Consider the following 67,245-nt stretch of genomic DNA (forward strand, 5'->3'; position numbering starts at 1 on the left):
GGGTCAACCAAGCCGATGTGCAATGGAAGGTCTCGCCCCAGGCCCTGGCCTTGCGGATCACTGTAAAGCCTGTGCCAGGTAAGTATGCTTTCCCTGGCCGCGGTTTACTCATTTACATCATCCTGGCTTCACCCCACTCGAGGTGTCACCATTTAAACAACGCTTCACATATATTCCGGCGGCGGTTTCTTGTTCATACTGAGCATGTACAGGACACTACATTTGGCACATTCACTTTATGAAAAAATACTGATAGAAAACCACAGAACGGGGTTTATTTACATTTAAGCTGTATAAACGCTCTCCTCGTGTGTCAGGACGCAGGGAGACAACTTGACAGTCAAAGAAACACAACTGGCTCTCAATGGGATCCCATCTGCGAAATATATTCGAATCAGAGTTGAATGAAATAGATTCTTTGCTTAAGTATATGGCAACACATACATACATTCAAGGTATAGAGAGCATAGCCTCCCTGGAAAAACAATCATCTGAAAGTGACTTTGGAGAGAAAAGTTTGGAAGTCATTCTATTTTTGGTTTGTTTTTAAAGGAGGCACGGGCATGATCCCCACATATATAAATTGCGCACCCGGAGTCATTACACATTGCAGGACGATCGCAGGGAGTCAATGAAACCGATGTGCAATGGAAGGTCTCGCCCAGATTTTGTACTTACGGATCGCACAAACCTGTACTTGGGTAAGTGTCTTTTTCCCTGGCCGCGGTTTTTTCATTTACATCATCCTGGCTTCACCCACTCGGGTGTCTGTTAAACAACGCTTCACATATATTCCATGACAGGTTTCGCTGTTCATACTATTGTTTAATGTACAGGACACTACATTAGCACATCTTACCTTTATGAAAAAAAATACTGATAGAGAAACCACACAGAACCGGGGGACATTTACACATTTAAGCTGTATAAACGCTCTCCTCATGTGTCCAGGGGCTGCGGGAGACAACTTGACGAATCAAAACACAACTGGCTCTCAATGGGATCCCATCTGAAATATATTCAAGTCAAGAGTTGAATAGAAATAAGATTCTTTTGCTTAAGTATATGGCTGACACATACATTCAAGGTATAGAGGCATGAAAACCTCCCTGGAAAAACAATCATCTGAAAGTGACTTTGGGGAAAAGTTTGGAAGTAAAATTTCTATTTTGGTTTGTTTTAAAGGGGAGGCAGAGCCGCAGTCCCCACTTATAAATTACGCACCCGGAGTCGTCCACATTTTGGGACGATCCCCGCGAAGTCAACCAAACCGATGTGCAAATGGAAGGTCACCGCCCGGGGCCAGCCTTACGGATCATAGCCAAAGCCTGTGCCAGGTAAGTATGCTTTTCCCTGGCCGCGGTTTTCATTACATCATCCACAGCATGGCTTCACCCGCTCCACAGATTGTCCTGTTAAACAACCTTCACATATATTCCATGACGGGTTTCTTGTTCACCATACTGTTTAATGTACAGGACACTACATTAGCACATTCACTTTTATGAAAAAATACTGATGAAAACCACACAGAACAGGGTTTGTTGTACATTTAAGCTTCTTATAAACTGCTCTCTCCTCATGTCCGGGACGCAGGGGAGACAACTTGACAGTCAAAACACAACTGGCTCTCAATGGGATCCATCACACGAAATATATTCAAAATTCAGGATTGGATGAAATAAGATTCTTTTTGTAGTATGGCGAGCAGCACATTCAAGAGGTATAGGCATTGAAAACCTCCCTGGAAAAACAATCATCTGAAAGTGACTTTTGGAGGGAAAAGTTTGGAAATTTCTATTTTGGTTTGTTTTCAAAGGGAGCGCGAACGCAGTCCCCACACTTATAAATTGCGCACCCAGGTCGTCCACATTTGGGACGATCGCGAAGATCCAACCAAATGATATTACGAAATGAAGGTCTCGCTTTGACCCACAGCCTTGCGGATCTGTAAAATAGCCTGTGCCAGGTGGTACTTTCCTGGCCGCAGTTTTCTCATTTACATCATCCTGGCTTCACCCCTTAAGGTGTCTGTTAAAGCAGCACATATGTTCGCGACAGGTTTCTTGTTCATACTTTGTTTAATGTAGGACACTACATTAGCACATTGACTACTTTATGAAAAAAATACTGATAGAGAAAACCACACACACAGACGGGGTTTATTTACATTTAAGCTGTATAAACGCTCTCACTCATGTCGGGACGCAGGGGAACAACTTGACGATCAAAACACAACTGGCTCTCAATGGGGATCCCCATCTATGAAATATATATTCAAGTCAGAGTTGAATAGAAACAGGATTCTTTTGCTTAAGCATATAGCTTGGACAGCCAGCCACATTCAAGGTATAGAGAGCATTTAAGCAACCCTCCCTTGGAAAACAATCATCTGGAGAAGTGACTTTGAGAGGGGAAATTTTGGAAGTAAAATTTCTATTTTTGGTTTGTTTTTAAAGGAGAGCGCTAAGGCAGTCCCCCACACTTATAATTGTGCACCTGAGTCGTGACAGTCCTATCATGATCACTGTAAAAGCCCAAAGCAGGTGGGGCATGCTTTCCCCGGTCAAAGTTTCTATTTACATCATCCTGGCTTCACCTCAATTTCGGTGTCTGTTAAATAACGCTTCAGCATATATTCCATGACAGGTTTCTTTGTTCATACTGTTTAATGTATGGTATACTACATTAGCATATTCACTTTATGAAAAAATACTGATAGGAGAGAAACCACACAGAACGGGGTTTATTTACATTTAAGCTGTATAAACGCTCTCCCTCATGTCCGGGACGCAGGGGAGACAACTTGACAGTCAAAACACAACTGGCTCTCAATGGATCCCATCTGGAAATATATTCAAGTCAGAGTTGAATGAAATAGATTCTTTGCTTAAGTATATAGCTTGACACATACACATTCAAGGTATAGAGCATGAAAACCTCCCTGGATCTGAAAGTGACTTTGAGAGGGAAAAGTTTGGAAGTAAAATTTCTATTTTTGGTTTGTTTTAAAGGGAGAGCGCGAACGCAGTCCCCACACTTATAAATTGCGCACCCGAGTCGTCCACATTTGGGACGATCGCAGGGGTCAACCAAGCCGATGTGCAATGGAAGGTCTCTCGCCCCGGGCCCACAGCCTTGCGGATCACTGTAAAGCCTGTGCCAGGTAAGTATGCTTTTCCCTGGCCGCAGTTTTCATTTACATCATCCTGGCTTCACCCCACTCGGGTGTCTGTTAAACAACGCTTCACATATATTCCATGACAGGTTTCTTGTTCATACTGTTTAATGTACAGGACACTACATTAGCACATTCACTTTATGAAAAAAATACTGATAGAGAAAACCACACAGAACGGGGTTTATTTACATTTAAGCTGTATAAACGCTCTCCTCATGTCCGGGACGCAGGGGAGACAACTTGACAGTCAAAACACAACTGGCTCTCAATAGAGCATGAAAACCTCCCTGGAAAACAATCATCTGAAAGTGACTTTGAGAGGGGAAAAGTTTGGAAGTAAAATTTCTATTTTTGGTTTGTTTTTAAAGGGGAGAGCGCGAACGCAGTCCCCCACACTTATAAATTGCGCACCCGAGTCGTCCACATTTGGGACGATCGCAGGGGTCAACCAAGCCGATGTGCAATGGAAAGGTCTCGCCCCGGGCCCACAGCCTTGCGGATCACTGTAAAGCCTGTGCCAGGTAAGTATGCTTTTCCCTGGCCGCAGTTTTCATTTACATCATCCTGGCTTCACCCCACTCGGGTGTCTGTTAAACAACGCTTCACATATATTCCATGACAGGTTTCTTGTTCATACTGTTTAATGTACAGGACACTACATTAGCACATTCACTTATGAAAAAAAATACTGATAGAGAAAACCACACAGAACGGGGTTTATTTACATTTAAGCTGTATAAACGCTCTCCTCATGTCCGGGACGCAGGGGAGACAACTTGACAGTCAAAACACAACTGGCTCTCAATGGGATCCCATCTGAAATATATTCAAGTCAGAGTTGAATGAAATAGATTCTTTTGCTTAAGTATATAGCTTGACACATACACATTCAAGGTATAGAGCATGAAAACCTCCCTGGAAAACAATCATCTGAAAGTGACTTTGAGAGGGGAAAAGTTTGGAAGTAAAATTTCTATTTTTGGTTTGTTTTTAAAGGGGAGAGCGCGAACGCAGTCCCCCACACTTATAAATTGCGCACCCGAGTCGTCCACATTTGGGACGATCGCAGGGGTCAACCAAGCCGATGTGCAATGGAAAGGTCTCGCCCCGGGCCCACAGCCTTGCGGATCACTGTAAAGCCTGTGCCAGGTAAGTATGCTTTTCCCTGGCCGCAGTTTTCATTTACATCATCCTGGCTTCACCCCACTCGGGTGTCTGTTAAACAACGCTTCACATATATTCCATGACAGGTTTCTTGTTCATACTGTTTAATGTACAGGACACTACATTAGCACATTCACTTTATGAAAAAAATACTGATAGAGAAAACCACACAGAACGGGGTTTATTTACATTTAAGCTGTATAAACGCTCTCCTCATGTCCGGGACGCAGGGGAGACAACTTGACAGTCAAAACACAACTGGCTCTCAATGGGATCCCATCTGAAATATATTCAAGTCAGAGTTGAATGAAATAGATTCTTTGCTTAAGTATATAGCTTGACACATACACATTCAAGGTATAGAGCATGAAAACCTCCCTGGAAAAACAATCATCTGAAAGTGACTTTGAGAGGGAAAAGTTTGGAAGTAAAATTTCTATTTTTGGTTTGTTTTTAAAGGGGAGAGCGCGAACGCAGTCCCCCACACTTATAAATTGCGCACCCGAGTCGTCCACATTTGGGACGATCGCAGGGGTCAACCAAGCCGATGTGCAATGGAAAGGTCTCGCCCCGGGCCCACAGCCTTGCGGATCACTGTAAAGCCTGTGCCAGGTAAGTATGCTTTTCCCTGGCCGCAGTTTTCATTTACATCATCCTGGCTTCACCCCACTCGGGTGTCTGTTAAACAACGCTTCACATATATTCCATGACAGGTTTCTTGTTCATACTGTTTAATGTACAGGACACTACATTAGCACATTCACTTTATGAAAAAAATACTGATAGAGAAAACCACACAGAACGGGGTTTATTTACATTTAAGCTGTATAAACGCTCTCCTCATGTCCGGGACGCAGGGGAGACAACTTGACAGTCAAAACACAACTGGCTCTCAATGGGATCCCATCTGAAATATATTCAAGTCAGAGTTGAATGAAATAGATTCTTTTGCTTAAGTATATAGCTTGACACATACACATTCAAGGTATAGAGCATGAAAACCTCCCTGGAAAAACAATCATCTGAAAGTGACTTTGAGAGGGGAAAAGTTTGGAAGTAAAATTTCTATTTTGGTTTGTTTTAAAGGGAGAGCGCGAACGCAGTCCCCCACACTTATAAATTGCGCACCCGAGTCGTCCACATTTGGGACGATCGCAGGGTCAACCAAGCCGATGTGCAATGGAAAGGTCTCGCCCTGGGCCCACAGCCTTGCGGATCACTGTAAAGCCTGTGCCAGGTAAGTATGCTTTTCCCTGGCCGCAGTTTTCATTTACATCATCCTGGCTTCACCCCACTCGGGTGTCTGTTAAACAACGCTTCACATATATTCCATGACAGGTTTCTTGTTCATACTGTTTAATGTACAGGACACTACATTAGCACATTCACTTTATGAAAAAATACTGATAGAGAAAACCACACAGAACGGGGTTTATTTACATTTAAGCTGTATAAACGCTCTCCTCATGTCCGGGACGCAGGGGAGACAACTTGACAGTCAAAACACAACTGGCTCTCAATGGGATCCCATCTGAAATATATTCAAGTCAGAGTTGAATGAAATAGATTCTTTTGCTTAAGTATATAGCTTGACACATACACATTCAAGGTATAGAGCATGAAAACCTCCCTGGAAAAACAATCATCTGAAAGTGACTTTGAGAGGGGAAAAGTTTGGAAGTAAAATTTCTATTTTGGTTTGTTTTAAAGGGGAGAGCGCGAACGCAGTCCCCCACACTTATAAATTGCGCACCCGAGTCGTCCACATTTGGGACGATCGCAGGGGTCAACCAAGCCGATGTGCAATGGAAAGGTCTCGCCCCGGGCCCACAGCCTTGCGGATCACTGTAAAGCCTGTGCCAGGTAAGTATGCTTTTCCCTGGCCGCAGTTTTCATTTACATCATCCTGGCTTCACCCCACTCGGGTGTCTGTTAAACAACGCTTCACATATATTCCATGACAGGTTTCTTGTTCATACTGTTTAATGTACAGGACACTACATTAGCACATTCACTTTATGAAAAAAAATACTGATAGAGAAAACCACACAGAACGGGGTTTATTTACATTTAAGCTGTATAAACGCTCTCCTCATGTCCGGGACGCAGGGGAGACAACTTGACAGTCAAAACACAACTGGCTCTCAATGGGATCCCATCTGAAATATATTCAAGTCAGAGTTGAATGAAATAGATTCTTTTGCTTAAGTATATAGCTTGACACATACACATTCAAGGTATAGAGCTTGAAAACCTCCCTGGAAAAACAATCATCTGAAAGTGACTTTGAGAGGGGAAAAGTTTGGAAGTAAAATTTCTATTTTTGGTTTGTTTTTAAAGGGGAGAGCGCGAACGCAGTCCCCCACACTTATAAATTGCGCACCCGAGTCGTCCACATTTGGGACGATCGCAGGGGTCAACCAAGCCGATGTGCAATGGAAAGGTCTCGCCCCGGGCCCACAGCCTTGCGGATCACTGTAAAGCCTGTGCCAGGTAAGTATGCTTTTCCCTGGCCGCAGTTTTCATTTACATCATCCTGGCTTCACCCCACTCGGGTGTCTGTTAAACAACGCTTCACATATATTCCATGACAGGTTTCTTGTTCATACTGTTTAATGTACAGGACACTACATTAGCACATTCACTTTATGAAAAAATACTGATAGAGAAAACCACACAGAACGGGGTTTATTTACATTTAAGCTGTATAAACGCTCTCCTCATGTCCGGGACGCAGGGGAGACAACTTGACAGTCAAAACACAACTGGCTCTCAATGGGATCCCATCTGAAATATATTCAAGTCAGAGTTGAATGAAATAGATTCTTTTGCTTAAGTATATAGCTTGACACATACACATTCAAGGTATAGAGCATGAAAACCTCCCTGGAAAAACAATCATCTGAAAGTGACTTTGAGAGGGGAAAAGTTTGGAAGTAAAATTTCTATTTTGGTTTGTTTTTAAAGGGGAGAGCGCGAACGCAGTCCCCACACTTATAAATTGCGCACCCGAGTCGTCCACATTTGGGACGATCGCAGGGGTCAACCAAGCCGATGTGCAATGGAAAGGTCTCGCCCCGGGCCCACAGCCTTGCGGATCACTGTAAAGCCTGTGCCAGGTAAGTATGCTTTTCCCTGGCCGCAGTTTTCATTTACATCATCCTGGCTTCACCCCACTCGGGTGTCTGTTAAACAACGCTTCACATATATTCCATGACAGGTTTCTTGTTCATACTGTTTAATGTACAGGACACTACATTAGCACATTCACTTTATGAAAAAATACTGATAGAGAAAACCACACAGAACGGGGTTTATTTACATTTAAGCTGTATAAACGCTCTCCTCATGTCCGGGACGCAGGGGAGACAACTTGACAGTCAAAACACAACTGGCTCTCAATGGGATCCCATCTGAAATATATTCAAGTCAGAGTTGAATGAAATAGATTCTTTTGCTTAAGTATATAGCTTGACACATACACATTCAAGGTATAGAGCATGAAAACCTCCCTGGAAAAACAATCATCTGAAAGTGACTTTGAGAGGGGAAAAGTTTGGAAGTAAAATTTCTATTTTGGTTTGTTTTAAAGGGAGAGCGCGAACGCAGTCCCCCACACTTATAAATTCAGGCACCCGAGTCGTCCACATTTGGGACGATCGCAGGGGTCAACCAAGCCGATGTGCAATGGAAAGGTCTCGCCCCGGGCCCACAGCCTTGCGGATCACTGTAAAGCCTGTGCCAGGTAAGTATGCTTTTCCCTGGCCGCAGTTTTCATTTACATCATCCTGGCTTCACCCCACTCGGGTGTCTGTTAAACAACGCTTCACATATATTCCATGACAGGTTTCTTGTTCATACTGTTTAATGTACAGGACACTACATTAGCACATTCACTTTATGAAAAAATACTGATAGAGAAAACCACACAGAACGGGGTTTATTTACATTTAAGCTGTATAAACGCTCTCCTCATGTCCGGGACGCAGGGGAGACAACTTGACAGTCAAAACACAACTGGCTCTCAATGGGATCCCATCTGAAATATATTCAAGTCAGAGTTGAATGAAATAGATTCTTTTGCTTAAGCATATAGCTTGACACATACACATTCAAGGTATAGAGCATGAAAACCTCCCTGAAAAACAATCATCTGAAAGTGACTTTGAGAGGGGAAAAGTTTGGAAGTAAAATTTCTATTTTGGTTTGTTTTAAAGGGGAGAGCGCGAACGCAGTCCCCCACACTTATAAATTGCGCACCCGAGTCGTCCACATTTGGGACGATCGCAGGGGTCAACCAAGCCGATGTGCAATGGAAAGGTCTCGCCCCGGGCCCACAGCCTTGCGGATCACTGTAAAGCCTGTGCCAGGTAAGTATGCTTTTCCCTGGCCGCAGTTTTCATTTACATCATCCTGGCTTCACCCCACTCGGGTGTCTGTTAAACAACGCTTCACATATATTCCATGACAGGTTTCTTGTTCATACTGTTTAATGTACAGGACACTACATTAGCACATTCACTTTATGAAAAAATACTGATAGAGAAAACCACACAGAACGGGGTTTATTTACATTTAAGCTGTATAAACGCTCTCCCTCATGTCCGGGACGCAGGGGAGACAACTTGACAGTCAAAACACAACTGGCTCTCAATGGGATCCCATCTGAAATATATTCAAGTCAGAGTTGAATGAAATAGATTCTTTTGCTTAAGTATATAGCTTGACACATACACATTCAAGGTATAGAGCATGAAAACCTCCCTGGAAAACAATCATCTGAAAGTGACTTTGAGAGGGGAAAAGTTTGGAAGTAAAATTTCTATTTTTGGTTTGTTTTAAAGGGAGAGAGCGAACGCAGTCCCCCACACTTATAAATTGCGCACCCGAGTCGTCCACATTTGGGACGATCGCAGGGGTCAACCAAGCCGATGTGCAATGGAAAGGTCTCGCCCCGGGCCCACAGCCTTGCGGATCACTGTAAAGCCTGTGCCAGGTAAGTATGCTTTTCCCTGGCCGCAGTTTTCATTTACATCATCCTGGCTTCACCCCACTCGGGTGTCTGTTAAACAACGCTTCACATATATTCCATGACAGGTTTCTTGTTCATACTGTTTAATGTACAGGACACTACATTAGCACATTCACTTTATGAAAAAATACTGATAGAGAAAACCACACAGAACGGGGTTTATTTACATTTAAGCTGTATAAACGCTCTCCTCATGTCCGGGACGCAGGGGAGACAACTTGACAGTCAAAACACAACTGGCTCTCAATGGGATCCCATCTGAAATATATTCAAGTCAGAGTTGAATGAAATAGATTCTTTTGCTTAAGTATATAGCTTGACACATACACATTCAAGGTATAGAGCATGAAAACCTCCCTGGAAAAACAATCATCTGAAAGTGACTTTGAGAGGGGAAAAGTTTGGAAGTAAAATTTCTATTTTGGTTTGTTTTAAAGGGGAGAGCGCGAACGCAGTCCCCACACTTATAAATTGCGCACCCGAGTCGTCCACATTTGGGACGATCGCAGGGGTCAACCAAGCCGATGTGCAATGGAAAGGTCTCGCCCCGGGCCCACAGCCTTGCGGATCACTGTAAAGCCTGTGCCAGGTAAGTATGCTTTTCCCTGGCCGCAGTTTTCATTTACATCATCCTGGCTTCACCCCACTCGGGTGTCTGTTAAACAACGCTTCACATATATTCCATGACAGGTTTCTTGTTCATACTGTTTAATGTACAGGACACTACATTAGCACATTCACTTTATGAAAAAAATACTGATAGAGAAAACCACACAGAACGGGGTTTATTTACATTTAAGCTGTATAAACGCTCTCCTCATGTCCGGGACGCAGGGGAGACAACTTGACAGTCAAAACACAACTGGCTCTCAATGGGATCCCATCTGAAATATATTCAAGTCAGAGTTGAATGAAATAGATTCTTTTGCTTAAGTATATAGCTTGACACATACACATTCAAGGTATAGAGCTTGAAAACCTCCCTGGAAAAACAATCATCTGAAAGTGACTTTGAAGGGGGAAAAGTTTTGAAGTAAAATTTCTATTTTTGGTTTGTTTTTAAAGGGGAGAGCGCGAACGCAGTCCCCCACACTTATAAATTGCGCACCCGAGTCGTCCACATTTGGGACGATCGCAGGGGTCAACCAAGCCGATGTGCAATGGAAAGGTCTCGCCCCGGGCCCACAGCCTTGCGGATCACTGTAAAGCCTGTGCCAGGTAAGTATGCTTTTCCCTGGCCGCAGTTTTCATTTACATCATCCTGGCTTCACCCCACTCGGGTGTCTGTTAAACAACGCTTCACATATATTCCATGACAGGTTTCTTGTTCATACTGTTTAATGTACAGGACACTACATTAGCACATTCACTTTATGAAAAAAATACTGATGGAGAAAACCACACAGAACGGGGTTTATTTACATTTAAGCTGTATAAACGCTCTCCTCATGTCCGGGACGCAGGGGAGACAACTTGACAGTCAAAACACAACTGGCTCTCAATGGGATCCCATCTGAAATATATTCAAGTCAGAGTTGAATGAAATAGATTCTTTTGCTTAAGTATATAGCTTGACACATACACATTCAAGGTATAGAGCATGAAAACCTCCCTGGAAAAACAATCATCTGAAAGTGACTTTGAGAGGGGAAAAGTTTGGAAGTAAAATTTCTATTTTGGTTTGTTTTAAAGGGGAGAGCGCGAACGCAGTCCCCCACACTTATAAATTGCGCACCCGAGTCGTCCACATTTGGGACGATCGCAGGGGTCAACCAAGCCGATGTGCAATGGAAAGGTCTCGCCCGGGCCCACAGCCTTGCGGATCACTGTAAAGCCTGTGCCAGGTAAGTATGCTTTTCCCTGGCCGCAGTTTTCATTTACATCATCCTGGCTTCACCCCACTCGGGTGTCTGTTAAACAACGCTTCACATATATTCCATGACAGGTTTCTTGTTCATACTGTTTAATGTACAGGACACTACATTAGCACATTCACTTTATGAAAAAAAATACTGATAGAGAAAACCACACAGAACGGGGTTTATTTACATTTAAGCTGTATAAACGCTCTCCTCATGTCCGGGACGCAGGGGAGACAACTTGACAGTCAAAACACAACTGGCTCTCAATGGGATCCCATCTGAAATATATTCAAGTCAGAGTTGAATGAAATAGATTCTTTTGCTTAAGTATATAGCTTGACACATACACATTCAAGGTATAGAGCATGAAAACCTCCCTGGAAAAACAATCATCTGAAAGTGACTTTGAGAGGGGAAAAGTTTGGAAGTAAAATTTCTATTTTGGTTTGTTTTAAAGGGGAGAGCGCGAACGCAGTCCCCCACACTTATAAATTGCGCACCCGAGTCGTCCACATTTGGGACGATCGCAGGGGTCAACCAAGCCGATGTGCAATGGAAAGGTCTCGCCCCGGGCCCACAGCCTTGCGGATCACTGTAAAGCCTGTGCCAGGTAAGTATGCTTTTCCCTGGCCGCAGTTTTCATTTACATCATCCTGGCTTCACCCCACTCGGGTGTCTGTTAAACAACGCTTCACATATATTCCATGACAGGTTTCTTGTTCATACTGTTTAATGTACAGGACACTACATTAGCACATTCACTTTATGAAAAAATACTGATAGAGAAAACCACACAGAACGGGGTTTATTTACATTTAAGCTGTATAAACGCTCTCCTCATGTCCGGGACGCAGGGGAGACAACTTGACAGTCAAAACACAACTGGCTCTCAATGGGATCCCATCTGAAATATATTCAAGTCAGAGTTGAATGAAATAGATTCTTTGCTTAAGTATATAGCTTGACACATACACATTCAAGGTATAGAGCTTGAAAACCTCCCTGGAAAAACAATCATCTGAAAGTGACTTTGAGAGGGGAAAAGTTTGGAAGTAAAATTTCTATTTTTGGTTTGTTTTTAAAGGGGAGAGCGCGAACGCAGTCCCCCACACTTATAAATTGCGCACCCGAGTCGTCCACATTTGGGACGATCGCAGGGGTCAACCAAGCCGATGTGCAATGGAAAGGTCTCGCCCCGGGCCCACAGCCTTGCGGATCACTGTAAAGCCTGTGCCAGGTAAGTATGCTTTTCCCTGGCCGCAGTTTTCATTTACATCATCCTGGCTTCACCCCACTCGGGTGTCTGTTAAACAACGCTTCACATATATTCCATGACAGGTTTCTTGTTCATACTGTTTAATGTACAGGACACTACATTAGCACATTCACTTTATGAAAAAAATACTGATAGAGAAAACCACACAGAACGGGGTTTATTTACATTTAAGCTGTATAAACGCTCTCCTCATGTCCGGGACGCAGGGGAGACAACTTGACAGTCAAAACACAACTGGCTCTCAATGGGATCCCATCTGAAATATATTCAAGTCAGAGTTGAATGAAATAGATTCTTTTGCTTAAGTATATAGCTTGACACATACACATTCAAGGTATAGAGCATGAAAACCTCCCTGGAAAAACAATCATCTGAAAGTGACTTTGAGAGGGGAAAAGTTTGGAAGTAAAATTTCTATTTTGGTTTGTTTTAAAGGGGAGAGCGCGAACGCAGTCCCCACACTTATAAATTGCGCACCCGAGTCGTCCACATTTGGGACGATCGCAGGGGTCAACCAAGCCGATGTGCAATGGAAAGGTCTCGCCCTGGGCCCACAGCCTTGCGGATCACTGTAAAGCCTGTGCCAGGTAAGTATGCTTTTCCCTGGCCGCAGTTTTCATTTACATCATCCTGGCTTCACCCCACTCGGGTGTCTGTTAAACAACGCTTCACATATATTCCATGACAGGTTTCTTGTTCATACTGTTTAATGTACAGGACACTACATTAGCACATTCACTTTATGAAAAAATACTGATAGAGAAAACCACACAGAACGGGGTTTATTTACATTTAAGCTGTATAAACGCTCTCCTCATGTCCGGGACGCAGGGGAGACAACTTGACAGTCAAAACACAACTGGCTCTCAATGGGATCCCATCTGAAATATATTCAAGTCAGAGTTGAATGAAATAGATTCTTTTGCTTAAGTATATAGCTTGACACATACACATTCAAGGTATAGAGCATGAAAACCTCCCTGGAAAAACAATCATCTGAAAGTGACTTTGAGAGGGGAAAAGTTTGGAAGTAAAATTTCTATTTTGGTTTGTTTTAAAGGGGAGAGCGCGAACGCAGTCCCCACACTTATAAATTGCGCACCCGAGTCGTCCACATTTGGGACGATCGCAGGGGTCAACCAAGCCGATGTGCAATGGAAAGGTCTCGCCCGGGCCCACAGCCTTGCGGATCACTGTAAAGCCTGTGCCAGGTAAGTATGCTTTTCCCTGGCCGCAGTTTTCATTTACATCATCCTGGCTTCACCCCACTCGGGTGTCTGTTAAACAACGCTTCACATATATTCCATGACAGGTTTCTTGTTCATACTGTTTAATGTACAGGACACTACATTAGCACATTCACTTTATGAAAAAATACTGATAGAGAAAACCACACAGAACGGGGTTTATTTACATTTAAGCTGTATAAACGCTCTCCTCATGTCCGGGACGCAGGGGAGACAACTTGACAGTCAAAACACAACTGGCTCTCAATGGGATCCCATCTGAAATATATTCAAGTCAGAGTTGAATGAAATAGATTCTTTTGCTTAAGTATATAGCTTGACACATACACATTCAAGGTATAGAGCTTGAAAACCTCCCTGGAAAAACAATCATCTGAAAGTGACTTTGAGAGGGGAAAAGTTTGGAAGTAAAATTTCTATTTTTGGTTTGTTTTTAAAGGGGAGAGCGCGAACGCAGTCCCCCACACTTATAAATTGCGCACCCGAGTCGTCCACATTTGGGACGATCGCAGGGGTCAACCAAGCCGATGTGCAATGGAAAGGTCTCGCCCCGGGCCCACAGCCTTGCGGATCACTGTAAAGCCTGTGCCAGGTAAGTATGCTTTTCCCTGGCCGCAGTTTTCATTTACATCATCCTGGCTTCACCCCACTCGGGTGTCTGTTAAACAACGCTTCACATATATTCCATGACAGGTTTCTTGTTCATACTGTTTAATGTACAGGACACTACATTAGCACATTCACTTTATGAAAAAAATACTGATAGAGAAAACCACACAGAACGGGGTTTATTTACATTTAAGCTGTATAAACGCTCTCCTCATGTCCGGGACGCAGGGGAGACAACTTGACAGTCAAAACACAACTGGCTCTCAATGGGATCCCATCTGAAATATATTCAAGTCAGAGTTGAATGAAATAGATTCTTTTGCTTAAGTATATAGCTTGACACATACACATTCAAGGTATAGAGCTTGAAAACCTCCCTGGAAAAACAATCATCTGAAAGTGACTTTGAGAGGGGAAAAGTTTGGAAGTAAAATTTCTATTTTTGGTTTGTTTTAAAGGGAGAGCGCGAACGCAGTCCCCCACACTTATAAATTGCGCACCCGAGTCGTCCACATTTGGGACGATCGCAGGGGTCAACCAAGCCGATGTGCAATGGAAAGGTCTCGCCCCGGGCCCACAGCCTTGCGGATCACTGTAAAGCCTGTGCCAGGTAAGTATGCTTTTCCCTGGCCGCAGTTTTCATTTACATCATCCTGGCTTCACCCCACTCGGGTGTCTGTTAAACAACGCTTCACATATATTCCATGACAGGTTTCTTGTTCATACTGTTTAATGTACAGGACACTACATTAGCACATTCACTTTATGAAAAAAAATACTGATAGAGAAAACCACACAGAACGGGGTTTATTTACATTTAAGCTGTATAAACGCTCTCCTCATGTCCGGGACGCAGGGGAGACAACTTGACAGTCAAAACACAACTGGCTCTCAATGGGATCCCATCTGAAATATATTCAAGTCAGAGTTGAATGAAATAGATTCTTTTGCTTAAGTATATAGCTTGACACATACACATTCAAGGTATAGAGCATGAAAACCTCCCTGGAAAACAATCATCTGAAAGTGACTTTGAAGGGGGAAAAGTTTTGAAGTAAAATTTCTATTTTTGGTTTGTTTTTAAAGGGGAGAGCGCGAACGCAGTCCCCCACACTTATAAATTGCGCACCCGAGTCGTCCACATTTGGGACGATCGCAGGGGTCAACCAAGCCGATGTGCAATGGAAAGGTCTCGCCCCGGGCCCACAGCCTTGCGGATCACTGTAAAGCCTGTGCCAGGTAAGTATGCTTTTCCCTGGCCGCAGTTTTCATTTACATCATCCTGGCTTCACCCCACTCGGGTGTCTGTTAAACAACGCTTCACATATATTCCATGACAGGTTTCTTGTTCATACTGTTTAATGTACAGGACACTACATTAGCACATTCACTTTATGAAAAAATACTGATAGAGAAAACCACACAGAACGGGGTTTATTTACATTTAAGCTGTATAAACGCTCTCCTCATGTCCGGGACGCAGGGGAGACAACTTGACAGTCAAAACACAACTGGCTCTCAATGGGATCCCATCTGAAATATATTCAAGTCAGAGTTGAATGAAATAGATTCTTTTGCTTAAGTATATAGCTTGACACATACACATTCAAGGTATAGAGCTTGAAAACCTCCCTGGAAAAACAATCATCTGAAAGTGACTTTGAAGGGGGAAAAGTTTTGAAGTAAAATTTCTATTTTTGGTTTGTTTTTAAAGGGGAGAGCGCGAACGCAGTCCCCCACACTTATAAATTGCGCACCCGAGTCGTCCACATTTGGGACGATCGCAGGGGTCAACCAAGCCGATGTGCAATGGAAAGGTCTCGCCCCGGGCCCACAGCCTTGTTTTTTTTTTTTTTTTTTTTTTTTTTTTTTTTTTTTTTTTTTTTGTTTTTAATAAAGTTTATTCCAGTATTCACTTTACAATCGCAGACAGTGCCTTGACCATCACCCCTAGAGATATATCACAGATGTGAGGTGATGGCCACTAACATTAGAAATCTAAGAAGAAGAAGGAAACGTTATCACATTTAATGTCATTTTAAAGCAATCTTTAATATCTGATACCCTCTTATTCAACTTCAACCATTACTGTACGCATAATAGAAGTCTTTTCGGTAGGAAAGTTCACATGGCTCAACTTGTATTTCACAGTCTGATGTAGTCTTGCCTTATCCTCGGCCACCTGTTGTGCTGTTTGTCCTTTTAACAATCTCACATACTCCTGTATGTCAGTGTCATCAATTTGAAATAGTGGACACTGAGAACCTTTCTGCCTGTATAGTCTAACCCTCACAGGTATTTTCCTCTTCCGAGGAAACGTCCCACGGCCTTGCAACTGTACTGACTGAGAGTCTGAATCCAACTGTGAAGACTGTTCTGCCCAACTGGGCGACACAGGCACATTCTTCTTCTTTTTGACGTCCTCTGAATACTGAACAGTCTGTTTCCTTTTAGAATCCTCTACAGAAGTAGCTGTATCCACGGAAGGAATGTCTTGATGCTGAATCACAGTTATGTCTCTCATTTCTGTCGATGCTGGTGTATCCACTGATGGAACTGTAATCACAATGTCCTTGACCTCACTTGGTTCTTTCACACTGGGCACACTTTCCATGTCGTCATCTGCATCCTCTGAGTCACTGTCTGTGTGTATCACAACTGGCTTCTGTCTGGTATCCTCTCTCTGTGTAACATCTGTACTGTTGGCAGGGCACTGAGCTCGCACATGACCAGAAGAATGGCATCGTAAACATATTGGTAAACGGCCTGGAGCAGTGATCAACATTGACTGTTTATCTCCAAAACGCACTATATGGGGAAGCTTGTCCTTTTCTTCCTCTGTCAGTTCCATCTTGATAATCCTCACTCCCGAAAACACTTTTATACCGTCTACATCCACAAATTCACGCAATACATCTGTCACTTTACCAAACTGGGTAAAGTATTCCTCAAGAAATGACGACTTGACTGTAGCATGGAGCCAGTGTACTCGCAGTGTAGTCAGAAAGCGTCCATACTCGTAGAAGTAAACTCTATCCTTTCCAAACGTGACACTCTGGAGATCTATTAGTCTTGTAGCTGCTTCTACAGTATCCATAGTCAGGAAAACGTGGCCAAAACGTTCTGTTTTCCATATCCCCGAACAGCTTTCAGTGGGAAAATCCGGAACAGAAGACTTCAACAAGGCAATGTACTCCGTCACTGTTATAACTCTGGCTGTGGTGTACATTCTGACAGTCCTGGTCTCGACTTCTCTATCAATGAACTCATCTGGAATAGGTCCAGCGCAGATCGTAGTTGCCATGATGAATGAGGGGAGACAATTAAGCCACACAGTACTAGACTGATGCCACCTCGTAGACCTGAGAAGAAATGAAGTCAGTAAACACAAAACAATCTGAACTCTAAAGCCTGTTTAACTCCATACGGAGATGATACTTCCTAGCGGTCGCCGTAAAGCCTGTGCCAGGTAAGTATGCTTTTCCCTGGCCGCAGTTTTCATTTACATCATCCTGGCTTCACCCCACTCGGGTGTCTGTTAAACAACGCTTCACATATATTCCATGACAGGTTTCTTGTTCATACTGTTTAATGTACAGGACACTACATTAGCACATTCACTTTATGAAAAAAATACTGATGGAGAAAACCACACAGAACGGGGTTTATTTACATTTAAGCTGTATAAACGCTCTCCTCATGTCCGGAACGCAGGGGAGACAACTTGACAGTCAAAACACAACTGGCTCTCAATGGGATCCCATCTGAAATATATTCAAGTCAGAGTTGAATGAAATAGATTCTTTTGCTTAAGTATATAGCTTGACACATACACATTCAAGGTATAGAGCTTGAAAACCTCCCTGGAAAAACAATCATCTGAAAGTGACTTTGAAGGGGGAAAAGTTTTGAAGTAAAATTTCTAGTTTTGGTTTGTTTTTAAAGGGGAGAGCGCGAACGCAGTCCCCCACACTTATAAATTGCGCACCCGAGTCGTCCACATTTGGGACGATCGCAGGGGTCAACCAAGCCGATGTGCAATGGAAAGGTCTCGCCCCGGGCCCACAGCCTTGCGGATCACTGTAAAGCCTGTGCCAGGTAAGTATGCTTTTCCCTGGCCGCAGTTTTCATTTACATCATCCTGGCTTCACCCCACTCGGGTGTCTGTTAAACAACGCTTCACATATATTCCATGACAGGTTTCTTGTTCATACTGTTTAATGTACAGGACACTACATTAGCACATTCACTTTATGAAAAAAAATACTGATGGAGAAACCACACAGAACGGGGTTTATTTACATTTAAGCTGTATAAACGCTCTCCTCATGTCCGGGACGCAGGGGAGACAACTTGACAGTCAAAACACAACTGGCTCTCAATGGGATCCCATCTGAAATATATTCAAGTCAGAGTTGAATGAAATAGATTCTTTTGCTTAAGCATATAGCTTGACACATACACATTCAAGGTATAGAGCTTGAAAACCTCCCCTGGAAAACAATCATCTGAAAGTGACTTTGAGAGGGGAAAAGTTTTGAAGTAAAATTTCTATTTTGGTTTGTTTTTAAAGGGGAGCGCGAACGCAGTCCCCACACTTATAAATTGCGCACCCGAGTCGTCCACATTTGGGACGATCGCAGGGGTCAACCAAGCCGATGTGCAATGGAAAGGTCTCGCCCCGGGGTGTGTTTGGACTCTCTTCCTTGGCCGACTAAAATAAATACGTTCACAGTTACATATTGTATATTGATGTGTTTTATGCACCGTGAAATCATTTCAGAAACCGGATGAACACAAATTATCAAAACGTAAGAAAAGAAATTCATTCGAACTGTTACAGAGCAGCGTCACATTCCGACAACAATCAATGATCAAATGTTGTATGCTTTCATGTTGATACCAAGTGTGAGGTGAAATTGGGTTTAACGTCATGCTTGAGAATACTTCGCTCATATGACAACGTGCATGCGTGTGTATGTGTATGTGCGGCTGCTTGTAATAGCCCAGACTTAAGCTGGTTTTATGGTGCTAGCCCACTGAGATACCATGCCGCAGTGAAGCATGAATACCCCACTCAGACACATTATACTGTTCCGAGCCGACCAGTCCTTATTGTACCCATTAATGCCGAGCGCCAGGCAGGGACCAACAAGTACCATATTTTAACGTCCTTCCGCTCTCTGGGCGTACGCTCTAACCACTACACCACGGAGCCGGTCGATACCAAGTGTAAAGGACAACTATCAAATCAGATTGTTGTGTGGTGTCAGGTGTCTTTGTGATAATTTCTATATATGAATATCTTCTATATATGAATTATGAATGTCAGTAAGTGCCATATGTGTAAGTGGAATATGAACTGAATTGTGAAGCAGAACCATCTGAATATATTTTGGAGCGACTGCCTTTAAACCACAAAACAATTTGCGTCTACAGACTGTGAAGCTGAGTTTTTCCATCCCGACATGATTCCGCAACTTGGATGACAATAATAGCTTGTGCCACTCAGGTGTCTGTTAAAACAACAGTAATAACATGTTTATTCCAACATTAAGTAAAGTTGATACCAGACAATGTCAGCCTTGACACCAGTGAGCCCATGGTGCACTCAGCCTGACCTTATTCTGTATCCAGGTCTGTTATTGGTAATGGAAGGCAGCACCATGGTGTTCAACTTGCACATGCACTCCGGGGATGTTCATTAAATGGAATCAGTGACATGGTACTGAAATAGGAAGGTTTATCCATGTAACCAGCTCGATAGTTAAATCAGTTACAATGTTACCGGTTACCCCGCTATCACTCAATCAAATTATGCTGAAGCAAGTATAATTGTACAAGTGACGAGTTTTTTTGTTAACTTATTTGTATCTTTGTGTCGCAGGAAGGTGCACGTATCCTCCCCGACCTGTGTCTCACGTCACAAACACATGCACAGGCAAATCAAGTAATCATCTGGACATTTATCTTAACACTTGACACTTAACACTACCAGATTGATGGTGATTCATTCAACTTCAAGTCCAGATGGAAGTGTTACAAGGAGCAGGGAATCCTTATTGCCTTGGGAAACACCTTGTAAGTCAATTTCATCCACAGCGCCAAGCGTTAGAGACGGGATGGTTCGACCGCTACTAACCAGCTCGAACGTTTGAGTGGGGGTTGGTCAGGGGACGTCTGATTCCCTGACCTCTGTTTCCCTTGCCTTCGGGCCTCTTATCTATCCTCCAGTGTCCCTTGACGACCTGATAAATTGTTCAATTGATATTCGATGCAGGGCAAAACGTCTTGAAATCTGTTTGACACGCCGGTGTTGGTCGTGGCGTCTGCTCGCGGAAATACACTGAGCTGAAACTGACCTGAGCGACACTCGTAGTTACGTGATAGAATAAGGTCATGTGACTACGCATTGGTGGTCCACTTTCTTCTCAAGTCAGAAACGTAGAACACACAGAGGGACAACACATCTTGACGGTGTGACAACTTCGACCAGAGGATGGCTACGTTTCCTTGCTGCTTTCTTCTCAGTCAGAACTAGTAATATAATAATTTCACATGATAATAGCAGTAATAGGGGAGAATGAGGAAGGATAGCTATTAGCATCTGTTTAAGAGTGGGTTGAGACAGTTCTTACTGACACAACGAACAAGAAACGGAGGACACAGAATACAACCCATAGCTCCACTACACGAAAGCGTTGCAGTCGTTCCCTCTTGCCAGACATTACATAACAAAAGCATTACACCGCTACATTAATTGCCTGTTCAAATAACTTGCTGTAATTTAGTAATGAAATAATGTGACATATAAAGTCGGTGTGTCAGCTGAGGAAGACACATGAATACTAACATCATTCTGAATCCCAAACTCCATAAACGTCCTGACAAATAGATGCTGGTTGGTTCAGCAAAGGAACCACACAACTTCTGTCTCATGATAATGCTTCTTATTCACAAAATGTACCAACAGATACCACCTGATGTAATGTAACACCACGGGTATTCTTAAAAACACAAAAGATCTTCTTAAATGTAACATAACCTGAGAGATACAACCAATCCATGTATGTGTGACGTGTTGATTTCAATGTTGAAACTACAAGGTTAGGGAACTAGGTGTGGAGGGAGGCGCTGTTCCTTTCAACAACACCTGTATCATAATCAACGTGTAGTGATATATAAACTTATGGAGATGTTTTTTAGTAAACTTTACCTCTATGCCTGTACTATTAACGTTCAATACAGCATGTGTTGATCTCTGCAACTTTGCATATATATTTTTATGGTCTAATATCAGAGTATTTCTTTACCGCGATTGAGGGCCTAAAACTGAAAGCAGACATGACAAGTGAAGTGCAAACATACTGTGAAATATCTGTGGTTTCTTTTAGGGCTTCTCAATAATCGAAGATTCTTTCTTCAGATTACCAGATCGATCATCACTTGCATGTTGCAGCAGTTTTTACATTCTAATTGCTCATGCACAGGAAACAGCGTCAGTCAAAACCAGACTCCATCACCTGAGGATTGTAGAAAGGGTTTCAGACAGAGGACCAAAATAACTGATCCGGTGGTTGAGACCATCAATTACGTTTCAATCTTTGTATATTTCCAATTATAGATTTAAAGACAGCATCAGATGAAAGCATATGTCCATGGGGTGATGGAGAAGAATATTTGTTGCTGCATCTGTCAACTGTACAGCGGCTCCAGAAATATTCGTCGTTATAAAGTCCATTCCTATTGCAATAATACATGTATATAGAGCATATCAACTGTAGGTCCGACATCGGAGAATAGTTTTACGTGAATGTTCACTTCCAGATATAGCCATGTCGTATACGTTGAGTACACTATCATTATGAACCCAAATATAATCTTAAAATAAATATTGTATGATTTTCAACATTGACATACATGAATAGCGCACTAGTTTTGACGGTCCATTCAAAACAACTCGTGAAAACGTTTGAACTAACTGGGATGAACAATGATATTAGTGATAATTTCCAGCAGTATGTGCTTGAAACTGATTTAATGACTGGTTGGGGTCCGGACGTATATATACCCTACATTTGTGAACGAATTCAGATAGTTAAGATTACTTGAATCCAAACCTGAAAGTCCAAATGATTGAGTTCATTATGGACGGTGTGGTAGTCTAGTGGTTAAAGCGTTCGATCGTCACGCCAAAGATCCGGGTTCGATTCCCCACATGTGTACAATGTATGAAGCCCATTTCTGGTGTTCCCAGCCATGATATTGCTGGAATATTGCTAAAAGCGGCATAAAACTAAACTCACTCACTCCTTATGTCATTATGTTCCCACTCAATATGGAGTTCATGTTCCCCTCATCACACTGGTCACAGAATGTAACCAAATCCTGCAGTGATGGAATCGATGCAAGTGCACCAAGGACGCGCTTGATTGAGTGTTGCACAGTTTAGCAGTACATGTTTTGTCACATAAGCCGCAATGTCTCGCTACGATTTTCATGCTAGCTATTTTCACACCAGATGCTATTGGTAATGAACATAGGCTATTTTCCATAGTATATGAGTAGTTAATTCTGGATGGAAACGGGAGCAGTCAAACAATTCAGGTATTGTAGTCAAAGTAGATCGATACATATAGTTTTCGTAGGATATTTACCAATGTGAATATTTTCTTTGATAAGAATTGCGTTTTCCGTCTACACAATCGTCCAGCAAACAACAGTTTCCATTTATCGATGTAAGTCCTCATTGACCATAGTCCAAGAGTGCTTATAGTAGTATAACACTCGGTGACCTCTTGGGCAAACCTTGTACTCGTCTAGCAAAAGCTCTTTGAACTCGTTCCAACTTCATGTAGTCGCGAAAGAAAGTTTCCAATGGTTGAGAAATAGTTCACATCCACAAAGGGCACTTGGGAGCATTACACGTTTCCATTTCTTAGTGCTTACAGTGGGATTAAGATCATTTAAGTGAAGGCCAGAAGTAGAGTTCATGGCTGTGGAGGTTCTTTCACGGGTCGATTTAACTCGACATGTGCAACTCCTGCATATTTTGTTTCTTGTACTTCTTTACAATGCTTTTTCCAAGTTTGAAAGTTAGATTTTAGTGTTTGTTTTGTTTCTTACTGAATATTATGGAGCAGCCTTTGTTATAAGCGAGACGCGTTTTGGGGGCATAGTCGTAGAGTTTTTCAATTAGAGATTGGATACCATGTGTGGTAGAATTCAGTAGAATAGTATCATCAGCTAGAAGAGGTCCAGGTATGTTCACATTAGCCATGTTTATACCATATGTAGTGGTTCTCAATTCTGCCAGAAGGTCAATATAACAAGAAAAAGCCATGCAGAAATAATTCTTTCTTGCTCGACGTTGAAAGCGTAGTTTACTGGCTGGGGACATTTGCATGCGTTTCAAACGTTTGCTAGGTTGAAAATGTATCAAATATATTACCAATGAATGTCCTTTTGTTTATTGCTTCTTTCTACACACCAACAAACATGTATATACCTTCTTTTGTCCGACACTTTACGTTATACTAAATTATCCATTCCAGGAAATTCCTTCTACCGTTTCAATTAGACAAGAAATTACCAGTGGTGAAAGAGGCGATTCTTATAAATCGATTCTGACAATTTTTAAACGGATTGTGTGTTTGTGGTAAAACCAAGAGAATGGACGAAGCATTTGACTACCTTTGTCAGTAGAACAATCCCTTATTTTATGGGAACGGTAAACAAGGAAGTTAGAGGTTCTTGGAAATCGTCTTTCAAATCTGACATCTGGAATAGATGACGCAACCTGTTCCTTTATCCTTTAGTCCAATGGATTTTCTACAATGTCCCCTGCGTTGGGTCTTTCAAGCATAAACAGCCTGACAAGGAGATCCACGTCGACAGGCCACATGGACAAACCAGGCAATAACATGGGATTAGCAAGGGAAAGCCTCACTGAAACAGACAGACACACACGCAGGATGTGCTGCAACATGGAAGGCCGCACTCAATTTAGCAAATCCGACCATGCACGTAAATATGTCAATTGTCGGCGTAATTTGTGATTAGAGAAACCTTCACCCCGCGTTCCCATCCTGAGCAATTAATTCCATAATACCTTAAAATACTGCCTGGACAATGTGTGGCGGCATCTTCCCGCGGCCAGTCTGGATACATATGTCATTATAAGTTGTTCACTGGTCACGAGGGGGGCATGGTTTGATGTACCCTCGATGTTTGTTTATGTTCCCTGAGCCCTTCCGTACATCATACGTGATTCAATGTAATTCGAGATAAAGAATTACTACCACGAAGTACCAAATGAGTTGCCATTGACAGCGGGGTACATTGAAATGTACCTCGCTTGTAAGCGGGGTACGTTGAAAATAATAGAAGAGCGCTCAGCCAATCAGAAAGCGACATTTATGTGTGAGGTAAGATAATAACATTTGTAAGTGGAGAAAACTTGGACTTCGAACTTTACTAAGATGCATGCTGTTACATGGTGGAATGATGTAACTTTGTACAGTTCCAAGACTACAACAAACTAACTTCTGTCAGTTCATTTGATTTACTCTAATGTTCCATTGTAAGGAAAGATTAACGTATTTAGCCGCATTCAGAAGCACCGAAACCGGGTTACAGAAATTGTAGAATTATGCGTCGAGGATGCCCAAAGAGAATACTCAACAGTTGATGAATTTGAACCATTGCAGAAATATCATGTTTCATGAAAATGTCAATGTACCGTTGACAAGCCCACACAGCAGGTATGACTGACTTGGTTGACACATGTCATCGTATCTCAATTGCGTAGATTGATGTTCATGCTGTTGATCACTGGATTGTCTGGTCCAGACTCGATTATGTACAGACCGCCGCCATATAGCTGAAATATTGCTGAGTGCGGCGTAAAACTAAACTCACTCACAGATGTGTAGTGCCATCAGTTGACACACAACGCTGAAGAGATGTGTGCATGGTTGTGGCTTATTTCCCAATGCCTCGAGATAACTTCGTCACACCCAGCCTCCAATAGTCTATATGCAAAGAGCCTCCAATAAACAATATGTTCTTTTATCAGACAATGATAGAATGTCAAGAACTTATTCTAAATTCTATTTGTGAATTAGTCGATGATCTGATATCGTATGACAATGGCATCGTCCCTGACTGACCCACTTGAACTAACACAATATCTGACCAGCAAACCCGCTTCATCGGTTTCACGCTTATATATATGGATAACGATTTGGAGTGACAAAAAGTATTCACAAGATTATATGTCAATGGTCAATGTTGCCTTTGTGTTGAGCAATATTTTATCAGCTCAAATCTGTTGTGGCCATATTTGACAACGTTTAACGTTCAGTTGAGCATTCTACAAATGTTTCAAGACGTAGCTCATGTAATTGTTCAGTGATCAGAGTAGCAACAGCAAGGTTTCAGTCTAACTTTTAGAACGCTTCATGAGAGACAAGTCATTGACATTTGGCGTATTAGAGAAAATGTCCAATCCAATTACACATGTACTGTGTGTTCATATGTTGTCCTGCTGATCACCCTAAGATCCAGCTTGGTCTTCAGCAACTCATGCTTGTTGTAGGAGGCGACATTCTTGCTGACTTGGTTGACACATGTCATCGTATCCCACTTACGTACATCGATGCTCATGCTGTCGATCACTGGATTGTTTGGCCTAGAATTAATGGACATTCGATATTTTCACTGCTTAACCCAGTGGACATTTTCATTGAAGCTTCTTGCATGAGGTGAATATGGAGAATGATCTTTCAATCTACCGGGCATTTGGAAGTCCAGCCAACGGTACATGTCCACTCGAGCCAGGTGGTGGCAGGTTCACCCTGAACAGCTATTTCTGGCCGGAAAATGTGACATTTTGCTGTGCTTAAAATAGATAATATTCTTTTTTCCACGACGTCTTAGAGCATGATGTCTGATAGTCTGATGTTACATGTTGCAACTTTGTGAAGTTTCCTAATCACAACAATATTTCATAAACTTTGTTATTTCTTGTTTTCGTTTCGTATAATGATTACGTTTTATGATTGGATAAACAGCAGAACATACAATTGCGCCATAAACATAGGTTTATGATTCTCAATACGAAGATTTTTGTAACGGAACGATCAGATTACGATCGTGGTTGATATATAACCAATGCAAACCTCTGCAAAAGCATAATTTCTCATGCAACATACCTTCAGTAAATCGGCTATTTACACGCACAGGCAGCATTTAAACCGCGTCTATGGCTGTTTTCACGATCTCTTGAAACAATTCGTTATAATGATACAATTGGGTAAATGAAACCGTACTGACATTTAGTATCAAGACCGTTTCAATTACAGTCGTGCATCTTCTTTTCACTTTTCGTTTTCTTCAAAACGGGAGAGTGAGTTTAGTTTTACGCCGCTTTTAGCAATATTCCAGCAATATCACGGCGTGGAACACCAGAAATGGGCTTCACACACTCTACCTATGTGGGGAATTGAACCCGGGTCTTCGGCGTGACGAGCGAACGCTTTAACCACTAGGCTACCCCAACGCCCCACACGACTTCAAAAGCTGTTTGACTGGGGTTACGGCAATTAGGTAAAGCATTGCAAAGGTTCAATGCATGACATTTTCACCAGTGTCGCATTAGTGACAACAATTAATTCCGATGCATTTCCTTGTTTTTGACTTGTACTGTATGTTCATGTGTTTCTGAGTGAGTTAAAATTTAACGTCGCCTCGGCAATATTTCAGCCATATATATAGTGACGAGAAAGATTTTGCATACACAATTAATATAGGTTGTTAAATAATCTGTCATGAAAGAACGCATGTGTTTGTGACACGTGTTACCAGTGGTGCGGGATACGCACAATTTCCCCCGAGAATAATAATCGTCACTATCAGATAATTACACACTACTGCGAATGATAGATTCGGAATAGTGCCGACGACTCCGGGTCAAGCAAAGATTCGTCATGTGGAAAGAGTGAGCTCTTCATGGAGGGTCACACCATGCTCAGCTTGTCGCGTTTTGTTGCACATAGATCACTGTACATGAAACTATCACTGGATTATCTGCTCAAAATATTATATTACAAGAGTGTTGCAAAAATGTAAAATAGACCAAGATTCTTTACTTACAGTATTCCAATGCCGGCACAACATTACTGCGAAGAGGATTGGACTCAAATGTTTTAATTTCAACACAAAAGTAACAGTTTTATTTGTTGATTTTCAACTTATAGGTTTACTGAGAAATCTACAGCGGACAAACCAAAACCCAAACCTAAGAAGATACTTTATACCATTAACAATTATAGTATAAATTTAGCTATGGTTCCAAATCAGCATCACTTACTGCAAAGTAGGTACAATGACAGCATACAAGTGTGTGGCAGTACAAAATATGATGGCAGTACAATTACAAAACAAATTATCTTAGCACTACTGATGGTCTCGATCACCCATAAAAAATACCTTCCACACCATTGCTTACACTTAATAATGATATATTCGAATTTCTGCGAATTAACTACTGTCTAAACACAATGCTACATGTATAATTCCTGCGAATTAACTACTGTCTAAACACAATGCTACATGTATAATTTCTGCGAATTAACTACTGTCTAAACACAATGCTACTTGTATAATTTCTGCGAATTAACTACTGTCTAAACACAATGCTACATGTATAATTTCTGCGAATTAACTACTGTCTAAACACAATGCTGCATGTATAATTTCTGCGAATTAACTACTGTCTAAACACAATGCTACATGTATAATTCCTGCGAATTAACTACTTTCTAAACACAATGCTACATGTATAATTCCTTCGAATTAACTACTGTCTAAACACAATGCTGCATGTATAATTTCTGCGAATTAACTACTTTCTAAACACAATGCTACATGTATAATTTCTGCGAATTAACTACTGTCTAAACACAATGCTACTTGTATAATTTCTGCGAATTAACCACTGTCTGAACACAATGCTACATGTATAATTTCTGCGAATTAACTACTGTCTAAACACAATGCTGCATGTATAATTTCTGCGAATTAACCACTGTCTAAACACAATGCTACATGTATAATTTCTGCGAATTAACCACTGTCTAAACACAATGCTGCATGTATAATTTCTGCGAATTAACCACTGTCTAAACACAATGCTACATGTATAATTTCTGCGAATTAACTACTGTCTATACACAATGCTGCATGTATAATTCCTGCGAATTAACCACTGTCTAAACACAATGCTACATGTATAATTTCTGCGAATTAACCACTGTCTAAACACAATGCTACATGTATAATTTCTAATGAATTAATAATCACTGTCTAAACACAATGCTACATGTATAATTTCTGCGAATTAACCACTGTCTAAACACAATGATCTGCGAATTAACCACTGTCTAAACACAATGCTACATGTATAATTTCTGCGAATTAACCACTGTCTAAACACAATGCTACATGTATAATTTCTGCGAATTAATCACTGTCTAAACACAATGCTACATGTATAATTTCTGCGAATTAACCACTGTCTAAACACAATGCTACATGTATAATTTCTATGAATTAACCACTGTCTAAACACAATGCTACATGTACATGAATTAACCACTTTCAATGCTACATGAATTCCTGCGAATTAACCACTGTCTAAACACAATGCTGCATGTATAATTTCTGCGAATTAACCACTGTCTAAACACAATGCTACATGTATGTGCCTCTGCTGAATCCTAGCAGGAACAATGTAATACAGTTACAGCACTGATTAACAACAAGCTGCCAAATAACGATACGTCCGTATCTTTAACTACAGACCAGAAAGCAATGACTGCTTTTTAATTGGATGACACATGCACCGATGTTACCTGTATCTCGTTAAAACGCTTGTGTCCGGAGGTAAGAGTCTAAATGTATGAAGCTGTCACTTAGGGTTATGACCGAAATATTGTCAAAAGAGGTCTTAACCCCAGGAATATTGACAAACTGTAGTTTTTTAAAGTATATATTCCGTCAATGCCCGCACCTCAATATTGTAAACCACATGTTTATGATTGGAGCGTCGGAAGTAAAGAAGCTGCAAGAACGAACAAACTATTTGCTTGTTCAACAATTCGAAAAGTCGTCAAAGGGAAGGAGTGGATATGTTTCAAAATATTATTCGCCTTGCCCGTATTTTCACCGCGAGGATGGCTTTGAACGCCTTTCTTGTACCCGAGCTACAAAGCAAAACATGTCGGACGTAATCTGGCTGGCGAATCCGTATTATATGTTTTGTCCTGAAAGATGAGACAGAACAAGAAATCCTATTCATGTTCAACTGAGGTTAGGGTGTAGCCTTGTTAAGCTATTTTGTATGTTGTTTTACGCCATGCACACGTTTCAAAGTACACGAAGGCGGGGTGTAAATATCTTAGTCTGAACCAGACAATCCAGTGATTGAAATCATGAGCATCGATTGGGATACGATGGCTTGACATAAACCAAGTCAGCGAGTCTGTCTCCAAAATCATGACTTCGTTTTTGAGCTAAAAAATTTCAAATACAGAACAAACTTTATGGAGTACAACTTCTTTATTAGGTGAGAGCGACGTTTCGATATAGATTCTTGTCACGTTGTCAAGCATTTTCAAAGTCATATATCTGTGTTGACCTTGAAGTACACATCCCTAAGGCCAGTGCCAGTAACACATCACCATGATCTGCCGAGAGACATTCCAGGGCGTTATAGTCAAAATAGTCAAGACGGCTCTACGAATGGTATTCACCAGATGTTTGTGAAAAGAGCATTCATCATATCCCTTTCCCACATAACCATCTGTTTGGCACAGATGTCCATTGCTCTATTCACATTCAGGGAGATTAGGAAGTAGTTTGGATATTTGTGAAAAAACTGTGGTTCTATGTGCTTAAAACATAGTTACAGCGCAGTTTGACATGGGATCAGGGGACAAGAAACAAGGGCACTTATGAAAACAAAGCCAAACCGTTTCTGGAGTCAGGTTTGAGTATTTATGGACACGGATAACGATACGATTGGTTTTTAACATTACTTTGGCCTATATAAAGTGGACACGTTTCGAGATTGAAAGATATATTAATCAGGATTGAGTATTAATGGACACGGATAACGATACGATTGGTTTTTAACATTACTTTGGCCTATGGCGGTGTGGGTTCTCATAAAATGAAAACATCACGCATTAGTTTCGAGACTGAAAGATATATTAACCCTTATTAATATGTACATGGCTTGATCGTTGGCTTGGGAAATGGCCGGAATATTGGCTCTACCTGTTTCAGAACGTCAAGCGGGCGATTTGAAGCCTTGTCGACCTGACTTCGTCGCGTCTATTTGCTAGGTTCAGTTGTGATAACTATTTTGAACCCCAAACTTTCTGCGGGTTCCAAATTTAATCTGATGTCAAGGACGAAGGCCACGTTTTGCTGCTGCCATGTGCTGGAGTCTTTGTACTGCCCTTTGTAAACCTAAAACTGGGAGTTGCAGGACAATGTTATGAGTATTGATCTTGCAATTGTGAGGTCATTGACTGATTTCGCATCATTTCCTGTACTGAGCGATTTCCCTGTTTATCTTTGCGTTTCAACTTGAAAATTACTTCCTACAACGTCCACGCTTGTCAAGACACACAAAAGTATACAATTACAATTATACTTATTATCGGAGGTAAAGTATTCCACAGAATGCTTTACGGACAGACAGTGGGGGATATCACTCATTGTTGGAAATGAGATCACTCCACCGTCCATCAATTCAGCAAGTAAAGGCAGTCTAATCTTTCTTCATTAAGCAGTCTACACTGTAGCCGCGATGTCTGTATTGGCCCATGTCTCAAACCCCAGGCGTTCCATGGAGACATATTAATCTACAGCAGAGAATGGGGGCGAATACTAAGTGAAATATTAAGCTACAACCGGACTACCAATGTTAACACCACAAGCACACACACCAACTCGTATAGATAGTTGTGTACGATTACGTTGACTGGTTTGTGAATCGTGTGAAGAACGCATGAAACGTTCACCTCCTATGCGTAATTTCCCCATGTGCAGTCTAGGTTGGATCTCTATTAGCAACATGAGTTGTCCAAAGAGCCACAAGGCAGGTTTCGTTTTGACGGGATATAGCTTGAAACAAATGTTACTTTTCAGCTGAGTGAATAATATGGAGCATACCAGAGATGTGTAGTGATGCCTGTCACAGCAGACTACACTGGGGATTAAAAGACAACTTGAAGAGTTTTATAATCAATGGCACTGAACATCAATGTTAGCACGGGGTGTTCTCGAAAGGACATCCTGCCAGGTTGTCCTAGGTCCCGGAGACAAGCGAAGTGGGTTGCTAAAACCACCAATGAGCAAATATGTGCGAAAATGTGGTTGGTAAAGACAAGGATAATGAGTTATTGGTTCGTATTGGGTTGATAGTTATGGTAGACATTGGTGTGATATGCTTAATATATTGAATAATATAGCCATTTATAGAGCGCTACATTTCCTTTCAGGTGAACAGTTCATGTGTCTGTGCATTTATTTGGTGAGCAGGCGCCACCAGTAGGATACGCTCACCATTCAGGAACACAGGAACGCTGTTTCATAAGGATTCATGCATTCATGTCTGTGACGTCGACGTAATTGTACACTAAAATCCATTTTCAGTAGACATTTCCAGTGATTATGAAAAAGACTGCGGCCTTTTGGTTTTGAGAAACAATGGCATTAATTTCGCAGGTCTAAAATGTTTACTTAATGACAAACGTTTTACCTTGATGTCATATTGACTGAATGTGACATTTGGTGATCTCCTGCACACTGTAATATTTGCGCACGATGTTTACACTCCCACTTGTGTATATTAATGTACCAGTGGAATTCCTGCATGTACAACTTGCTAACATGCTCCATGTGTCATACTGCCAAAATTATCAGTGCAATGTAATGTATCAATGCATTTAATGAATATTAAACTTTCACTCTGTTTGATGTCTACACAAGGGACATTCTTTTTTGCGCCGTCAATTAAGTCCATGGATCTCATGCTGACATAACTGTGTGCATTGTGGACCCCCTGATGACACTTTAACCACTTGGTCGGAGACAAGCGACGTCCCGACACAACCAGACAGGTTCATCACCCAAGGACTGACTACAGAAATGGAAATTGTATTTGACATAACAACATTGATGTTATCATTGATTTCAGCTCACTTTGATGTAGATGTACAAAACACACATTACATTTTCGAAGCGGTTGTTACTGCTTCAAAGCACGCAAGGTCTATTTACTGTGAAGAGAGTCCAACGATAATATTTATATGTTCAACATATTTTTTAGACATGCATTCATTGTTTGGTCAATATCTTGAGAAAAATAGTTTCCTCTCACAAAAGTTATGTGTTTTAAAAACAAATCAACTGGGTCCCTGACAGTTATGTATGGGCAAAAACTAGCATATACTATAGCACAATTATGTCGGTGTATGGATACACAGTAGTCCACGTATTGCAACAGTGTATGATCAAAAATTAACTCATATCTTGCAGCTAGGCACCACGCTGGTGATTCTTTAGTGCGAGGGTATTATACTGACAAAGCTAGAAAAAGTTATCATGACGAACTCGGATTCGAACACCCGATTATAACATTCCGGCACGTTTGAAGGAAGCAACTGACAGACAACGGATTTAGGCGCCAGCCTACATCCACAACGGTAACAGTAATTATCTACCATGTACTACAGAGTGACTTTCCTTTGCTTGTGCTGTGATTGAGGCGAATCATTGAGCAAGATACCTTTTTCAGACAACTTCACAGGCATTCGTGAACACATACCATATTCGAGATATTTCAACCAAAAAACCAAGCATAATTAAAACACAATTATCACTTATTCATTACATATAATATACATTGCTGATTATGAAAAAACAAATAAACAAAATTATAAGCGTAAAGTCGCAAATCAAAAGTGCAATATTTTTTACTTGGGTTTACTTCCCTCGAAACGAAGCAGCCGGGAACACCAGCTAATACACTGGATTGTCCGGTCCAGACTCGATAGTGTCCAGAGTTGCATATGTCCTGTGAGCTGATTATCACTTAAAGCATTGCCCTGCTAAAAATGTTAACTATTGATTTGATATTCATTGAGCATGTCAGGACATTGATTGGGAATTCAAAAAGCATGTCAGGACATTAAGTAGATAGTCATTGAGCAATTCAGAATATTAACTGGATATTCATTGAGCATGTCAGAATATTAATTGGATTTTCATTGAGCATGTCAGGACATTAATTGGGTATCCATTGCGCATGTCAGGACATTGATTGGGAATTCAAAAGCATGTCAGGACATTAAGTAGATAGTCATTGAGCAAGTCAGAATATTAACTGGATATTCATTGAGCATGTCAGGACATTAATTGGTTATCCATTGCGCATGTCAGGACATTGATTGGGAATTCAAAAGCATGTCAGGACATTAAGTAGATAGTCATTGAGCAAGTCAGAATATTAATTGGATTTTCATTGAGCATGTCAGGACAATAATTGGGTATCCATTGCGCATGTCAGGACATTGATTTAGTATTCAGTGACAATGTCAGAACAATAATTGGATATTCATTGAGCATGTCAGAATATTATTTGAATATTCATTGAGCATGCCAGGACATTGATTGGGTATCCATTGAGTTGCCAGCTCCATGCCTGATCTTGTGGATTTCTGAAAAGCTGTAAGCGTCTAGCACCTGCATCACCTCCGTTTTCCTTCCACATGTAGTTGACAGGCATGGTATAACTGAAATGCCCTGCTAACAGGACTCACTCATAAGTAGATTCCATGCTCAAGTACATGCCTTTTTGTCACCAATATCATTTACATTTCAAATATCAGAAGGTGAAACAAAATTGATTGCTAGCAGACTAGCATGTTGATCTGAACTGAATGCTTACCGATGTAATGAAAACATCAAAGGTTGCTCAGGCTCAGATCACATATCACAGATCCATAGAGCTTCAAAAACAGTGCGGCTCGGTGTCAGTGTTCGATCACCGTGGGCGAGTGTGCAGTTGTTGAGGGGAAACAGTCCTGAGTGGATATAAGGTGTTGTTTCTTATTTGTGTATCCTTGGTAAAAGCATGGAGGTGAACATGCTGACGTCATGTCGTATATTTCGGAAAACAGAGATGGAGGACGCACTGCATCCTTAGAATACAGAGATGCTGCTGTGCATTATCTTAGATCTGCGGTTTGTTTTCATATCCTACACGTGACAATTTATGTTACCGTGATCAGTCAGGGTGTAATGAATCAATCAACGACATCAACTCGTCTGGTCATCCTATCCATCGTTGAGCTTCTTATGACATGCATGGATGGTCAGAGATCTATTCTTACCCTTTAATGTACGCCATAGGACGTCGCGGAGAACATAGAGGTTCTGAAACACCATGGTTCATATTATTGGATTCCAAACTGATGTGTCTAGATCACCCTCTTCTGTGGATGCTGAATCATCATTTTGCAGCACGGCATGTACCTTAAATCTCCCCTCAACTGTCTGCGAAATGTTCATCCTACAATAGCCAATGGATTTGGTCATATTACCCTCGTAGTTTGACATTATCAGAACATCCGAAATATTTACTCATATTACAACACTTCATTCCAAATAATGCTTATTTAGACGTGTAACAACAGGTTTATCATATAGATGATTTATGCTCCTTCCAATGAATTAACAGCTTATACTCATTCTGAGTTAAAAGCTTATACTCCTTCCAAGAGTTAATAGTTTATACTCCTTCTTTGAGTTAACAGCTTATACTCCTTCTTTGAGTTAACAGCTTATGCACCTTCCAAGAGTTAACAGCTTATACTCCTTCTGTGAGTTAACAGCTTATATTCCTTCTTTGAGTTAACAGCTTTATATTCCTTCTTTGAGTTAACAGCTTATACCCTTCTGTGAGTTAACAGCTTATACACCTTCTTTGAGTTAACAGCTTATACTCCTTCTTTGAGTTAACAGCTTATACACCTTCTTTGAGTTAACAGCTTATACTCCTTCTTTGAGTTAACAGCTTATACACCTTCTTTGAGTTAACAGCTTATACTCCTTCTTTGAGTTAACAGCTTATACCCTTCTTTGAGTTAACAGCTTATGCACCTTCCAAGAGTTAACAGCTTATATTCCTTCTGTGAGTTAACAGCTTATACTCCTTCTGTGAGTTAACAGCTTATATTCCTTCTGTGAGTTAACAGCTTATATTCCTTCTGTGAGTTAACAGCTTATATTCCCAACGTGTGACAGCCTATACACGTTCTAGCCGTGTTATGCTGTATAAACTCACTGATTTATGTATGCCCCATTTTCTTAGATGAATACACCAGAAAAACATCCTTTTCGCAATAATTACTCGCAACAAACATCTTGTCAGAGTCACGTTTATTTTATTTCTTTCGGGGGAACTGTGGTGCAAGTGACAGCGGTGGTGTTCAACTTCTCATTATGTCAGATGCCGTGCTTCACTTGGAATATTTCTGACAGCTGCATAGAAAATACAATCACACATTCTGTACACGCAGCATAATGTAACGCCAGTTCGGTGAAAAAAAAACCGTTTTGATACACTGCAGAACAAAAGAATCTATACCCAAACCAAATTTGTTACAATCTGGATACAGATAATTTCCAAATGTAGAAAACAACATCATAGGCATTCAAGACCTGAGTGCAACCGAAAATTGTGCTTTAGGTTTTTATTCCTTGTAAACTGTCTTTATCAAAAACATTAGAAATGCATTGGCAGCACGATCAGATTATTCACATGGGCCACAGTTTTCGTCAATGGTCAAGAGATTAACATTAATATGCAATGTTTCCTGTCAGAACAGAGAGAGAGAATATTGGTAGATATGCCGCAGTTTTTAGACATCAGTTAAGAAACCACGTGGTTGATGTCATGATGCACGCACACCACGTGACACTGCATCAGTTGTCCTGTGGCATATTGGCACAAGATTCTACAGACGTATTCGAGCCTGTTAACAGTTCCAGACATCACGTGGACGTCAATATCATTAACGTGAAATACTCCGGTGGGGACGAGCAGAGAGTCGTGTTGCAGCCCTTGTCCACGGATGTTAGACTGTGTATATAATCGTCCCACTCGCTGCTGTGTCCAGAAAACAGCGGACTGAAGTAGGTCAAGTTCTGTGTATATGCGGAATATGTTGTGATGAACGCTGATTATCTCTGAACAACGTTACCAGGAAAGTCTACTGTACGTAGGGCAGCGCTCACTTACCCTTCGAATTTTATTGCCGACCCCCAAAACAAGCAGTTGTGAGACACATTTTAATGGTTCAGTGCACACAGGTGGTGCTTCCCAATCCCTTTGGGAACAGCCCTGTTGCATCGCCATAGTTCATTAATGAGACGCAGAAGACATTGTTCATTGAAGAGCATTTATTGTTTTCAATAAAGAACCTGAAATACTAATTTATATTGAGCCCGTCGTCCCCCAGGTTGTAGTGATGTAAATGTCAACAGGGGAGGAGTTCATGGTGTTAGCCAAGCGTTACTTCCAACACCGCCGACTCAAGAACCTAAAACGTATCACCAAGCCTCGTCATATAACATGTTTATCTTATAATCAGACGCTGCTACACAAGTCCAAAGAACTGGGAGCGAGAAATTGAACCTAAAAAGAAAATTATTAAAGCCTGGGAAATTGCAAGAAAATTATTAAGCCTGGGTTTTGTTTATTTATTTTTTTTTATTATTTTTTTCTTTCTGTCTTTATTTTTATTTTATTTTACTTTTATTTTTTTATTTTTCTTAATTTTGTGTGTGTGTGTGTGTGTGTGTGTGTGTGTGTGTGTGTGTGTGTGTGTGTGTGTGTGTGTGTGTGTGTGTGTGTGTGTGTGTGTGTGTGTGTTCCCGTCCGATCGACCGACCGACTCATGTTCAGAATTTTGAGGCTATGTGATCACATGCATCACGTACAAGTCAGTAACATAAACGTTTTACCGGCCGGTTATCCTGACGTGTATAGCCAAGAGGACACCACTGGACCGCCTTTAACGTCAGATTTAAACACGACCTGAAACAGACACGATAGGCACCAACACCAGCACAGAATGATGTGTTCTGACAGCTAACGAATGTCTACAAGTGGCGTGCACTCGTCTCTTGAAATACATGGGGGACACTCACAATATTAACGAACATAAATATCAACTTTCAAAATTGTTATATTTTAACTATTAATCTCTTTTGTCAATCCTGATATAGTTTTGTAGAGTTTCTTTTAATCGTCAGTATACATAAATCGAACCAAAGTAAAAGCAATAGGTTGATCGTCAAGAAGGTACAGCTAGGTTCATGAATGTGAATTCATCTCCTGAGACCAATTGGCGCCGTATCCGTTAAATCAGCATATAGTAGAAGTACTGAGAGACAGCTCCCAGTAAATGGGAGATTGTGTAATGGCAGATCAATGTCGCGCTTGTCACAACATATGGAATAAATCCGTCTGGCTAGCATTAATGTTTTATTGAACAGCCATGTCTGGTCGTAACTCCTGCATGAACGGCGGACGTTTACGAGAACAGTCGAGTCATGGGTGGCATCTGTAACATAGTTTCTTGACGCCACTCATCTCGGCGATCATTCTGCGGGAGAACACTGGAAAACTGTCAATGCTTGTTTAAATATATGAGAGTTCTTCTGATCTTACGGTGCTAAAGAAAACACATATAAGTTTCTCTGTCGATATTTCTCCGTCGATATTTCTGAGAAGGCTTAACACTTGTAATCTTTCGGCTCTTTTGGTATGGGAGATCGCTCGTATGGGTGTCAGTGGTTCTTAAAAGACCATATCCATAGCCTTGTCGTTTCCGGTTTGTTGATAGCTATCGGTATATATAGGTGTAAATTTGTCCAGTGTTTTTATTGCCCCTTTACCCTAATTACAGCTGGGCGGCCAGTAGATAATCTGGACATTGCTCAACATTTCATCTTCATGTAATATTGTCAGTAATCATGTAACCAATGGCCTGGACACATGACATGAACCACAACCATTCTGTAATCATACGAACTCTCTGTTCTCTCAAGCTGACCAACTGCTTGATGAAACCACGTGATCTGATTCCGGAATGAGGTAGTATTATAGTCGTATGAAATAGAAGGCGTTGTTGATTACAGCATCATAACGCACACTGTTTTCTCTGGCGCACAAATATTCTCTTTATCTCCGTAAGAAATATGAGTTTCTGAAAGCTGTTTTGCGCCAACCTTGCCAAAATGAAAGAATACATAGATATAATACAGGTGGAAAATTGAGATTTCACCTTTGCAAATACATTATAGTTCAAGATACACCAATACAAGTGACAAAATCCTGTCATAGGAACTCTCTGATACAAGCAGGGTCCATTGTACGATTCCGAATATCTAACAATGATAATTGGTCACCTGAAGTAAAATGTGAGGATGCAGTGATGCAGAGCGAGTAAACTGTGCCAAAAGCCGACAATGAGTTCGAATCCCAGATTCGTCCTGATAATAGACAATATTGGCGAACACCTGGTCTCATCACTATTTCACAGTGATTCATAAACACCTGCTCTGTCATCGTATCGCATGGTGACAATCACTAAATTGTCTGGTTCAGACCCGATTTGTTTACAAACAACATCGTACAGCTGTAATACTGCTGAAACAAATATCTGCTCATGATATGGTCACAATTGTACAATCGACTCTTCTTTTGGCAGAGATTTCTATCCTTATTTCCTATCCCGTTGTTCTGGGTTTCACGGTAATTACTTTATGAAGCGATGTGTTTCCCATCTCACACACTCACTATCACGGAAACCTGAGAACACGTGTTTGCAAGTTGTTGCTACTTGATAATGTGTCTACGGGGATTGCGAATCAGTCATTTTCACTGTAAATGATATCGAATTTATACTAAGTCTTGAAAATATCTTGGAATAATACTCTTTCCGAAATTATTAATTTCCCCGATTTGACGTCTATTTGAAATAGTTTTTTCAAAGAATTTATAGTAAAATACTCCTTGGGGCAAGGACATTAAAAAGTTATTTTTATTTGATACCAGTAGTTCAGCTTCGTCGACTGCTGTATAGACTTTCACTATACACTTTCAGCATAGACTTTCACTATACACTTTCAGTATAGACTTTCACTATAGACTTTCACTATAGACTTTCACTATACACTTTCACTATAGACTTTCACTGTAGACTTTCAGCATAGACTTTCACTATACACTTTCAGTATAGACTTTCACTATAGACTTTCACTATACACTTTCAGTTTACACTTTCACTATAGACTTTCACTATAGACTTTCACTATACACTTTCACTATACACTTTCACTATACACTTTCACTATAGATTTTCACGATAGACTTTCACTATACACTTTCACTATAGATTTTCACTATACACCTTTCAGCATAGACTTTCACTATAGACTTTCAGCAGCCGCCCGCTGCCGGACCTGTCTGTTCTTGGCATTTTGATATTATAGAAGATTTTTAAAAGGTTAAATGTCTCCTCCCAGGACACACACAGTTTGGGCAGATGTGCCTATATTGCATTTTCTAATAGAAAATAAAAGCGAAAAAATATTTCCATTATCGCATCAAATATTTAAAAAAAAGTTAAACACCAAATAGGGAACCCAAACCCAAGCAGAATGACAAAGGACATCATCCCTGCACCGATACGCCAAGGATGAATGGAAGTGCGGATGCTAATATTAAATAAAGATAATGAAATAAGTTCTCCATGTCAATCGCATTGGCCATGGTGCTTTACAGAACAGATTACATCTCTGAGGAAGCTCGAGTTGTGTATGTTTTTATCAGTGAGAACTAAACATAAAGACTGGAGTAATTATTGTGTGATAAATGTTAAAAGTCACAAAATGTTGTATACTTTTTTACGGCCAAATAAAACAGCTTCTTCTCCATTGTCAACCTTTGTCCCTTGGTTACCATGGTAACAATAGCAAAGTTAAGAAACCAGGACATATGCCGTGATTAGAACTCTCAATCGCTGTATCATATTGTTCACTGTTTGTTTCGTAATGTAATGTGACCGCCTCCGTGGTGTAGTGGTTAGAGCGTCCGCCCGGAGAGCGGAAGGTCGCGGGTTCGATCCCCGACCGCGTCGTACCAAAAGACGTTGAAATATGGTACTTATTGGTCCCTGCCTGGCGCTCGGCATTAATGGGTACAACAAGGACTGGTCGGCCCGGAGTCAGTATAATGTGTCTGAGTGAGGTATTCATGCTTCACTGCGGCATGGTATCTCAGTGAGCTAGCACTATAAAACCAGCTTAAGTCTGGGCTAGTACAAGCAGCCGCACATACACATACACACGCATGCACGTCGTCATATGAGCGAAATATTCTCAAGGAAGACGTAAAGCCCAATTTCACCTCACGTAATGTAATGTACATGTATATTGTTACGTCACACACATTTGAGAAAACTGACGACGTCCATCAAACCATTTGTCCATGGACCAGCTCACTACGCCCTTTCTCCAGACAAACGTGACCCATCTACACTCACAGCTATCACATGCTTCACACGCAGGCCTGTAAAAGCAACGCAACAAAATCTCTTTTTCAGTTTCGTTTGAGTCTTTTCCAACTGAGATATAAGCAGAGATGCTGTATCAACAGGCAACTGTGAATCCTTCTGGTCACCTGCATTTGACAGATAACGTATGGCGTGACTTGATTAGGGAAAACTATGAAGTAGTGCTGCTTGGCTGGCTTACTGTAATCCTGGTCTGGACCAGCAGAGATCCAAGTCACTGGTGTACGATAACTCGGAGACACGGAAGTCATGCTACCGAGTTCCCCCTCGTCCAGGCTCTCAAACCAAGATGAGGTTCCGAGGATATGTTTGATCGAGAATACCACCATCAACTTAGATGATTAATCTGCTTCAACGCAAGACAACTTTTTGTTCTTCGTGAATCGGTTTCTGATAGTCATGTATCAGAGACCAATTTCTTTTTACTGGGTAAATCAATGGTAATTTGCCATGGGGTTTGACATTCCGTCATTCCTCAAACAGGATAGGGCATTTTTCCAGTGACTGATTGTTCAGGCAAAAATGAGTATTACTGTGAAAATAACGTTTCAAATTGTCATTTCCTAAATGTGTTTGAGATAATTTTTTACATCTGCCAGAGTTGCCCACGGTGTGAGACCAGAAGAGAAGCTGAGACATAACACTTCTAGCAAGAAGCAAACGTTGTTTTACAAAGACGTTACCAGTAGTCTAGTATAAGAGCGGTAATGCACTCAACGTGATCAGGACATGGCTGGTATTCTCGCCATATATCTTGAATGTCGAAAGTCCAGCATACGGAATACCATAGAGTGTTTATTTTAACAAGGGAATTTTCATACCTAAAATACACTAACGCTGCAAAGACACAACGAAAAAATCTTAATCTTGAACATGCTCATTACACAGACTCACAGTTGTGGGGTCATTCGTCTGTCACGTAAGTTTTGTGGGTCCACGCTTTGTATGAATATGTCCGTTTTGCAATGATCAATGTTCAAATTTGTTTAAAATTTCATGACGCCTACGCTCCTATGCACTGTTGATTCCCCACAGGTAATCTCATAATAGCCTCACGTCACACCTACGAAAGGATCACTGCAATCTTACAATTTAAGTAGAAGTATCTTGTTGGTGCATTTTGACATACCAGTTTTGTGGATTCCTCAACGGAATATTCGGCTGAAGGTTACATATTGAGGAACAATCAAGGTTCCACCACCATCACTTCTAAAAGTCTTTCAAAGCGTCAAAGGTTTGGCAAGTATGTTTATAATAAGTGAAGTAATTTTGACGTAAGCTATAATCAGAACTTTCCAAATGACTGAAGTATATGAGATGTTCTAAGATGTGAGCTACAGGTTTGGAACTTTGCGCGACATAATGTAGTTAGTTTATCTTGATTAGACGGTCGGTGACCCATTCTCTTGTCACATTTGTCTGGCGCCTTTCCTATTTGTTCCAGGGGCGTATTTTAATGTCAGTGTTAAGGAAGATTCATAGTACAATAGTACAATGCCCTGTGTACAGCCGAAAGGCACCAATTTGTCTTGTTATGTCGCCTTTCGCTGACAAACGTCTCGTATCCGTGTGTGTAGGTAGGCGATTGGGGATTGTTATGTCGTGTTAAGTAGTGTTACAAGAAAGCCTTTTTGTACTCTTGTGTAAATGTATTATCAGAAGATTGTCCAAGTATAGACTAGCCTGATGGGCACAATGCATCTGGTGGCATTTCTTATGGAAAGTGCAAAACGAAACCAATGTATAATATCTGATACCAAGACATGACATTTCTAAAACGGTAGTCTTGTACTCGAAGAAGGTATGTCGTCGACCCTGTGGATGTATAGTCACGGTGGTGTCCATTCAGTAAGGGGGCTGTGGTGTGCTATATATTTTTAAACTTTTTCCTGATTTAGACAGAATGATCTGGAAAATGGCTGAAAGGAAAGGCGCTTTCACACCTAGTTTTTTACAGAACTTCGCGGTTAAATTTTGTTTCAACTTGGGAACTTTCTACATAACAAATCAATGCTCAAAAAGCCTCACCGGGTTCAACTGGCCAAATATATAAAAAAACTTGACATCAATTTGGTATGATTAAGCCCGATGTCAAGATAACAAGTGTTTTGATCACAATCCTGGTCGAGGAACGAATTTTGGATGATTACGCTTGGGCCTTAATTGAAGAGAAAACTGTTGTTTTGGCTTGTAGGAAACGTAGAAATTGAGGAAGAATAAAATACGGAAAAGGCATTTGGAAATGGAACTTGAGAAAGAAAAAAGTATTTTATTTCAAGTTGAAAAACAAAAGGAAGGGAGAGAATTTAGAATAAGAATAAAACAAACTGATTTACAAAATAATCGGTCTCACAGTAATGCAAAAAGTTATAGACCGTTTGATCTTATGAGGCAGATTAGATTTGTTACGTGTCTGCACATGATGTTGGAAATTTGATTTTCGCATTTCGGTAAGGTGGTTAACAATTTGAAACGGCCTCAAAGTCAGTGAACCATGTTCTTGAAAAGCGTAGGTGAGGAAGTGTACTTGCCCTCACCTAATGATACGAATTCTGATTATCAGACTGGTACGGCTGCAGTGTTGAAGGCTTACGAGATGGTTCCTGAAATTTCACGCAAACGTTTAGGTCAGCTTAGAAAAGGGATGGGACTTCTTTTGTTGGTTTTGATAGAGACAAGGAAACTTTGTTTGGTAGGTGGTGTACTTCAAACGAGGTCAGTGGATTGAAGCAGTACTAGTGCGTCTCAAGAGACACTCGGACTTGTCTTTAAGAGCTGAAAGTTGATTAGTTGCACAGGCTGCTACTGTGTCAGATGATAGTTCACTAACTCATAGAATTAGTTTTAGGCAATCAATATTGCAGACAGTTCTCGGGGAAATAAACCAATAAAGGGTAGTTCTACTTCCCCCAGTTCTCGTTCAAACATTTCAAAGTCTGGGTTTGAGTTTGTTGATAAAAGGTCAAGTTCTACTCCTGTTGGTTCTTAAGATGTCTCTGGGTTTTCGTCAGAACCTACTTGTAAATATTGCCATAAGCCAGGACAAATAATTTCTGACACCTGAAAAACACTCATACTCCAATTGTTAATTTCGTTGTACATTTAATATTATTGGTCCCTGTCAAACGACGCCTCATATTTTCATCAAAAGTGACAGCGACACGATTTAAACATGCTGTTGTGGTCTGTCCATAACGTTACCACCAGTGACAGCGGGGCTCGGCTGGAATGTATTGAAGTTCCAGATATAATCAGATACAAAAGAATAATAACTTGGGCGGATCAGCACATGAATCAGAATTTCTGTTGACTTTAATATTTCTCGAGATTTTCATGAATAAGTGATGTAATAGGTTTGAGGTTTTTACAAAACAATATTTACCTAAAAATATAAATTTATAAGCATTTGTGTTGCGAAATTTTGAAAACCTCAAAGTGTATTCCGTGTCACTTTGAATAGCCTGGCGTGATCATCTTCTCGTAGTATTTGAAGTGTAATGTGCATGAATAAGCATACCTGCTGAATCTGAAATAAAACAATTTGGAATGACTATTAAGCCGTATATTGCTAAAGTCAAGTCTATTATTTGTCGTAAACCTTTAGCCACGCAGTTTACTCCGTACGCAGTAGGTGGTGATTTGGCCAGGATATTATATATATAGTAGTTCAACTTCAAAGCTACTTACATGTTTTCATGATGAACAATCTCAATAAATAGAAGATGTAGTTCCAAATGTAACCCTAACGTTGTAGTATATCAATAATGAATATACTAAGGCACACATTTGTCTTACATTTACATTGATATTCAGAGACAGAGTATCGATAGAGGATTGTGATTAAGCGCCCTCCAAAATACTTTGCTTTACTGCGTTCTGCGAAAAACCCGTTCAGGTGATTCTGCATCAGATGTGTAGGCATAACGGTGTCGAGTAAAAAAGACTTAGATTTAGTAGTTTATCTTTGCTGGCGTGTATATACTGTTTCTCTAACCTGAGGCAAGTTTTTACACCGAGATACATTTCTCATTTTAAATCTTTTCTTTTAAATGCTCTCACCATGTTACATAAATGTATGATGAGGCAGTGAGGTGCCATCTGGTTTCCTATCTGTTGTTTCATGTCAAGGTCGTCAGGTTTACGAGCTAAATTAAACTAAATTAATGAGATAAAGAAAGATGAACATATTGCATACTGAAGATGATGAAGTTATTTAGATAGTACCTTATGTAAACTATGTATAATAGTCTTGTGGATGATTGATGATGTTTGCTATACCAACCGTTCTCCTTGACCCCGATCTTCATATTTCATATATCCTTAATCATCTTTCGCACATGAATGATAATGCGGCGGCCCGAGTTCCTTCTCCACTCTGCTAATAACTAAATGATTATTTGATGCTAAATCCTCATCCGAAATATAGGACTAAAAGATTACAGAACCAATCTGTTTTGCCTTTGTCGTATGATGGAGTACAGTTCCTGATTGAACTTAACAGAGAGAGTTACCCTGTTGGTATCAGTGTAAGATAGCCACACAGAAGGATGCATCTAACTGGGTATGGACAAAACAAACCAGTGGTTGATAATATAATCACATGTCAAGAAAGTAACATTTGTCATCGCCTTATACATTAGATGTTTACAAAAATCAGTTGATATTTCGGATAATTTAAGGCTAGGAGTTTCTGTAGAAAAAATTCAAAACTATAAAAACAATTTCAAGGTAACTACAACGGTCACACGTGAAACGTCTACTTGAAATGGAAGCGACATAACTTCTACATGTAGAGAGACAGCTACGGACCTCTCTGATATTAGAGGAGTTTTAGACTTTTTCCTGAGTTAGACAGAATGATATGGAAAGGGCTGAAAGGAAAGGCGCTTTCACACCTAGTTTTTCCCAGAACTTTGCTGTATTCATTAAATATACTACTTAAAGGAGACGATAAATTGACAGCACATGAATATTTGACCACCTTGTGAGAAGATCAATATGTGGGTATATATACATTATATTCAAAATCTACTATAACGTCTACAATTTCCTTGTAAATTTAATGAATTGATCACTGAAACTGACACCAGGTGTTCGTGAAAAAGAGTAAGAATATTCTGCTGTACTTGTAGCACCCACTCCCCACACAAAGCACACTACCAACACATAGTATGGATTATGTTTCCCTGGCGCCACTCCTGGTCTAGAACTGTATGGCCCCCGGTAATCCATGCTTGTCGCAACAGGCAACTAACGGAATCGAAAGCGTACAGTCTCCCTTTGATTCATTTCCGTCATCGTATCCCAGCTGTGTAGATCGGTGTTCATGATGTCCATCACTGGATTGTCCTATCCAGGCCTAACTATCCACAGACCACCGTGGCATAGTCGAAATATCGGCGTTAACCAACAAACTCACGACAGTGGTCCCCAACTAATCGATTCCGGAACAGTAGAATTTGTTTTAAACTAATTTATGTAAATTTTGAATTACTTCTCCTGAGTATATGGCAATTAGAAGGAATGGTCATCGTAATACTTCCTTCAAGAATATCACCCGTTTCATGTTTCAAGACATCAGTATAAATAGTCCCAGACTGTGGGCAGCTGAATACAGAATTGAATTTACTTCAATAACGATATTTTACCAAGATATCGAAGATAGTTTGATCAACTTCAACTTTCGATTCCCTTTGCTACAAATATGGCACTACATTGATCTGAAAAGATTTTGAATATACTGACTCCATAAAGTACAAATGAATTTAAAGATTTCTCAACCACATCGCAACATATTCATAACAGAAGTCTGTTAAAGAAAAGTATTTGATTCTAAAAGGTAAAATATACCCCTCACTATATTTAGATTTTCACAGTGAAGTATAGATTTTGGCACAGGTTCCTAGTCGCCTGCACACAAAGAAAGGAAAGGAAAGAAGCTGTTTAACCTTGTATGATACAATTGAAGGACATGTTTAATAATCTATACAGACATGTGTTTTAAATTTCAGCTAAAATGTACATCGTTCATTTCAGGTACAATATGTGACGCCCATTTCTGATGTTCCCCGTCGTAATATAGCTGGAATATTGCTAATAGCGGCGTAAAACCATACTTACTCACTCACTTTTGTCTGTAGATCCAGTGAGGGACATTGGGGTAGCTAAGTGGTTAAAGCGTTCGCTCGTCACTTCGAAGCCCTGGGTTCGATTCCCAACATGGATACAATGTGTGAAGCCCATTTCTGATGTAGCTAGAATATTGCTGAAAGCGGCGTAAAACCATACTCACTCACTTTTGTTTAATGAAAACTAAGAGTAGTCATGGGCGACGCACAAGAATCAGAATGTGCCCTACAAAATATGAAAACGTAAACATTCATTTGTGTAACTATTTGTCTGAACAATCGAGGTCTGGTGTCACATATATTCATCAATCATACAAGCACACTTCTTACTTTCGTGAGAAGCCCACACCGAGTTAATGGATGAGTTCTGCATCTATCTCCTTGAGACACTCAAAACGACGTGTAATCTGGGATTAAAGGAGTCACAGTGTCAGCCTTTGTATAGTTGTCGGTCAAGGCAAAAATCTAAAATAAGACTTAGCTTGATAAATCAGTTAAACACTTTTTCGTGTTATGCGTTCTTCTTCATTAGTTTTCTTGTTAACTCTGGGCTCCAGCGAACCTCGTGATACTGACACATTTCTTTAGTATTCCAAGTGAGTGTTCCGGTTGTATATATTTATCCGCTTTGTATAGATTACACCACCGGTAGTTTTTGCCCATTTCCGTCGTTTTCGGTATCATTTCTCAGAATTTTATGAATTCCATATCTGAGTTTATAGCTGTGAATGTGATGATATAATGCATCTGAACAATATACTGAAAACGTTATTCGGCGTTAAACTATTTTGGCAGTTTACTTCATTTTACTTTTAATTTGATGATTTCAATCTGAAATTTGGTATTCTCTTGACGCTGCAGTTTTAGTCGCCATGTCTCCTCTGACGGACTGGATGTGTAAAGGTAAATGACCATAAGCATCGTGGGATGTGCTGTCTCTGGAACTACTGCATTCTCTCATGACAAACCATTTATGTGTCATTGGATAGGGAGGGTCGTGGTGTACAGATTATGAATAACCAAAACCCGAAATGACCCCCAATTGCAGTCAATCAGTTATATAACCTGGTTACACTCAGATGGCCTGGCGACTCTTTGTCCTGCTGGGTTCGGGCAGGATGATTGCACTGAGGGCATCAAGGGTCACTTCTTCCTCCAAAGTATAAATTTTTAGTTCTAATAAATGCACACTCAGGTTGTTTTCGAGTGAAAAAAGAAAACCGTCTGTTATTTTTACAAGTGAAACTCCGACCCCTATGCAATTTGTGTCTAAATTACCGTTTATTCAACTGTATTTATTCAATTAATGCAACGCATTTTGCTTTTTCTGAAGTTTAAATTCGTTCCGTTTCTTTCTCTATAGAAACATTATATTGATTCAATCACTACGTTAGCTCAGGTCTCCACTTGACCGCATTTCAAGATGTTTCATACACCAACTGTTTCGCATGTTCGTCAGGAACCCAGGTACGTCTCTCTTGTTTCTCTCCGTCTGTACGGCATCAGTACAGTACACCCGCTCTTTACCACTCCAGAAACTATTCTACTTGTAACACACACGTTAATTCAAGGAACATGATCTCCGCTGAAACATATCTACCTAATTACATGGAAGGTGTTGCTAGGAGGCAGTGTAATACACTGTGCAACACTGTTTCAACAGTTATATATCGTACCATTAGATTCAGTGAGGAGCAGTGCTGTACTATATTTAGACAGAGTGCTGGGATGTACTGGAGCCCTCCTATGGTGCATAGAATAGTATAGAAACTCGAGCTGCCTCAGCGTGTTAACAGAAGACGATCAGTATGGTGTCCTTCCCACTTCACCTACTTTTACCCATTAGGTACGGAAAATTAAGTAGGTGATGTGGGTATGTCATCTTGGTTGATTACTCAGGATTAGGTGAAGTGGGTATGGGATATTCCATATATTGTGATCAGAGGGGGTTTAGCAACCATGTGGAGCCAAAGAATGACAAAACTCAATGATAGAATTAATGAATATATTTTATTTTCTATATCTTCTATATATCAGTATACCCTCCTGGCCTAGTCGTAACAAAGGATTACTATTACTCCGATGTGAATATTACCATTATTTATTATACTGCCTCTCAATTTCCACTCTATTTTGTACTGCCCCAGTGATACTAGTGTATTGATTTCTAAACTTACACACTTACATTTAGAATACGATTATTAATTACAGCACATTTCTTTGATGATTGTTGGTTCTACTAATAGTTCTAATGATATCCCGGTTAACAGTTTAGTTTCAACTAAAGAGGAAAATCCGAATTGATTCAAGTCTTAAATGTTAGAACGTCGACGTAAACTACATTGACAAGCGCACGAAAGACTTTAAGAAAACATGCGAAATGTCGACAATACTCGATGGCTTGTCACTAACAAAATGCTCGGAAATCAGCGTTATTTGTCGTCGTCGCATCATTGTTTTCCATCACCATACGAAAAAATGTCATCTAACGTCCTCCAATACTGACAGCAGCTTTATACCAAACATACTCATTCTTTATATATCCCAGGAGAAAGATACACCAATGTACAATTAACGAGAAAATATCTTTAGGACAGTTCCGATTGAAAATGGCGAATGTCGTCGGAAATGCAATTTAATTCTAAATTGATTTTTGCTGCATTTTTTACTTTCTATTTTATGATGTCATGTGAGATGTGCTACAATTTATCCTGATACAACTGAAGAAAGACCGAAGGTTGTCAATGAATTATTGACCGTCAACCCCAGGTAGTGAACATAATTTGTAAAGGGAACCCGAGCGTATATGGGGATGACACTCTCACCGCCGGCAGGGTATTAGACTCAAGTGGCCAATTACATTCGAAATGACATTTTCCTTTGTGTTTTAGCAACTGCACGGCTCTTCAAATGTTGTATCGTGTCTTTAACGGGGCATCAGTATCCACAGCAACAGAGTAGAGTTTGTGTGTACTCAGCAATATTCCAGCCGTATGACGGCAGTCGGTATGTAATCGAACCTGGACCCAGATAATCCAGTGATAGACATCATGAGCATCTACCTAGACTGTTGTGATACGTTGTCAAGCACCAACCAATCAACGAACCTAACCTGTCCCCTTGACCCTGACTGGTCCCGAAGATAGTCTAAAACATATCGGAGATATATGCATATAGAAACCCTCCTGGCGGCACATCAAAGGATTTGGTGTGTTATATCTACATCCTGTCCCGCCACACAGATTTCAGTTTGACGGTAGCTGTAAATACCTTCCGAAAATCAATTATTCAACTGCTGTTTCTCGAAATTTACTGCCACCGGTACTTTTCCTTCGTTAAAATGGTAAAATGGAATCGAGTGTATGGCGTTGATCGGTTGATTTTAATCGAAGACTGATTTGTCAATTTCATTCCATTGGACAAGTCCTGTCAACCGATTGAGGAAGCTCATTTCTCTTCCATTCTTTGGATGGTAACGGATTAGATGACGTCACTCAAAGAAAGCACCAGCGTCAAGTAGGGCAATATACTCACCTATGAAAGAAGCTATTAGTGTACCTACCTTCCAGCGCCTGCATTTTGCACTAATTTTTTGTTTATTGTTAGAGACGATGGGGTAGCCAAAATGGCTTAAGCGTTCGCTCGTCACGTTGAAAAAACCAGGGTTCGATTCCCCACATGAGATTGCGAGGTCACTGTGACTGGCCTTAGGGGACGTCAGTCTCGGATTGCAGGTCACTGTGACCCGGCTGTGGGGACGGTCTCGGAGATTGCAGGTCATTGTGATTCCGGCCTTAGGGACGTCAGTCTCGGAGATTGCAGGTCATTGTGACCCGGCCTTGGGGACGTCAGTCTCGGAGATTGCTGGTCATTGTGACCCGGCGGTGGGACTTTAGTCATATATCAGTCACTTTCTTTTTCTGGTCCAGACTTGAATATTCACAAACAATCTTTAATTTGCCGAGTGTGACGTTATTCAACAAACATTTAAATATTTCGCTTTTATAGATTAACGAAGTGAACTTTCACTTTTTACTAGATTAACGAAGACGAAACTACTTACGTTAAGACTGACGGGATGAGTCAGGTCTTGACTGGCACGGACGAAGTGTGAACTACTTACGTTAAGACTGACGGGATGAAGTCAGGTCTTGACTGGCACGGACGAAGTGAACTACTTTACGTTAAGACTGACGGGATGAGTCAGGTCTTGACTGGCACGGACGAAGTGAACTGCCTACCTTAAGACTGACGGGACGAGTCGTGGTCTTGACTGGCACGGACGAAGTGAACTGCCTTAATGACACTTGATACGTTAAGACTGAGTGACTACTACGGGATGAGTCAGGTCTTGACTGGCACCGGACAGAAGCAGAACTACACGTTAAGACTGACAGGATGAGTCAGGTCTTGACTGGCACGGACGAAGTGAACTACTTACGTTAAGACTGACGGGATGAGTCAGGTCTTGACTGGGCACGGACGAAGTGAACTACTTACGTTAAGACTGGACGGGATGAGTCAGGTCTTGACTGGCACGGACGAAGTGAACTACTTTACGTTAAGACTGACGGGATGAGCTCGCGGGTCCTGACTGGCACGGACGAAGTGAACTACTTTACGTTAAGACTGACAGGATGAGTCAGGTCTTGACTGGCACGGACGAAGTGAACTACTCACGTTAAGACTGACGGGATGAGTCAGTCGAGTCTTGACTGGCACGGACGAAGTGAACTACCTACGTTAAGACTGACGGGATGGAGTCAGGTCTTGACAGGCACGGACGAAGTGAACTACTTTACGTTAAGACTGACGAGGATGAGTCAGGTCTTGACTGGCACGGACGAAGTGAACTACTTTACGTTAAGACTGACGGGATGAGTCAGGTCTTGACAGGCACGGAGTCCGCCGTTGTTGTTTATGTACTTGTGGCTCGTGTTTTTTATGCAGCCTGGCTAAACCATGAATAAAGTAACCTACACATCAGAAATCGAGGCCATGTCCCTAGGTTGACAAGGTCGGCGTGCTCTAGACTGGAGGAGACAACCAGTTGTCACTAAATAGACAGCTTATTTCCAATGATTTCCTCCGAGACAACATAGAATTTCCTAGCAAAATGTTTTTAGACGTGTAAAATCTCATTTTCAGTACATACACATGGTCTCGACATTTCTAATTCCATTGCTTGTTTGAAGACACGCATCCTGCCTCCAACGATAACTACCTGCTAATATAGGACTGTGGTGTCGTAGACTATGTAGAGATGTACTGTTATAAGATCAAGTTGACACCTGAAGGTTCTTAGCTCCACAGAAGAAAGTAAAGACATTTGTATCCTGCAACGAAAGCCTTGATTATTTGTTCAATTATTAGCAATCGCAAATTATTGACCCAAAGTTTGTATTCATAAGATTGGAAATAATTATATGCTACTTAAAGGGGAGACGATAAATTGACAGGACATGGATTTTGCCCACCTTGTGAGAAAGTCCACATGTGGGTATATATACATTATATTCAAAATCTGGTAACTTCCAAACTTTCTATGTAAATTTAAAGAATTGATCACTGAAAATGACACCAGGTGTTCGTGAAAGGGGTAAGAATATTCTGCTGTACTGGTAGCACCCACTATCCACACAAAACACACTACCAACACAGTATGGATTATTTTGCCTGGCGCCACTCCTGGACTTTGTAGAACTGGCATGGTCTCAGGGAATCCATGGTTGCAACTAACGGAATCGAAAGCGTACAGTCTCCCCTTTGATTCATATCGGTCATCGTATCCCAGCTGTGTAGATCGGTGCTCATGATGTCAATCACTGGATTGTGATCCAAACCTAACTATCCACATCCACAGACCTAACTATCCACAAACCACCGTGGCATAGCCGAAAAATCGGCGTTAAACAACAAACTCACGACGACGGTCCCCAATTAATATATTCCAGAACAGAGTGAGTGAGTTAAGTTTTACGACACACTCAGCAATATTCCAGGTGTATGGCAGCGGTCTGTAAATAATCGAGTCTGGACCAGACAATCCAGTGATCAACAGCAGCATAAGCATCGATCTACGCAACTTGGATACGACTACATGTGAGCCTGACCACCTGATCCCCTTAATCGCCTCTTACTCCAGAACAGACAATCCAGTGATGTGACAGTGTTTACTAATTTTGTTGAAACTAAATAACGTTTAAGCTAACTTTAAATTACTTCTCCTGAGTATATGGCAATATTGAAGGAATAATGAGTCTGCTTCTCTCAAAAATATGTATTTTAACACATAAAATATTGGTCATCGTAATACTTCCTTTAAGAATATCCCCCGTTTCATGTTTCCAAGACATCAGTAATAATCCCAGACTGCTGGCAGCTGAATACATAATTTAATTTACTTGAAAAACGATATTTTACCAAGATATCGAAGATAATTAGATCAACATTCAACTTACTATTCCATCATCGTACTATATTGTAATATGAGTGTGCAATGTACGTTTTTATCTTCTCTTGAAGTATCTCTCCACAACCGGTGTTCCTCACTATTGTGAAATGTCGGAGGTTTTCGTTTCGTATTTTCTCATCAGCTGCTTTTGAAAGCTAAGTGCATGTGCACGCGACTTTGCCACCTGTCCTCTTTACAAGTACATCATACATCCACTTTACCCAGCAGTTTAATCACATTTACTGTATTCAACAGTGATCAAACCCTCTATAAGCGATTATCCCGAATAAGAGAACACGTCACGTGGTATAATGATGATTATACTTCCTCAGTAAAGAACAGGTTCTAGTACTTTGAGTCCCATCGAATATCTGGAAAGCTATGAGTACACAATGTCTTTTTAGAAGTGGTCCAATATAACATATGCTGTATTTGGGATTAGATTTTCACTATGAAGTATAGGTTCTAGTACAGACACCTAATCGCCTGCGCACAAACAAAGAAAACGGTATATATATTAGACAACTATGTGATATACATGAGTATAACTGTGTAGACGTAAGTAGTGGGATCATTATATTACATGCTATTTTGAGCGCATCCAGACACAACCCTTTACAGATTAACTTCATCATTTGATCCTCTGTCGATCATTAATGAATTTATTGAGAGTCAGTTGTAGTAACGATGTGTTGATGAATAACGCCAGACCCACCACCCGTCTGTCATACATGGAAGCTTGCAATAAGTGCGTGTCTCTTACAGTGAAGTATTAACCTTCTTGAAGCTTCGCAACTCATTAAAATCTGACACTGCCGTTCAAAACGAAAGTACACCGAGGGGCGATTAAAGCAAATCAAAATATACTTCATAAAATATACTTAATGAAAGTGGCGTTTGGGCGTGGTGATTGAGCAGCACGTGAACATTGTTCACTCCATAATAGCAGAATCTTAACGAGTAACAATGACCCCACTGATACGTGTGTGTGATACGTGATACGTAAGTCACCGCAAGGTCATGAATACCTGGATTAATGTTGAGCATGTCCACCTTGTGCGTCAGTGCAGGCCCAAACACGTCGCTGCGCCGATGACGTCAAACACGCCTTTGATGAGACAGCCTCCAGGTCTTGATCATTGACTGGTGGGTGCTGGTACTGACTTGCCTGATCACAGTTGACGCTGGACATTAACACGTTCGCCTGTACAATCACTGGCGACCATGACTCACAGCCCCAGTTTCCAGCCTACCAAGGCCGAACCTGCTTGGTCAATGTCAACTTGTTCTGTGATGTGGCGTCAACGTCAGGTAGGACCGACGTAATGGCTCCATATGATCGCTTTGTGCAAGGCACCCTGGTTCGTACATCGACCTGCGCACAACGATCTGCGGCGCCCAAGGCAACTTCGTCACTCTTTGCCCATTTCAGAAAAATATAGTGGTACAATGAAGATCTAGTGGTACAAAATGGAGAAGTGGGTACAATGAAGATCTAGTGGTACAATGAAAGAGTTGTATTACAAAAACGGAGAAGTGGTACAATGAAGATCTAGTGGTACAAATGAAAGAGTTGTAGTACAAAAACGGAGAAGTGGTACAAATGAAGATCTAGTGGTACAACGATGAAAGAGTTGTAGTACACAAAAATGGAGAAGTGGTACAATGAAGATCTAGTGGCAACAATATAACACGTTATATCTACCAACATCTCTATGCCGTCAGTTTGCAAAGATCTCCTTCCGTTGGCGAAGCCAAATAGGTTTCAAGTGTGTATGTGACAAAATATCCACTCCATTGGTAATCCGTATCTTATGACATCTCGCATCTAGAACGTACAACATGCCATTCTCAAAATATACTCCTTCAAACAAGTATGGGAATGCCCCATATTTGGTAGACCTCAGATTATATATAACATGTTCTAATAAATAAAACACCTGATGCATTGTCTAGTGGTGTCTTTTTAACAATGCAGATGTAAAGCATCCACACATACGGTAAAACCTTTTATGATCGGATACTGGCTTCGCGTTTTGGCGTCGGTCAATGTGGCCAAAACAAATGAGAATGTGCTCAAATGCAAACAGGTAAACTGTCAACGGAGTGTCTCTTTGATTCAGTATGGTGCGTCGACCTCTGAGTACTGAAGATCGTGGAAGAGCCTATTGGGTGGCGTCTAGATGGAGTTAGCTTCAGAGAAATTGGAAGACGCCCGCAGATGTCCCCATCTGTAATTCATCGTCTATGGGAACGAGTTCAGGCAACTGGAAGAGTCCAAGATAGACCACGCCAAGGGCTGATTATCGCTATGTCGTTTTGACGGCTCTGCGTGAGAGGTTCACCTCTCACCTCCAACGCTCCAGAGCCACCTCTTCGACAGGCAATCACATGTGAACGTCAGCACACAAAACCACTCGGAACCGTCTTCGTGTTGTTGGTATCCATAGTAGACGTCCTGCTGTTAGACCAATTATTCTTCAACGTCACAGACAAGCCCGGCGCATGGTGTCGTGCCCATTTGCGTTGGAATCGCCAAGAATGGGGTCGAGTGTTGTTCACTGACGAATCCCGCTTCAGTTTAATGTTCCAGGATGGCCGCGTTCGTGTGTTCAGAAGGCGCGGTGAACGCTTCCGAGATGCCAAATGTCTGGAAGCTATGACAGGTTCGGCGGAGGGTCGGTGATGGTTTGAGGTGGCTTCTAGTTTGCACTACAGGACTCCCCTTTATCACGTTCAAGGCAATTTGAATGGTATTCGATACAGGGACGAGATTGTCGGACCCCTTTGTGATTCCGGCTCTTAACGCCATTGGACCTGGTAGTGTGCCTCAAGATGGTAATGTCAGGCCCTCATCACGCACGTGTTGCTACTGACTTTCTCAACTAAAGAGGTGTTCAGAGGATGCACTGGCCGGCTTATTCCCTTGATCTCGCCCAAATTGAACATGTCTGAGACATTTTGGGCCGACGTGTTCTTGAAAACCACCTCCCTCCCTCCTGCTCTTCCAGCTGTTATTGCATTTCATCAACAAGAATGGCAGGCAATACCACGGGCATCACTACAGACACCTGTCAGATCCATGAGGATCTCGCTGTGACGAATGATCCGGAAACCACGGTGGGCAAACTCATTATTAACAGAGTGTTAAGACCTGTGGCTTTTAAAGAGGACTCTCTTCGTGTTCGGGTATTGTTTGATGATTTGGTTGTAACTGTTATTGCAAATGAAATCATTAAATATCTTACTATTTCCAATTATACAAAGTTTCCGAGTTGTTTTTCAAAATTAGGAGTTTAGTTTTGCGCCGCTTTTAGCCCGCCATACGTATCACAGCGAGGGCATCCAGAATTATACCCATGTGAGGAATCAATCCGGGACTTCGGCGTAACCAACGTACGCTTTAATCACTAGTCTTGTCTCTCCACACACACACACACTAAAAATGTAACACAACAATGTAACCGATGTAATGGGGTGCAATCGAGCATGATTTTTCAAAATGTCTTGGTAGAAATATTTACCAAGGTTACAACATTCGAAAGTCTTTGTACAAGGCTTACCACATGCTCACAGAACACCTAGCGTCATGTGTTATCGTGCACTAGTTTCATAGTGCTTAAAACACAGTTGGAATTGTACAACCGGCATGTCTTTTAGTAGAGATTTCTTAGGACTATCGCAATCGTTGTCTTGGATGAATGTATAAGAGCCGCCCCATTTCGGGCGTTCTTCCCACATTAAGTTGATACGAGAAGATGAAGCTGAAACTCTAATTAGAGCAGTGCTACACCAAATTTACACTCTCAATCTGTGAGGACATCAGGGATTAGCTCTCATCCAGTGGAATAAATAGAGCCAAGTGGAATAAAAGTATGGTTAGCATTACATCGATTAATTGAAGTAATGCTTCATAGTTCGCAGGTAACAAATTTCATGCAGTAATTATATCTGGAGCACATTACATCACTGACAAGTGATAATTTCTTCCGGTAATTTCATAGAAACCATTACGTCGATATAACGGTCCCTGATGGCTGCTTAATCAAGATGAGGGGTAAACGTGAAGGGCGTCAAAGATGTCAGCCTGATTCTAGAGTCATTCTACGCAGTTTATTGCTGTACAAAGCAAGATAATTACGACAGACGTAATTCAAGATCCTGCTATTGATTCGTCATCACCAACATCATCTACGACGCAGTAGCTTCAAATCCCGCGATGGTGTCGTGTTTGTGTGTAATTAGTAGATGTAAACATGCAGAGTGACAGGGACTCCGGTTGATGGAAAGGACTGATTATGTCAAGGGGTCGTGATAGGTTAGAACCGGAAACAATGCTATTTATTGGAGGGGAAGCTATACTCATATACTGAATGAATGTATTCTGAACGTCAACTATACCTGTGAAGACCCGGGTTAGAACTGGTCTTCAGCAATCCATGCTTGTCGCAAAATTCGACTAGGGGGATCGGGTTGTCAGACTCGCTGACTTGGTTGACAGATGTCATCGTATCCCAATTGCGTAGAATAATGCTCATGATGTTGATAACTGGATTGTCTGGTCCAGAACCGCTTATTTACAGACCGCAAACATATAGCTTAAATATTGCTAGTGCGGCCTTAGACAACAAGAAAACAAACAAAGGTGTCTTCAGGCTATAAAACGTGTGTTCCAACCAGCCACTTTTAATTGAAATTACTGAATTGATCTTGCTTCAAACCGTAACTCTACAACAATACCATATCGTCTTCTGTTGGTCACCCAGCCAGGATGAAATCACAGGTAGCACAAAGGCCTGCTCTTCTGCTTAGGCAGCACTCAACAAATCTTACCTTACAGCGGCTATAAACCTATGATTAGATCTTACATCCGTGATTCATTGCCACAGAATTGGGACACCCAGGCAGGTAAATAAATTTTATAAGTTACAGGAAACTGAACTAACTTTGGATTACACCTTCTTATGTTGTCAGTCCAGAGTTGAAGAGGTCATTCTATGACGTTGCCGTATTAGCCATTGTCGATACACTATTACAATTATTATTATTATTTTTATTTTTTTGTATCCTTGAAGGGGGTTTAAGTAGTGTGAAAGGATTACACACACACACACACACACACACACACACACACACACACACACACACACACACACACACACACTCCATCAATTTTGTTTCTACCATTTTTTTTACTTGCATAAACGTTATTTTGATTTATGGCTAGATTTGTCGACAATCGCTAACTTTTGAAGGGATGTGACTGTAAATCCCCATGATCTCGCGTGTGGGATTCTACCTTCATTGGCTGGTGATCTATAGTCCGTTTTCATGTTGTGTCGTGTATAGAAAAATCGTTTTATGGTTGCTTGCTTGTTTCAATGTGAATCCGTGATATTTTAGTTACCTTACTGTCCTTTGTTGACATTTATTCAAATTATTTAAGTGTGTTGTTGTTATAATATAGCTTTCATAATCACGATATGACTGCGAGCGTGACTTTAAATTTTAACTCACTCACTCAGTCCGGAGAATGACATTGCTACATAGAGGCCTAGGGTTATAACTGTATACACAGATGTTAGCGATTGTGTGCAATGGAAACATATTCATCCAGTAATATTAACACAGATATATAATGGAAGTAATCACGCGAACGTGTTTTGGGAAAGTACGTTTGCAATAAACATTCCCTACCTAATACAACATTCTAAAGTCGAACAGATAAAGACATGGAAAATAAGCCCTAGTATATTGCTACACAATGTTTCCAACGATGCCAGGACTTGTCAAAATCTCCTGCTGTGACACACACACACACACACACACACACACCCGACACTGATTTTCGACATCCGAGGCTGTTAGATTACAATTATCCGAGGAATCTGTCCAGATATCGATAGTTAACACTGTTATGCGATAGTGCTGTTCTTTGTGGAACAGTGTTGCATTTGTATTACATTGTTTGTGTAACAATGCTGGATGCTATATATAGATTGGAAGATCAGACTGGCCTGGACATTTCGCTGCCTATACCGGAGCATTCCAATGTAGCCTTACACAAAGAGTTAGAGAAAGTTATGAAAGTTTTTCTACATATGAAAGGGCGTCAGTCAATTCACATTCCATGTTGCAAGAAAACCAGCAGTTGGACTGATTTCCAGTTATTGTTTCAACATGAAAATCAACGCGTAACAATTCTGACTCGATCGCCGACAGAAAAAAGTGACGCCATGTTTGTTTAACAATAAAAGTAGTGAACCTACATAGTTTATCAATACATGACCACATCGGATACTGGCTTTTTATTCATTGGCTATAAAATGCCAAAATAACTATCAATTATATAACAAATTATATTATATGTAAATAACTTAAATCTATCAACCAGTACATAAAGGGCATCACTACGCCACGTGCTGCATGTTGTGGTTGCTGATGATCAGAGCCTCTGATTGGTCTATGGGTTGAGACGGAGAGCCTCCAGCAGTGCAGATATATGCTGGTTGCGTGTCCGGTGATAGATGCTTGGTGCCGCCAATGAAATGCCGGAGAGCCAAGGTGTTCCGTAATGTCTGCAAAAAGTGTTGCCTTTTTTCTTGGAGGAAGACCAATGAATAAGACGTATCGCCACGGCGAGGCAAGGATGCTCAAATGAGTGGTTTTACGCCACTTTCATCAATATCATGGCGGACAAGGCTGAAATGAGATCCTCATGAACTTTAAAAAGGGATGTCTACAATAGAGATGCCAGTAATCTTGACTTCATTCTGAAAGGAAAGCAGATGTCTGATTGGTTCTGATGGTTTGGAAGTGATAGAACATACACTGATATCTACCTTGTACTAAGTGAGATGGGGTGAAATTGGGTTTTACGTCGTGCTTGAGAATATTTCGCTCATATGACGACGTGCATGCGTGTGTATGTGCGGCTGATGGTACTAGCCCAGACTTAAACTGGTTTTATAGTGCTAGCCCACTGAGATACCATGCCGCAGTGAAGCATGAATACCCCACTCAGACACATTATAGTGACTCCGAGCCGACCAGTCCTTGTTGTACCATTAATGCCGAGCGCCAGGCATTTACCATATTTTAACCTCTTTTGGTATGACGCGGTCGGGGATCGAACTCCGCGACCTTCCGCTCTCCGGGCGGACGCTCTAACCACTACACCACGGGGCGGTCTTATATGAGTGAATGAGTTAGTGTGCTGAATTGAAGTTAGTATTTAATTTAACGCAATATTCCAGCAGCATCATTTAGGGGAACTCCAGCATTGTCATATATTTACAGTGATTAACGTTGTTAAAATATATATTCATAGACAGAAAAAAGGCGAACGGCTACCAGCAAAAGCATTTGTGCTGGAAATAGTTTGTTCCACTGGCACCAAGTGTGCACCCTCTTTGCTCATCTGTTATTCTTCATGCACTTGAATCAGAGATTCTCCTCCGTTTCTCAAAGTCAAATGAAGGATATTGGGCTAAGAACTTTAATCTTACATCTTTCTAAAAGGACACTTCCAAATTTGTCGTATCACCGACCAAATTGTGTCGGAATCAGTTCCTCATTTTGATTTCTGTTCAATGCCGAGAATGAGTCATTATATGGCATAGCACAGTTGAACTTGTTGCATCAAAGGATATTAAATGCTTTATTTGATGCCAGTGGCAAAATAATTCAGTAAGCTTTAGCTCCCTAGATTTGATTGTGTTAAACGACTCCAGAATAATGTGAATAAGGATTGACTGGCTTGGGTGTGATTTACTGGATAACTGAATCAGTAGATGTACAAGCAAGCGACTGGATAAGTGGGTATGTTCTAACGTCAGTGGTCCAGACACACTGATGGAGTAGGGGAGAATTAAAGATATTACATGACAGATAACGTCCTTGAATCAATATTGCGTTCTGCGTTGATTCCCAAGTTAAAAGTTAACCGTGAATCAATCCGTAAGAGAACACGATGTGAAACTAGCAAACAACACAAAAATGTGATATAATTAACAATTGTATTTTCACAAATTAATACAAATTCAGTTCAAAAGCATCACTATTGGAGTACAAAATAGAGTGGCAATACAAATGAAGAGGCACATTAAAACATTATCAGCGATTAGAGCAATTAAGACAATATGATGGTAATATTCACTTCACACTAACAGTGATCCAACTTGCAACTAAGTCTTGCAGGGTATAGTGGTCGTCACACTCAATGCTGGCCTTCTGTAATGTGAGATGTAATGAGATGTAACATTGATATGTAATGAGATGTAAATATTGAGATATAATGTGAGATGAGTGGCAAGAGCTCTCTCCGCTTATATGCCTAAGAATAAGTTCGTAGAAAATTCTACCACAATCCATTATGTTCTATGCATCAGAGGAGGATTCTAGTACATTCCCGCACTCAATATATAGTACACCACTGTGGCTCTCTGAATCTCCTGGCACAATGTTTAACAGCTGTAAGATTGTATAGCACTACCTCGTGACTGAGACATCATTCACCCGATGAAGGGGCAAGAAGTAGCCCAGAAGCCTCGTGTTGTAAATAATACCATCCGTTGTTAGGTTACTTTCCTACTTCTAAAGGCCCATCAAGCATCTGAACTGGGACATGAATTTACTACCGGAGACGCCACATTATCGGAACGTTACGTTTAAACTCACATGGTATTAGCTATTAAATTGAATCTTCTGTAGAGTCAGCTTTCCAATAACATACTAAAAGGAACAAAACCTGGCTGTATTTAATTTTAAAAACCTCTGCTTGTACAATTCCGACTGTATCGTGAGCAAATGGTGATGTGTTAACGCTGATCAAACAATGATCATACAATGTATGCCCCAATCCCACAGAGTCATTCAGCAAACACTGTACTATCATAAACAATTGCTAAACAGATATATTCGACGTTCACTTAAACATTAGTTGAAGTTATTAGAACATCAGATATATGTAAGGAATTTAAACTGTTTATTGTAAGACAACTGAGACGATTTTAAAACACACACACACACACACACACACACACACACACACACACACACACACACATATCCCAAGCACTACATCAAAGCATCCTCCAACGTGGGTGTAATTGACTGTATTAACCCGTTTACTTAACGGACTCTGGTCTGACACAAGAACAGTTTGCAAATATGATATATGATGGCTCCACCTGGTGGATATCGCACCATCGTGGCAATATACGATATAGCATACCAGCGTGGTCTGTACTGCCGAAACACGATTTGGTGCCACGTGTTGTGCCTCGTACAACATATCAGAGGAATACATTATACGATTACACTTTACTTTGTTGACGATCAAAAGAATGAATGACAATGTCGAAACAGTTGGTTCCATTAAACGAATCCACCACGGTGCCGTTCTGGGCCCGGACACTGAACCATCACACATGGCCATTCTGTATCATAATATGCCTTAATACGTATACAATGGAGTGTGTTTGTCATACATCAATGGAATATTCAAAATAACACATCGGTAACATTGTTTGTAATAAGTCAGAAAGCCACGAATAAACTGTCTCCTTACAAACCGAAACATGAGTCTCAATAACCTATTCAGACGATGACCTACTTTTAAGCCGATCCGAATTTTCTCGTGTGAAAGTGAAAAGAGACACCACAAACAACTGTGGTTACACTGAATTCCAATTTCTTGTTTCATAAGAAAATGGTATTTACAAGTTAATTTTAATTTTAACCTTTAATAACATCGTATTTTTCATATTTTATGGCGAGGTGTAGGCAGCATGGGCTTAACAGACTGCCCCTATTTGATGAGGTCGTAAAATGATTCACAATTCATCTGGCTCACTGGTTACACCTGTTATGAGTTCTTTGCGCTTATTCAGTGTAGTTCTGTAACGCACAATGTGATTGATATAATATTAAGTACCGTACCAATCTTTTCTAACGGCAGAGCCTCGTTTTGAGATTTCCACGATTTCCAGATTTCCGTTTGTCAGAGCACGGTGTACGACAGAACGCTGCACAACGTGTTTGCAAGGATTAGAAAGGAGCGTAGTGTTGCAATATACAAGTGCTTAGATGTATCAAATAATACTGATTAATATTTATGTATCCAGTTGAATGAATTGGTATCAAAGTTTTGGACTAGTTATTGTACTAATATGCGCAATAGGACGGAACCCAGTCAGCAGGAAACGAGACTGTTGTGTACTCAATGTTTTGACTTGCAAATCATTACCTCTACATATATACCGCTGCAGCTCATGCAGTAGGGAACAGCTCTATTCCGCCAGCTCAAAAGTTTGTTGCACGTGCATCTCGCTTTTCGAGCTGTTCCTTTAGTTGCTACTTCTCCCTTGTCACAAACTGGGAAAACGCACAAATAAATGATGACAGTTTCTTAAACAACTTTTTTTGTTTCTGTAACAAATATTCTGCAATTTTTTTTGTATATAGTTGGTCTGCTGTTTTTATTGCACTCCGCGTTGGTTTGATTCTTTTATGTCTATTTGTTTTTGTTTTAGATTGCAATTCATCGGTATCATTTTGTCTCAAACAGACTGTAAGATAATCGAACTTGCTGTGATTGAAACTTATCTTGGTCTCGTTCCCTCATTATATATACTTTCCAAAAAAAGAAACGCATAGGCGTTTTGTATTTAAAAAAAAATCTATTAATTACCTATTGTGTTCAAACAATCGCCCAAATATGTAACAGAAGTGTTGATAACATGATTTTACACAATTGCACACCGAACCTCGCCATTGAAAGAATGCACGCTGGAGATTACCAATCTTCTGCCACGCCACGCTGGCGTCTGAATGTTAGTCTGAGCAAGATATCACTGCTTACAGCTCGTACAACCAAACAGGCATAACAAATGACCGTCCCCGTACAGGCAGACCTCGAGTCACCACTGTAGCCCAAGATCGGTACATCCAGGTACTATATTTGCATGACCGTACTGCCACGGGTGAGAGCACAGCAGCCAGGGTGCCTGGACTTCGAGGATATCCGGTCAAACTGTACGGAACAGGTTGAGAGAGATTGGACTGAGAGCCAGGAGGTCCGACGTCGGGCTCTGTGCTACGTCGTCACCATGGCGCTGAACGTCTCCGTTATCTAAAATTATCCACTTGGTTGTATAGACATTTCCTTCTTCTAAACTGATGCAAACATTCATGTACTAAAGTCTATTTGTGGACGAGTTATACATGTTTGAAACTACAACATTTTCGCAACAGATTTCTGGGTTATGCGTTTCTTTTTTGGAATAGTATATATAACATGGCTGCGGAAAGTCTTTGTAAATTACAGCAATGCGCATTTTAAACAATGCGGATATGAAAAAGTGGTGTAATCTCTTTGAAAGCCTAGTACAGACCCTTTTTACAATTAATCTGTGAAATCGGACCCCTATTCATTGGTTTCTCCGAACACCGAGACCCAAAGTTAGGACTAATCCTCATTTACGCGCACCTGTACTGATATCCCATGTAACAGACCCATGCTAACCTTTAAGTAATAAAGATCAGACGCGCTTATGTCTGAGTGGAAGAATCTGGATTTATAGATTACACATGAGGGAATTACACACTTTTCTTTGAAGGGTGACATTACATGTACACGAGGGAACTCATCGTGACAATTGGCGAAGATAAAGGAAACAGGAAGTGGGGATTATTGTAATTCCTGTAGTCTGATTCCAAGGCTCTTTGACTGTATTGTCTAATACAATTTAATGTACAGACAATGAGTCAACCAATACGGCAGTTCCACGATCATTGTCAGACAAAATGTATGATTCTATGGCGTCCTTTTTTTTCGCCATAGTTTTGAAACATGTTTACGAATCGTTTTGAAACTGCGACGGTAAGAGAGGTGTACGCGACGGTAAGAGGTGTACGCGAAAGGGTGATCGTACCCCTGTCAACATCTGTGGCATTCGTCACAACACATGCAAAGACAAGTCAATTGTTCAACTATTGGTCTAATGTCCTCATCATATGTACTCGTCAAAGGATTTTGCAAGAATTACTGGGGCTTGCAAGATGTATGTGAATGGAAATTGTTTATTGTTTTTTAATAAAATCTCATGGCCTTTAAGTGAGTGAGTGAGTTAATATTTAACGTCACATCGGCAATATTTCAGCCATATAGTGACGAGAACATTTTACATCGAAATGGCATGGCCTTTTAAAGGTTATAGACGCGAATGACACTGTTGTCTCCATCATTAATAGGTGTCTCCCTGTCGATGTACAAACATGACACACTGGAAGGACTCAATGATGTCCACTTCTATATTTTGAGGAACACGAGTATATTCTTTTTGCTACTTTTATACCAGGAGGACAATAATTTTACAATACTTCCAACCCCCATTGTTTAGTTGTAGGTAGGAGGCACGTCGAACGTGGGTAGTTGCAGGACTAATGTCATATGTCGTTGAAGGCCATATCGTAATAACCTGATGATAAATAAAATGCTGTTTCATGCATCCACGCTTGTCACTTCGTAAATCAAGCAAATTTCCTACCACGTCAGTCTTGTTTCTATTGCCCTGAAGGATCGCTCCTTGTTATGATGTTAACCTGTTTTGACGCATTGTTCTCCACGTGTATATTCAGCGTATCACACGTGCAACAGTAAATAGCCGTCATTACTGATGTGATGGAGGTTTAGACTTCGTAGTCGTGAAATTGCATTTAGTATGGCTCTCGTTTGGTGAGGTCAAAATGCTTAAAGAAACGCTTTGTATTGCACTTTTCATTACTCAAAGTTACTGTAATTTGGAACAAAACACAAGCTAAAGAAATGAAATGGTTGTACGCCCTATAACCGTGTGTACCAGGTGTAGTAACACTGACAAAGAATTTACATATAGAACACCTTCTCTATCATCACTATTTGATCGTGATTGGTAGACATGTGCTTGTGGATATAATAAAAAAAATGGAACGGACTTTGTTTTCAGCTTCTTAAGATTATGAAACCTTTGTTGCCGCCACCATTTGGTATTGTCAGATGGAGGCAAATCGTATGTACGTGTAGTACTTCTGAGGTTGAAGAAAACATGTTGATAATTGTCTGCATAATGTAGCAGGTGCCCTTCATCTCCTGTTATAACACAAACATATAGCATGCATATATTATGCGTATTGAGAAGACGTTTGCAGATAGTTGCGTTCCAAAACGAACTAACTGGATGTAATTATGGCTACGCCCAGATGCGCTCTAAATGTTATCTACAGCTTCGTTCCTTGCACCATCATCACCAGCAACCCTCATAACACACATATCAAATTTTACTTGCCAGATTTGGAAGGAAATATATTTTTAACATTTGCTTGAAACAAACACCTATTTCTTATATCTCTAATTTTACTCGTACTCTGGCCTCCTCCCAGCATAATGATAGTTTAGTCAGACCATGTATGATCTTTTCCGAACAATCTGGGTCCTCACCTATTGTGCGACGCGTAAGTGTGTCACTTTCATTTTGTTGACGTAGCGTTCTCCTTTCTAAGTTGGCAGAGGTGAATACTTTAATATTGTTC

The 67,245-nt window shown here is 40.8% G+C and overlaps 24 non-coding genes and 3 pseudogenes across 24 annotated transcripts; all 27 read right to left on the reverse strand.

Annotated features, from left to right (window-relative positions):
• Positions 1-86, reverse strand: LOC124272037 (annotated as a pseudogene; the record flags this gene model as incomplete).
• Positions 87-1,182: 1,096 nt separating this feature from the next.
• On the reverse strand, positions 1,183-1,345 carry LOC124272034. Its single transcript, XR_006897217.1, has one exon. It is a non-coding gene; the product is annotated as a U1 spliceosomal RNA (small nuclear RNA).
• A 471-nt stretch (positions 1,346-1,816) lies between these two features.
• On the reverse strand, positions 1,817-1,976 carry LOC124272036. Its single transcript, XR_006897219.1, has one exon. It is a non-coding gene; the product is annotated as a U1 spliceosomal RNA (small nuclear RNA).
• Positions 1,977-3,011: 1,035 nt separating this feature from the next.
• Positions 3,012-3,174, reverse strand: LOC124272030. The gene has a single exon (XR_006897216.1). It is a non-coding gene; the product is annotated as a U1 spliceosomal RNA (small nuclear RNA).
• A 372-nt stretch (positions 3,175-3,546) lies between these two features.
• Positions 3,547-3,710, reverse strand: LOC124272010. The gene has a single exon (XR_006897198.1). It is a non-coding gene; the product is annotated as a U1 spliceosomal RNA (small nuclear RNA).
• A 464-nt stretch (positions 3,711-4,174) lies between these two features.
• Positions 4,175-4,338, reverse strand: LOC124272022. The gene has a single exon (XR_006897209.1). It is a non-coding gene; the product is annotated as a U1 spliceosomal RNA (small nuclear RNA).
• A 463-nt stretch (positions 4,339-4,801) lies between these two features.
• LOC124272035 lies at positions 4,802-4,965 on the reverse strand. Its single transcript, XR_006897218.1, has one exon. It is a non-coding gene; the product is annotated as a U1 spliceosomal RNA (small nuclear RNA).
• A 462-nt stretch (positions 4,966-5,427) lies between these two features.
• On the reverse strand, positions 5,428-5,590 carry LOC124272026. Its single transcript, XR_006897213.1, has one exon. It is a non-coding gene; the product is annotated as a U1 spliceosomal RNA (small nuclear RNA).
• A 462-nt stretch (positions 5,591-6,052) lies between these two features.
• Positions 6,053-6,216, reverse strand: LOC124272038. The gene has a single exon (XR_006897220.1). It is a non-coding gene; the product is annotated as a U1 spliceosomal RNA (small nuclear RNA).
• A 466-nt stretch (positions 6,217-6,682) lies between these two features.
• Positions 6,683-6,846, reverse strand: LOC124272039. The gene has a single exon (XR_006897221.1). It is a non-coding gene; the product is annotated as a U1 spliceosomal RNA (small nuclear RNA).
• A 464-nt stretch (positions 6,847-7,310) lies between these two features.
• LOC124272023 lies at positions 7,311-7,472 on the reverse strand. Its single transcript, XR_006897210.1, has one exon. It is a non-coding gene; the product is annotated as a U1 spliceosomal RNA (small nuclear RNA).
• Positions 7,473-7,933: 461 nt separating this feature from the next.
• Positions 7,934-8,098, reverse strand: LOC124272029. The gene has a single exon (XR_006897215.1). It is a non-coding gene; the product is annotated as a U1 spliceosomal RNA (small nuclear RNA).
• A 461-nt stretch (positions 8,099-8,559) lies between these two features.
• Positions 8,560-8,723, reverse strand: LOC124272011. The gene has a single exon (XR_006897199.1). It is a non-coding gene; the product is annotated as a U1 spliceosomal RNA (small nuclear RNA).
• A 462-nt stretch (positions 8,724-9,185) lies between these two features.
• On the reverse strand, positions 9,186-9,349 carry LOC124272028. The gene has a single exon (XR_006897214.1). It is a non-coding gene; the product is annotated as a U1 spliceosomal RNA (small nuclear RNA).
• Positions 9,350-9,812: 463 nt separating this feature from the next.
• Positions 9,813-9,974, reverse strand: LOC124272024. The gene has a single exon (XR_006897211.1). It is a non-coding gene; the product is annotated as a U1 spliceosomal RNA (small nuclear RNA).
• A 465-nt stretch (positions 9,975-10,439) lies between these two features.
• LOC124272012 lies at positions 10,440-10,603 on the reverse strand. The gene has a single exon (XR_006897200.1). It is a non-coding gene; the product is annotated as a U1 spliceosomal RNA (small nuclear RNA).
• Positions 10,604-11,066: 463 nt separating this feature from the next.
• Positions 11,067-11,229, reverse strand: LOC124272019. The gene has a single exon (XR_006897206.1). It is a non-coding gene; the product is annotated as a U1 spliceosomal RNA (small nuclear RNA).
• A 464-nt stretch (positions 11,230-11,693) lies between these two features.
• Positions 11,694-11,857, reverse strand: LOC124272013. Its single transcript, XR_006897201.1, has one exon. It is a non-coding gene; the product is annotated as a U1 spliceosomal RNA (small nuclear RNA).
• Positions 11,858-12,320: 463 nt separating this feature from the next.
• LOC124272014 lies at positions 12,321-12,484 on the reverse strand. The gene has a single exon (XR_006897202.1). It is a non-coding gene; the product is annotated as a U1 spliceosomal RNA (small nuclear RNA).
• A 464-nt stretch (positions 12,485-12,948) lies between these two features.
• LOC124272021 lies at positions 12,949-13,110 on the reverse strand. The gene has a single exon (XR_006897208.1). It is a non-coding gene; the product is annotated as a U1 spliceosomal RNA (small nuclear RNA).
• Positions 13,111-13,573: 463 nt separating this feature from the next.
• LOC124272025 lies at positions 13,574-13,734 on the reverse strand. The gene has a single exon (XR_006897212.1). It is a non-coding gene; the product is annotated as a U1 spliceosomal RNA (small nuclear RNA).
• A 464-nt stretch (positions 13,735-14,198) lies between these two features.
• Positions 14,199-14,362, reverse strand: LOC124272015. Its single transcript, XR_006897203.1, has one exon. It is a non-coding gene; the product is annotated as a U1 spliceosomal RNA (small nuclear RNA).
• A 463-nt stretch (positions 14,363-14,825) lies between these two features.
• Positions 14,826-14,989, reverse strand: LOC124272020. The gene has a single exon (XR_006897207.1). It is a non-coding gene; the product is annotated as a U1 spliceosomal RNA (small nuclear RNA).
• Positions 14,990-15,454: 465 nt separating this feature from the next.
• Positions 15,455-15,618, reverse strand: LOC124272017. The gene has a single exon (XR_006897204.1). It is a non-coding gene; the product is annotated as a U1 spliceosomal RNA (small nuclear RNA).
• A 464-nt stretch (positions 15,619-16,082) lies between these two features.
• LOC124272031 lies at positions 16,083-16,220 on the reverse strand (annotated as a pseudogene).
• Positions 16,221-18,313: 2,093 nt separating this feature from the next.
• Positions 18,314-18,477, reverse strand: LOC124272018. Its single transcript, XR_006897205.1, has one exon. It is a non-coding gene; the product is annotated as a U1 spliceosomal RNA (small nuclear RNA).
• Positions 18,478-18,940: 463 nt separating this feature from the next.
• LOC124272032 lies at positions 18,941-19,093 on the reverse strand (annotated as a pseudogene).
• Positions 19,094-67,245: the final 48,152 nt, after the last annotated feature.

Source organism: Haliotis rubra, unplaced genomic scaffold, assembly GCF_003918875.1.
Source record: "Haliotis rubra isolate DU_JTF1 unplaced genomic scaffold, ASM391887v1 Scf1652, whole genome shotgun sequence".
Lineage (NCBI taxonomy): Eukaryota > Metazoa > Mollusca > Gastropoda > Lepetellida > Haliotidae > Haliotis > Haliotis rubra.